Source organism: Phocoena sinus, chromosome 14 (genome assembly GCF_008692025.1).
Source record: "Phocoena sinus isolate mPhoSin1 chromosome 14, mPhoSin1.pri, whole genome shotgun sequence".
Taxonomy (NCBI): Eukaryota; Metazoa; Chordata; class Mammalia; order Artiodactyla; family Phocoenidae; genus Phocoena; species Phocoena sinus.
In genome coordinates, this window is record NC_045776.1 from 39,722,687 (window position 1) to 39,794,506 (window position 71,820).

A 71,820-nucleotide genomic window follows, 5' to 3' on the forward strand; every position below is an offset into this window, starting at 1 on the left:
TGAATGGATCTGTTGATCCATTCGTTCTTTCATCCATTCATTAAAACCAGGCACCCACCACCTGCCTGTGATAAGGACTTAGGGTAAAAACAAGCGAAACATCAAAAAATAAAAATAAAAAAGTCAGAAAGCATCCCTGCCCTGGATGAGTCCACAGCTGGAAAGAGGAAAAGGTATGATCCTCAGAAACACGCTCGCCTCGGTCACAAGCAGACACATCCTAAATCATGGCCATTCTGCTTCTTAATCTAAAAGTTACTTATTTAATAGCACCTCAGTGTGATGGGGATGAACTGGTCCAATGGCCACTATCCCCTACCCCCAACTTCCCATCGAAGGGAGATGGTGGGTGGAAAGGATTGAACCAGAACTGGTGCCACTCTGCCTGGCAACAGAGAGAGCCACTGTTAACGGTTGGTTATGTAGTTTGTGAGAGTGTATATATATATGTGTGTGTGTGTGTGTGTGTGTGTGTGTACGTGTGTAAGATGGAATATGTGCACGTTATGTGTAACTGTGTACACGTGTGCATAAGTGTGCATGAACCTGTATGTATTATGTGTATAGAGGTGTATATGTATTTTTGTGCATGTATGCGTGTGTGTGTGTAAGATACGATGCCAAACCTTGGGATGAGGTGGGTCATGGAGCGTTAAATGCTTCTCAGTGCACAGAAATGCAACCTGGGGCGGGCTGCAGGGTCGGGTGAGGGTTAGGAAGGGCTGGGGTTGGCCAAGACTGGAGCTGCCAATAGGAGCAACTTTTTCCCTCCCCCTGTGGGGTCAGCCCAGTGGCCTCTGAGAGCACGATTACTTCTCTCTGTGCAGCTCGTGTCTCTGATGCTCCGAGGCCCGGCTTGCAGCTCTCCTGGAGGCCTAGCCGAGCCGAGCCTAAGTGGTCTGCATTCCAGAGAGCGCTGTTGGGAACCTGGGGTGGGCACCCTGGCTGAGGGGGGCTGCCTGTTCCAGAGGCGACAGAGGCGCTCCTGTGCGTGGGGTCACGAACCCAGGGCAGGAAGGGGTCAGAGGGCAGGGCAGGCCTCGAAAGGCGGCCTCCTGATGGGGCTGCTGGAACCTCCAACTTCCTTCTTCCTTCACTGGGACAGCGAAGTAAATAACACTCACACAAAAACACATGCCATAATGCGACGGGGGGGAAGGGGGCTCTCCAAAATTCAGGGCTGTGAAACGCAGGGTGAAGTTAAGAGAAAATAACCAGGGAATCGGGGTGGCCTGTGAAGCCACCTGACATGGGTTGACCTGGCTCAGGTCTGCAGGTGCAGTCCTGGGCTGGGGAGGGGCCAGGCAGGGCCTGGGGCTGGGGACAGGGTGGCCCGGGAGGGGCAGAGGGCTCAGCTCTGCACAGCGGCTCCTGTGGCATTGCCATGATGACAGTTGGGGGGTGATGGGGGGTGCCTGGAGCCACCCCAATGCCTCTGTGTAGGAGACACAGCAAGATCCTACTTCCTGTTTGCTCCCTGAACTATAAAGTCACCCGGTGAGCAGTGAGAAAGAGGAACACTCATCTCTCCAGACACCATTTTCCCTCCATGAGACTCAACAGACGGGGCACTGGGCCTCTGAGAGGCCTATCACATGCTGGCAGGGAGCGAGTCGCCAGGTATCGTGGGGCAATCCTAGGCTCATAACTTGGCCACCTTGGCAGGTGAGGTAACCCGTGGGAAGGCCCATGTGAGTGATTAGTGGCGTCTCCTGCATGTCCCCTTCCAACTGAGGGGCTGTCTGCTGGCCTTGACAGCCTGCGGGGACACCATGGAACCGGGGAGCCCAAAGCATAGCAGGTCTGGGGGCAGGTGAAGGAGAAAGACCAGCAGCCCCATCACAGGACTGAGCTGAGGATGGATGAGACCCTGCACGTGACACGCTGGACACAGGGCCTGGCATGCAGGAGGTCCTCAAGACACAGAACACCTGGGGACTTGCAGGTTAGGTTCTCAGGCTGAACCCCCGCCTTCCCTAAACTTCACCAACTGGCTGAGCAGAGGGGAATGGAGTCGCTTATACTGGTGGCATAAAACCACAACCTGACTTCTCCCTACACGGAGAAGCAGGGAAGAGTTTAAGATTGCCATGATTCCAAATTCCAGGGGTGATTTAAAACACGTTTCGAAACAACTTTTATGGTATTTACTCATTTCCCAGTAATTCTGCAATCAAAGCCATTAATCAGTCCCAACACAGGATTTGCAGTAATAGAACACTGAGTCTTATGGTCATTACAGGACGGTTGCATTAAAGAAATGCTGTATTTGAGATGCAGCTGCCTTGAGTGAAATCAAAGGGTTTCTCACCCAGGCTCCCATTTGAGTCAGTCGCTCTCCTTTGTTATGAGATGTCTAGGTGTCTGCACCCAAATGTGGTTTGACATTGTCAATGTGCCATTACCTCTGAATGAGGATTTCAAACACTTTTTGAAATCTATCAGCAGGAAATCAATGGCACAGAGTTAGGAAAACTCATGAAGGATTCAATAAAGGAAGAATTTAAAGCGGCGCGGTTGGGTGTCAGGAAACCAGAAGAGAGAGTGCAGCTCCGGGGGTTGCTACAGAAGGAGAAAGCTTCACAGAGAAGTCTTCCTTGAGAGGACCTGGGTCCTCCATTTGAGAGCTGTGACCTTGCCCTGAGGGAGCTAGGGGAATAAATACCCTACGTCCCTCTCCCCCACCCATCTCCTGCTCTGGTTCCCAGTTGGCTAAACCCACCTGGGCAGCAGAGGGCTAGAGAGCCCTTGATCTGCCCTTGATCTGGGTCAGCCGCCCAGGGAAGAAAGCAGGAGGAAGGAGAGCAGAAGAGGGGCCTGGAAGATCATCTGTCAGAGGAAGGTGTGTTTTTCAAATTTAGATACACATATTTGGGATGTAACATATAACACTTAAAGAAAAACTAAAAAATAACCTGAGTGGCTGGTAAGCTGAAGAGTTGCAAAAATGCAACATGGAACTTTAAAGGCTAAAGTGTTATTTTAATTCGAACTAAACTTCAATCTAATGGGAACAAAAATATAATCACATAAAATTCACATGAACATAATGTCAGTTAATCAACACTGTGATCTGGTACCCACTGGGCCTGGGTGTGTGTGTGAGCTAAGTGGCTCTGACACTCAGGATCCAGGGGTCCAAGGCACCTGCTGTGTGTTACTCAGTCTTAGGCTGACAGCTGGTCTCCAGGGATTAGGTAGGAAGGGAATAACTATGCAGACACGTTGCTGTGCTGGATTTCTCTGAGGCAAGAAGTGAAGATGGGGTGCCTATCACAACACCCTCACTAGGGCTGGGCTCTGTGGCTAGGCAAGTTTCTGAGAGTCACTGTCATTCTTGACTCCTGATTGCCAAGACCTGCTGTGACCTAATGTCCAGCCAGCCCAAGTTATGACAACAATAAAAGAATGAGGAAGGCAACAAAGAAAGACAAGAAAAGGGAAGAGTAAACAAATAGCCAGGAGCCCTGGGCCAAGGCAGAGCCACAAGCAGATACAAAGAGACACTTGAGACTACAGTCAGGGAGAAACAAGGGTCACAAGAATGGGCAACTGGAAAACAGTGAGACAAGACGGCACTTAGAGACTTCCTGGGTTTTGGTAGTAGACGTGTTTATTTTAACAGTTGCTAACAGCTTGGGTTTGGGCCTTCAGAATCAATGCTCACTGCCCTTGGAAATACTGACAAACTCTCCAATGATGGAAATGACTATCAACCTATTTATTTTTGAAATGAAGGCATATTTTATTAATGAGTTTGATTAGTGAGTTCTAAAGATTTTAAAAAATAGAATGTGATGAAGCAGATAAAAAGGTGGCTTTTAGAAATTTACACTTGAGTAATTAATTCTGCTTGGGGGTGGGAGTGGATAGCATTCACTTGAGGATATGTTTGAATTAGACCCCGGTGGATTTCCAGGCCAAGTGCACAACGCGGGGCCTGGGGCACCGAACAGCACATGGGTGTGGGGCTCAGGGAGTGAGTGGTGAGGCCAAGTTCAGAGGAGGCAGGGCAGGGCCAGGGCTGGAAAGACAGGCCTCTTAAAATATGAGCATGAGACTTTCTATTTCCACCTCATGGGAGAGTGTAATGAAATGTAGGCAGAAACGCTTCCGATATTGAGACACTAAGTTGTCATCCACGCTTCTAGAGTTTTCATGAAGAGAAAAAACTCAGGCCCGCCGTTTTGCCAATAGGAAAACCGAGTAATGTTTAGGAGATATGCAGAACTGACATAGAACATATGCAGCCATTTGTGAGACAAAGTTGTATATGAAAAGATGTTCTGCCTCGTGTTTGTTTCCTAGCAGAACCACTGCTGAATGAGCAGACATCGTGAAGTTAGAAATTCATGCGCTATGCTGGGATGACTCGTCCTACGTCAGTCAACCCTCCATCATACGCCATATGCTGGGATGACTCGCCCTACGTCAGTCAACCCTCCATCATGCGCCATATGCTGGGATGACTCGCCCTACGTCAGTCAACCCTCCATCATGCGCCATATGCTGGGATGACTCGCCCTACGTCAGTCAACCCTCCATCATGCGCCATATGCTGGGATGACTCGCCCTACGTCAGTCAACCCTCCATCATGCGCCATATGCTGGGATGACTCGCCCTACGTCAGTCAACCCTCCATCATGCGCCATATGCTGGGATGACTCGCCCTACGTCAGTCAACCCTCCATCATGCGCCATATGCTGGGATGACTCGCCCTACGTCAGTCAACCCTCCATCATGCGCCATATGCTGGGATGACTCGCCCTACGTCAGTCAACCCTCCATCATGCGCCATATGCTGGGATGACTCGCCCTACGTCAGTCAACCCTCCATCATGCGCCATATGCTGGGATGACTCGCCCTACGTCAGTCAACCCTCCATCATGCGCCATATGCTGGGATGACTCGCCCTACGTCAGTCAACCCTCCATCATGCGCCATATGCTGGGATGACTCGCCCTACGTCAGTCAACCCTCCATCATGCGCCATATGCTGGGATGACTCGCCCTACGTCAGTCAACCCTCCATCATGCGCCATATGCTGGGATGACTCGCCCTACGTCAGTCAACCCTCCATCATGCGCCATATGCTGGGATGACTCGCCCTACGTCAGTCAACCCTCCATCATGCGCCATATGCTGGGATGACTCGCCCTACGTCAGTCAACCCTCCATCATGCGCCATATGCTGGGATGACTCGCCCTACGTCAGTCAACCCTCCATCATGCGCCATATGCTGGGATGACTCGCCCTACGTCAGTCAACCCTCCATCATGCGCCATATGCTGGGATGACTCGCCCTACGTCAGTCAACCCTCCATCATGCGCCATATGCTGGGATGACTCGCCCTACGTCAGTCAACCCTCCATCATGCGCCATATGCTGGGATGACTCGCCCTACGTCAGTCAACCCTCCATCATGCGCCATATGCTGGGATGACTCGCCCTACGTCAGTCAACCCTCCATCATGCGCCATATGCTGGGATGACTCGCCCTACGTCAGTCAACCCTCCATCATGCGCCATATGCTGGGATGACTCGCCCTACGTCAGTCAACCCTCCATCATGCGCCATATGCTGGGATGACTCGCCCTACGTCAGTCAACCCTCCATCATACGCCATATGCTGGGATGACTCGCCCTACGTCAGTCAACCCTCCATCATACGCCATATGCTGGGATGACTCGCCCTACGTCAGTCAACCCTCCATCAGGTGTCTGAGGCAACAGAAGACAAGTGACTTATAATCTAGTTAGAGAGAAACATATAGAAGAATCAACAGGAAAATAACACAAGGCAGAATTTCACAAAGAGCTTAACTGGGTAGTTCTGGCTGTCAGGGTGACAGGAATTCAAAGACAGGCCCGGGTGGGGTGTTGGCAGATTCTCAGGGAAATCAAAAGAGATGCCAGCTAAGCCGGGAAGGATGGAAAGAATCTGAACGGTGCAAAAGAGGTCAGGGTCTGGAAGAGTTAGTACTAATTCTCAGAAGCCATTGGTTTCTGAAATGTTTGGGTCGAATGAGAAAGAAGGTCTTGGTGACTTCAGCCCCATAAAGTACCACTAGAGTGTCATTCGGATGCCAGCTTCATTCCTCCCGGGAGTTGTCAGGGATGATAAACATTAATGATGCCGTCTGTTGCTGGTGAGGATGCTGATGCCAACAATAGCCATTGGGATTGCCTGATGTTGACATTTTCTGGATTATGTTTTTTTTAAATCACAACCAAAAAGTATCAAAACAGCCACAGATAACTCAACAAAACATTTATGGAATAAATAATACACAAAGTCTTCTAGAAAATTGAAGAGAAGGGAATACCTCTAAACCCACTCTATGAGGCCAGTGTTACCCTAATACCAAAACCAAACAAAGAAATGACAAGAAAAGAAACTACAGACAAATTATGAACACAGAGGCAAAAATTCTTAACGAAATTTTAGCAAATCAAATCCAACGATATACTAAAAGGATAACACATCCTAACCAAGTGGGATTTAACCCAGGAATTCAAGATTGGTTTAACGTTCAAAAGTACTCAATCTAATTCCTCATATTAACAGCTTAAAAAGAAAAACTATATGATGACCTCAGTAGATGCAGAACAAGCATTTAACAAAATCCTACTTCTGTTCCTGATTAAAAACTCTCAGCGAACTAGGAATGGAAGACAACTTCCTCAACTGATAAATGGCAGCTATGAAAACCCCACAGCTAACATCAAACCTAATGATCAAAGATGAACACTCTCCCCCTGTGATCAGAAAAAAGACAAGGGCGTCTGTTCTCATTCCTTCTGTTCAACATTGCACTGGAGATTCTTGCCAGTGCAATAAGCAAGAAAGAAGGATCAAAGCTTTGAGTGGCTCAGACCTGACACTGGAAGAGGGACCGGGTCCTCCAGGAATGCCTCTGATGTCCTCCAGCACCCGACCAGACATCTGATAAGTTGTTGACTCAAACCAGCTTGGCCACTATGTAGCTGTGAGACCTTAAAACATCCCCTCCCTCCCCTCCCTCTGCCTTTGGATATTATTTCATTTTATTTTTAATTCTCTTAGAGCTTCATGTTCCTAAGTGATGGGGTGGGCATAACAGCCACCCACTGCAGATTTGTTGTGAAGACTAAATGGAATAAGCATATGTGTAAACTGCAAAGGGCCACTCCAGCACCTGGTTTTGCTGAGTACCAACGGGAACTATGTGATCTGCTGAGAATGCAGGCTGGTAGGTGTGAGGGTTTGGGACTTGAGGGGCAAAGTGTACAGTAGGAAGGGCTGGGGCTAGAGGTGTGGGCCCAGACAGGAGCAGGCTCTGGGGCAGCCAGCTGGAGCTGTGCCTCTTCTTCTCCTGGGAGGTGGGGGTGGGGTGGGGCATGGCGGCCAGTGGGAGGAAGGGATGGGGACTCCGGAGCCGTGGATCAGATCTGTTAGCAGGTCTCCTCCTTACTCCTTGGCTCCCTTTGCTGACCTTTAGAAGCTCCCTCCACCCCTAGAGACTCCTCCTAATTCAGAGGAAAGTGATCTGATGAAAATAACCCACAGTAGGACACCAATGATGACTCAACATTTGACCTCTTCTGGGAGCATCTGCTTTTTAGAAGAGCCCCAGGACGAAGGCAGTGCCTAAAGTGACTCACCAGGAACGTGCGGAGGGCGAGGGCTGGGCTCCGGCCCATGAGATATTTTAGGTCGTATTCTTCCGCACCGAGTCCTCTCCTCTCAGACTGAGTTGACTGCCTGCCTGCCCTGTAGCAGGAGCCGGGGGAAAAGACCTCAGGAGAGGATGAGGCAACTTAGCCAGAGGAAGCAGCATGAAGGGCAAAGGTCAGGATGCGGAGAGGAAGATGTGTCTGTTTCACCGTCCATAACTGGTCGGGTGAGGGGGACTCAGTGATACAAAGGCCAGCCGGGCTGCCCAGCCACAGGGGAGTGGCCAGGAGGGCCGGGGGCTAAGGAGGGTGACACTGGCGTGTTTACGGCATGTGTGCATTTGTCAGTGCGCAGCTGCGCGTCTGGGCAGGTGGGAGGAAGCAGATTTCCATCGCTCTTAGAATGAGCTCCCGATCAGGTCTTTGTGTGAAGGAGACAAACCTTTAGTCGAGGAATCATGAACCACTGTGCTCCAGATCTGGGAACAAACACTTGTCCTGTTAGACGGCTGCTTCCAACAGTGGGGAGCTGCAGGGCCTTGATCTGTCCACCACTCAGTTCAGCCAGTCGTCCTGCATACCTTGCGTGGTTTTGAGAAGCTGTGTCACTTCTGAACATGTGACAATTGTGGCGTGGATCTAAGGTGTGGATCCTGGGAGCTTTAACTGTAGAAAACAATGAGGAATAAAAGAGTGTTTTAACCCTCTTTGGCTGTGATCTTTTTTAAAAACTACAGGAAGGATGACAACTGATAATTGCTTCAGCTCTTGTTATCATCAGTAACCATAGTTCTAGTGGTCCAATATCCAAACCCCTTCCTGAGCTTGGGGGCCCCTACCCTCTGCAGAAACTGAAAATGCCAGGTCCTCATTCTCCAAGTCTCTCGTGCAGCTCAGGCCTGAGTACAGCCACAGGCTCCATCCACCCAAAGACAGAGCTCAGACTTTGATGCAGTGGAGCGTCAAAGGCAGGAGGATGACCGAGGTGATAGCAGCCACCTTCTCGCGCGGGCATAGAGGAGGTTGGTGTGTGTTGCCAAGCAGTGAGGTGACTCGCCCACAGTGGCCCCAGCATTGCCTCGTCCTTGGCTCATTTTGGACTCGGACCGTTTGTTCTGGTAGCTCAGCCGTGCTGCCTGGAACAAAATAACACCACTCTGGGCCCAAGAACTCTTCTTGCAAATGTCTCTTGCTCATTTACCACCCGCCCTTCCTAAACCCTTCAGCGGTCAGCGTCCTTGCTCCAGTTTAACCTGTGCATGTGAAGCTGGGCATCGATGGCCCACGTGTATACATCTGTTGTTTAGCGTCCACCCAGAGCTGGTCCTGGGCCTGGCACAGGGAGACACCAGAAAGTACATGACGAATGAAGCACTTCTTACGAGAATCACAAAATAAGCCAACAGTGTTAAAGATGAAAGTGGTCTTAGAGGTCAGCTCTGCTTCAGAAATGAGGACTTCATGGTCCAGAACGATTTCACGCTTCACGTGAAGTTTCCCTTTAGCATGATTTCTGCCACACTCCACTGCTTCCTACTAGAGGCATTTATTTGGCAAACACAGTAATTCATTATAAAGTTCAACGAAAAGTTCCTTGATCATTTGGAGTAATTGGAACTCTTATTTGCTGCTGGTGGGAAGGTAAATTGGTACAATCACTTGCCACAACTATTGGCAGGATTTATTAAGCCATAGCCTATGATCCAGCAATTCCATTCTTGGGATTAATGACAGAAAAGTGTACATGAGTGCATCAAAAGATATGTACAATGTTCATAGCAGTGTAATCCAACAGAACCCCCAAATCCTGGAAACCACTTAAATGTCCAGCAGAGGAGTGGATACATTGTAGTGTGTTCTCACAATGGAAAACTATACAGCAATGAAAATGAAGCATGGCTACATGACTCAAAGATGAATCTTTGAGTAGTGGGGAGTAGAGAGGATTGGCAATGGGCATAGAACAAGCGGCTTTAGAGGCACTGATGATGTTCTATTTCTTGAAGGATTACCAGGTGTTTACTCTGTAAAAATTCATCTCACTGTACACTTATGATTTGTGTACTTTTTTATGTGAGTTATGCTTTAATAAAAATGTTTATTTTCTAAAAATCTCTGAAAACCCAGGTAAACAAGATTGGTTAACCCATTTTAGAGATGAAGCCAAAAGAATGTATAAGATTAAAAAAAAGAAAAAAGGTCTTTGATTCACCAAACGAAATCAAAGTCCATACACTGAAGCACATGGCCCTGGTCCCTGAATGCTCACCCAAGGCCTCACACTCACGGGCATCTGTGATGATTTTAGACATACTTCTAACACCTTTGGGGATCTGTCACTTTAGTCCACGGCATATTGAAAACAGAAAATCTGCTAAGTGTATGGATGTGCTAGGAGAGAAGTCTAAAGCCAACACTTTAATGGCAGAAATGAAAATCAGAAGGCAAGAACTCCAAGTGCATATTGGTCAGGGCCATTTAGTACAGGGAAAATGCCTTATACACCAGCTACAAGTCATGAGAAGTTCCTTGTCTTAGAGAAGAGTACAAATGTTCAGATGTTCAATTCGTACTGACGATTCCCAATCCTTACAAGAAGTTCAGATCCTTAGTGTAGTAGGTGGAGAACCAAATAGATCATTTCAGAAATTGCTCCACAACAGGATCAGAGAACTGCAGAGGTGAACACGGGCTAAGGCAAGAGGCCAGGAGCCATTCTGCACTCAGGTCCAGGGATGGGCTCAGAGCAGCCATGGCAGAGCTGGGGGGTGCGGGGTGAGGGCGTCCAGGAGCCCTGAGAGAAGCGAGATGGAGGCCAGGGCAGCTGGACTTGGTCAGGATCCATTCAACATTCAAGGGTGCCCTAGTAAGAGTTAAAAACAAAAGATAACAAGACCGGTCATAGGGCATCATAGGTAGTTTGAGATTTTATAGAATGTATAGTTTTCTAAAAAATTGTGAGCGCCATCACACATTCCATTTCTTGCTCTTCTAAACAATGGCAGGTGGAGGCCGCATCAGCAAGCCAGGCTTCCTTGGACAAGGCTGGGCTGGAGGCTTCTGTGCCCTACAGGCCTCTGGGCTTCCCCGGTGTTCCACCGATGAGGAAGGTGGCCGATGCTATTCCTTTGCCTGGAATGGGTTTCCCTCCCTCCGCAGGCCATGCGCTTTTCTGGCCCTGCCCCTGTCCCCAGGGCTAGGCACACTCTGGGACCTGGGCTGGCTGGTTCACCTGCCTTGGGGCAGGAGCAGCAATGACTCGTGAAGACGTGGAACAAAAGGCACCTGAGAGGAGGCCTCCGCTCCTCAGTCTTTTGAGGATTTCTTTGCAAGCTTAGAAAATGAACATCCCCGAGTCTCCATATCATCACTGTTTTATTCCACAACCAACTGTCCCCAAAGCTTTTGGACTGTCTCCACTACTATCTCAAAGTACAAGTAGAGCTGACGGAAAAGAAAATGTCATGTGTGAATGAAAGCAAACAAAACTCAACAACGTAGTGGCAGAAATAGGAACAATGACACGGGGGGAAAAATTGAAGCAGGCTGCCAGTTTAAGAAGGGAGGTGTTGTCACAGCCTGGGGATTAGCAAATTTGAGGTTTGCAGACAGCAAAATAGGGAGGCAACCTCAGAGATGGCAGAATTATAGTAATTACAATTGTTTTCTTTCTCTATAATATGCACAAAGAGTAAATGCTAAAATAATAATTCATTTTAAGTAATGGGTGGGGCCTCGAGAGACAAGAGAAGGACCAGTGCTCAGAGGGGGTTTACAGGGGCAACAAGGATGAGGAAAACACCATCCCGGGAGCATGATCCTGGCTCTCAGAATTAAAGGGAAGTACCCCACTATTCGGGAAGAACTTTGTCAGCGTTTGGGGGCCACATTTGTAATGTTAAATTAGTGTTTATAGAATAGGCATGGCTTTACGGAGTAATTACAGTAAGCATGGGGGCCCTTAAAACTATTTTCTCTTATTCAGACTCTGCAAAGCAATATTAACTGTTGAGGTCAAAATTCAGAGAGGAGATTGCGTGAGCCTGGAGCCGCCAGGTGTGACCGCGCTGGAGGTGCAATGCCTGACTCAGTGCCCGGCTTGAGGGGTCGCCATCACATTGTCGTCGATGTAAAAGGTGCATCTGGAGTTGAGCTGTGCGCAGCCTGCCCACGGGTAGGTGGCAGCCGCAGCAGGCCTGTGGCGCGGCCAGTTTCCTCTGAAAGTTTCCTTATCTGTCCTTTCTCATGATACCATTGAACGTAGCCTTTTCCAAACTTTCCTATGACCCTTCTCCAAGCCTCCGGCCCCCACCTGTCACCGAGCAGAAGATGTCACCTCCCCCTTCCCGGAGAAACCCTGGCTAAAGGATGGAAATCATGTTAACTTCCTGCCACCTCATCTGAATACGGCTCTCCACCTGGACCCGCCTCTGCCTGTCGTTCCCCCACCCCCCTGGCTTCAGGGGCAGCAGCAGCCTGCCCCTCACTCGCGTTCCTCATAGAGTCCTTCTCAGGACTCAGACCACAGTAGCAGGCAAGTCCCTGGCCTGCACGAGAGGGCCCTCTCCTGGCCATGCCCTTCTGCTCCCAGTGGAGGGAGGGACACACGTCCACCCTGGTTCTCGCCACCCCCCCTTCCTGAATGTGCTCTGGATACCAGGGACCCCAGGACCTCCTGCACAAATGGCCCCAGATGGCCTCTGTGGGCCTCGTCCCTGGGCTCCACGTGTACACCCCCAGGCCCAGGCGTGGTGAAGAGGAGGCTGTTCGTGAGGGTCGGGGGGAAGATGGGCAGGTTTCCACACATGTGCACACGTGTAGCCTCACGATGCCCAGTGCAGCAAGGGGTGAAAGGGAGGGGGCCCGGCGCCGGCATGGCTGTCCCCGTGCCACCACGTCTGCAGCAGAACTCCACGGAATCTGAGAATTCTAAATTGAGCTCTGGTCTTCTGAGATGTGAAGGTATGTTTGCTGAGGTAGAAGGTATTTTATTTTACAGTTCATTAGCTTGGTTTGTGCATGTAAATAGCAAGACACCTGGTAAGTAGGCCTCCATTTGTACTCTTGCCCTGGACTCTGCAAATGTTAGCATCAGGGCTATTTTCAATTTCTCTCTCTTTCCCGCCTTTAAATATTTCCATGCATCTGTCAGGTGAAAAATTAGCAAACAACTATGTGAACCAGGGCCCCGGCCCACCCCTCTCTGGCCTGAGCTCTCTCCTAGACAAGGATCGTTTAAACAATAAGGTCCTCCGCAATCATCACTAGGGCCTGCAAGGCTCGCGAAAACAGTGATGGACCAGAAACTGCCTCTGCCCAAGTGAGCCTGCAATCCGCATGACATAAGGTGTCTTGTGGAGGAAACAGGCCTCTGGGAGCGCCGCCTTGAGGGACATCGCACTTGGTTTAAAGGTGGGAACAGAGATCAGAGAAGGTTCCTGAGAGGTGATGTCCAAAGAACAAATCCAGACGAGACTGTGATCATCTCTGAGGGGCTCCGTCAGCTTCTGGTTGTAGTGGGGCTAATTCGGCCTGCACATCCCTATGAACAGGCACTGCACGCTCTGCTCCTCTCGTGGCGGCTGTGGGTTGGGGATTCTGAGGGTCTCGACTGCAGCTTCAAGGTTACTTCGCATCATCAAGGAGTCCCATACCAACTGGAGCAGCCATTGTTCATACAGTGAACAATGCCCATTGTACTTCACACAAGTTATCAAGAGAAGGGGGCAGTGTGTCTTCCATCCAACAGCATGATCCCAATACCCACAACTTTTCCTGAAATTGATGAGACAGTTGAGTAGATGCTTTACATCTCAGGTGTAACAAGCACATTAGAACAACATGGGGGTTGGGGGCCCACCCACATAAAACTGAAAATCTGCGTATAACTTTACAGTCAGTCCTCCAGATGCACGGTTCCACATTCATTGATTCAACCAGCCGAGGATTGTATAGTACTGTAGTATGTATTTATTGAAAAAACTCCTTGTGTAAGTGGACCCACGCTGTTAATCTCCAGCAATAGATATGGAAGCATGTGAGCCACACCTGAGGCAGCGCGTGTGGAGTCCCTGCCTGTGCTCACGGTGTGCAGTGATGGTGCCACCAAGGTGGACGTGGAACATGTTTCTCCCCAGCCCACAGCTTCTCCTCCTTGAGTGGATGTGCTCCCGCATTTCTCTCACCCTCTTCATTGCTAATCATCTGTCACTGCTCTGCCACTCAATCCTTGATGACTCCGGCAACTGCCCACAGGGAGTTTCTGTCCAGCGGAAAAGACAAATCCATTGTCTCTCTTCCCCTGCTGGACAGGGGGGCTTCCTGAGAGCAGGGACTATTCTGTTTTGTTTGTCCTTGTCTCTATCCTCGGGGCTGGGCATACTACAACTGCTTAATTGACAGCAGATGACTAAGAGTGATGGGAGCACGGAACAGGAGTTTTAACCAAACCAGAGGGATGGGGAAGGCTAAAATAATAGCATGTCAGCCAAGACAGGAAAAGTGGGTGGAAATAAATGAGACCCCAGGAGGGTGGTTTGGGGAGAAAAGCAGCTTCCAGGCAGAAGCAGTAGCAACATGGGTAAAGGCCCTGAGGGAGGAGGGAACACAGCTGGTTGGTGGAACTGACAAAAGTGAAAACTGGACTGGAGTGCAGAGAGCTGGGTGAGAGGCAAGGTTGGAGAGGTGGGCAGCTCTCTGAAGGCCTGTAAATCCATGTTGTGGACATTGGACTTCATTCTAGGGAACATGGGAAGCCACTGAAGGGTTTCAAGTAGAGGGCATGATCTAAACATTGCACATCTGTATTGTTGAAGAGGTCATATGGAATTGTATGTGGGAACTGGGTTGGAGGGACCAGAGGTGAACCAGAAAGATAAAAAGGCAACGTAGGAGTCCTCAAGGGAGATGATGGTGGCTGGAGTGGGGTTATAGTGTGGAGGTGACCAAAGGGGAGGAGTCAAGGATGACACCCAGGTTTCTAGTTTGAACAACTGGTGAATAATGGTGGCATTTGCTGAGATAGGAAGTGCTGAAGGAGGAGTGTGTTTGGAGGAGCAAGGAGGAGGATGGATTCTGCCTTTGCCAAGCTGAGTGTGAGATGCTGAGTGTGATAAGCATCTGAATTTATATCTAGGCAGGGAATTTTATATCTGGCTATGCATCTTTGGAGAAAAATCCAGATAAGAGATGCAAATCTGAAAGTGATCTGCATTTATATATATATATTTTAAATTTTTGGCTGCCTCGGGTCTTCGTTGCTGTGCACAGGCTTTCTCTAGTTGTGGCGAGCGGGAGCTACTCTTTGTTGCAGTGTGCAGGCTTCTCATTGCGGTGGCTTCTCTTGTTGAGGAGCGTGGGATCTTGGTGTGCGGACTTCAGAAGTTGCAGCAGGTGGGCTCAGTAGTTGCGGCACGTGGGCCCTAGAGAGCACAGGCTCAGTAGTTGTGGCTCGTGGGCTCCAGAGCACAGGCTCAGTAATTGTGGTGTGTGGGCTTAGTCGCTCTACGGCATGTGGGATCTTCCCAGACCAAGGGTTGAACCTGTGTCTCCTGCATTGGCAGGTGTATTCTTAACCACTGGGCCACCAGGGAAGTCCCTGATCTGCATTTAGATGGTACCTGAGGCCCCATGAGTTGGTGAAATGTCTGGGGAAAGTATAAACTGAGGAGGGCAGAGGGCCTTTGACCAAGCAACAAGGAACCCTCGACATGTAAGGACTGAGAAGGAAGAGCTGGTTCCAAGCCTGGCTGATCATTAGAATCACCTGGGAAACTTAAAAAATGTATATCTGCTGGGGAGGATGTGTCTACATAACCTGTATATATATATTTTTAATTTTATTCATTATTTCTTTTTTTTTATATTTATTTATTTGGTTGCGCTCGGTCTTCATTGTGGCATGCAAACTCTTAATTGCAGCATGCATGTGGGATCTAGTTCCCTGACCAGGCATTGAACCCGGGCCCCGTGCATTGGGAGCACGGAGTCTTAACCTCTGTGCCACTAGGGAAGTCCCACATAACCAATATTTTGAAAAAACTATAGTGTGATTAGAAACCATTTGGTAGAAGGAAAAAACTGTCAAAGAAAGGATCAGTGGTTGGTTAGGAAAAAGGAAAATAAAAGAATGGTGATGTTCCAGATCCCAAGGGAAGGAGTTCGGGAAGAAAGGGATTAGGCAAAATCAGGACTGAATTTTGCTCTGGGAAGCCAGATGGTGAGACACCCACTTGTCAGATTCCTCCGTAGTAGGGGATTGGTGTTTGAACTCAGAAAAATTTCCTAAGGGATTATGGAAAGGTGCCCAGCAGAACACCCTGTGTTCAATGCCCTCATACACGCATGCACAGGGTGGGTGCAGGGGAAGGGGAGGGAAAGGAAGGTGCATCAGGTGGCAGGGAGCTTTTCATTGGAAGTAGCATCTGAACTGCAGCATTCCTAGGAGAGGAAATAATGGGAAAAAAACTATGATGAGTTAAGAGAATGATGTACACTCTAGGCAAGAGTTAGTCCCTGGCTGCAGGGACTTAAGTGTTGGGAATGGAGCAAGAAAAGGGGGCAGAGCCCAGTTATTAAGGACCTTATATGCCAAGGTAAAAGAGCCCTGAAGAACGTAAGAAAGTAAGTGGCACGATTAGATTTGTGATTTAGACCATTCTGGCAGCCAGTGTGAAGAATGCCCTGGGGTCAGGGAGGATTAGGAAAAGATGGAAGCTCAAACTTCCATCAAGAGGCTGTGACACAATATTGTAAATCAACTATACTCCAATATAAAATAAAAATTAAAGTAAAAAAAAAGAAATTAAAACAAGAGGCTGCAAGAGGTGTCTTGCAAGGATCCAGATGAGGGGCGATGGATTCACCAGGATAGGAAGAGAAGTGAGTGGGGAGCTGACTGGAATGAGAAGAGAGTGGACCCAAGAAGCCAGGATCAACACCTAGTTTCTGGCTAGGTGAATAGTTGTTGGGAGATGGCAGTCTTTGAGATAAGGAATAAGGAAGACTAGATTTAGGGGAAGATAGGGGTGGAGACTGGAGTACAGGAGGGAACATTTCAACACTGGTAGCTTATTCCTTTCTCCAAAGGAGAAAAGATGTCAGTAACATTATTACTGGTTTCCTATTCTCTTTCTCTCACCTGTAAGTCATTCTGCAGCCTATTTCCTTCAAGTACCCAGATTCATAAATACTACTTTCCTGTATCAGAACACAGAAGCTTCAACCAATTAATGCAAGGGGTTTTCATTTTTTAATTACTTCATTTAAAAAATACTTATAATGTACCAATGACTTGCAAGGTACTCGTGAACCTGGAAAAGAAAAGTAAGCAAAACATAACTGGCCTTCCCCTTTTAGAGCTTACTTCTAGCAGAAACCAAATAAGAAAGGAACCAACCAATTATAAACCATGTAATTTATGTCATGAAGATTTGAAGAAGTACAGTGTATCATGTGGCAAATAACAAGAGGGAGGGGTGTTCCACTGAAGTTCATAAATAGGCTTTAGCAGATCTGTGAACTGCTGAAATCTCTATGTAAGATTTTGTCTGTGCCTGTATAATTTGGGGGGGGGGCAGAAAGGGGTCCGTGACCCCTTCAAGGTTAAGAACCACTCTACCCTTCAAATCCATCTGGGCACCTGGGTACACAAACTTCTGCGCGACAAGGCCGCGACTAAGGGAAATGCTGGCGGTCTGGCGGTCTGTCTAGTCCACAGAGAATGACCTTACCTTTACACTTAGAGACATCAAAAGCGATCAATCTTCTGACTTAACGTGAGAAGAGACAACGTGGTGATTAACTTTTTAAAAATCCAGTTGTTTTAAAAAGATCACGGGATGTTCTAATCCTCCATCCCTGGGGACGTCCAAGCACGTGCCCGGGTCCGAGCTCGTGAACAGCAGCACTCCGCCCGCCAGACGCCCTCCCGCCCGGAAGGAAGAGACAGCTCCGAGCTCCGCCTTTTAGATTTGGCCGAGAGAAGTCAACGAAAGCTTTCGGAGTCCAGGCCGGGTTTTCAAAAGCATTAAGACGGAAGTAACGGCGGGCCGGAAGTTCCAGGGCCTGCACTGGGACCAAGTGGGGAGGGGGTAGGAGGAAGACTCGGGGTAGGAATGGCGGCTCAAATTCCAATTGTGGCCACCACTTCCACTCCGGGGATAGCCCGGAACAGCAAGAAGAGGCCGGCCAGTCCTTTCCACAACGGCAGCGGCGCCGGGGGCTATACCGCCAGTAAGAAGAAAAAGGTGTCGGCCTCTGGCTTTGCGCAGGTACGCTGTCACTCCCCTAGTCTGCGCGTTGCCGGGGCGGAGAGCGCGTGCGCCGGGCTGCGGGGCGGGGCACTGGGAGGCGGGGCGCCTCGCGTGGGCGGGGCCCTGCAGTCGTACCTCTTGGGTAAACGCAGGTGTCTGGTGCAAATGAAACATTTTTTCCCCTTAGTTTGCATACGTGGAGTTTGGTTAAAGAATGACCCGCGTTGCATTGTCCATGAGGAGAACTGGGGAGGTGGGGAGGTTGTTATTGCCTTACTAGTAGGGACGCCCCTTCCCGTCGGGGTCGCGATTAGAGCGAGGCTCGGGACTTTTCTTTATGTGAGTTTCAGTCAACCAGAAGTTCTCCTGTCTCACCTTCGTCCATTCTGCAGACATTTACCGAGTGCCTGTGAGGTGCAGAGCGCCCTAATGAACGGTGTGGAGGAACACAAAGATGTATTGAGACAGATGATTTCCTTCATCCTCAGAAAAGTGCAGTTTCCCTGTCCCAAAGTGGATTTGGTCTTACCTCATGCGGTTGTTATGAGGATTCAATGAGATCATGGTCCTAAGCTCTGAGCACAGCGCCTGGCACAGACTTCACAGCATCTGGGCGATCGGGGCTCTGCAATTGCTTCATTTTATTTAAAGCAATGAGAAAGCAAAGATGGAGTGTGTTATTTTGTGCTCTCCAACACATGGCGTGGCATCCTAAACCCAGAACGACGTTCTAGAGCTATTAACTGTCTATGGCTTCCTCCGTCGATAATTGGTAGTGCATTTTTTCCTTTTAAAATACTTTATTGATGTATGATTTGCATACAGTACAATGCCCAAATCTTAAGAGTACTGATCAATGACTTTACATATGTATCCACCGATGTGGCCACTATCCAGATTAAGATAGAGAGCATTTCCAAGAGCCCCAGAATATTCCCTGGTGACCCTTTCCAGTTAGTACTCTCTTCCCTCCCTGCCAGAGGTAACCAGTACTCTGACATCTCTCACCATAGATTGACTTTGCGTTTTTGAGCAGAATATAAATGGAATCATACAGAGCATATTCTCTTGTGCCTGCTTGGATTTCTCTGTGAAAAAATGTTTGTGAGAGTTATTCATTAATATTATTACCTGTATCAGTACACAGAGTATATTGTGTAAATATACCACAACTGATGGACATTTGAGTTGTTTACAGTTTTTGCTCTTATGCATAAGCTGTTCTGAACATTCCTAAAAATCTGGGTAGATACATGCTTTCATTTCTCTTGGGTAAATGGATAGTAGTGGAATTGCTGGATCATGAGGTAGACACACATTGAACTTAGAAATTGTTAAACAGTATTTCCCAAAGTAGTTTCACTATTGTGCATTCTCAGCAGCAGAGTATGTGAGTTCCAGTTGCTCTACATCCTCAACAATACTTGGCATCAAGTCTTTCATTTTAGCCGTTCTGATGGTTGTGTCATGGTATTTCTTTGTTTTAATTTTTGTGTCTCAGATTACTAATGATGTCATCACTATTTAATTTGCTTTTGACCATTCCGATATCTTCTGTGAGGTGCCTGATTTTTTTCTCATTGTGTTGTTGTTTTTTGGGTTTTTTAAATTGTTAATGTATAGGAGTTCTTTATATATTATTGGTTGGAGTCCTTTGCCAGATATATGCATTGCGAGTACTTTCTCCCAGTATGTGCACGGTGCATGTTGATATCCAGCTGTGCTGAGACCAAGGAATGTAGTCAGTACATATTGGGAGGAATGATTGTTTTGACCCTAAAGGTAGCGTTGATCATCAGCTCCTCCACAGCAGGCTTCAGAGGGTGGACGAATGCCTTTAGGTTGCTGAGAATTCCCAGTAACCCAGCTTGGTGGAAATCACAACTCTGGTGGCCTTAGAGCTCTCAGTGAGGGGATGGGCTGCCTAGGTACTCCCTGTGGGTCTTCTCCATCTCATCAGCCTCAGCGAGTCCTCAGGCTAGAAAGAGAAGGGCATTCCCTGGAAAGGTGAATTCTTTTCTTTGTTCTCCTCTTCCCAGCTGGCATTTAACTAATGAGGTATACAGTTACCTGACTGCCACCCTCAGCATCTCATGAAGAAGGAAAAAAACTTGACTTCTATCTCCAGAAAGGAGTCTTAGCTGTTTTTTTTTTTTTTTTTTTCCTGCTCTAACATAGCATTCCATCCTAGTTCCCTTGTCCACAGCAAATGCAGGCATTTGCGCAATGCTGCCCTGAGGGCTGTCTGGAGTCTTCCTGAATGGACCCTTATCTGTGTTCCCTCCTCAGCCTTTCTGTCCCGTTTCAGTTGAGCTCAGTCAGCAAGAATTTATTTCTGTTATGTCTCCAGCAGTATGCTTAAGACATTTCAAGGGATTATAGCTTGTCCCTGCCATCCCAAAATCCTTCCAGGAGGAGAGAATGACCTACACATATTGTATTAGTTTTCTATTGCTGTCGTAACAAATGACCACAAATTTAGTAGCTTAAGTAACACCTATGAGTTCCTGGTTCTGTAGGTCAGAAGTCCTGGCACAACAAGAGTGGTTTGGTTCCCTGCTTAGGGTGTCACCAAGCTGAAATCAAAGAGTTGGCTGGGCTAGTTTGTTGCCTGGATGCTCTGGGGGAAAATCTTTTTTTGAGGCTCACTCAGGTTGTTGGCAGAATTCAGTTCTTTGCAGTGGTAGGGCTGAGGTCCCTGTCTCCTTGCTGCCGATTTGTCACTGTCCACATTCCTAGCCACATGGCCTCCTCCATCTTTATTTATTTATGTATTCATTATTATTGGGGTATAGTTGCTTTACAATGTTGTGTTAGTTTCTGCTGTACAATGAAGTGAATCAGCTATGTGTATACATATATCCTCTCCCTCTTGGACCTCCCTCCCACCCTCTCCCCTTCCCACCCATCTAGGTCACCACAGAGCACCCAGCTGAGCTCCCTGAGCTATACAGTAGGTTCCCACTAGCTATCCGTTTTACACATGGTAGTGTATATATGTCAATCCCAATCTCCCAACTCATCCCACCCCCCTTCCCCCCACCCCCTGTCCACACTTCCATTCTCTACGTCTGCATCTCTATTCCTGCCCCACAAATAGGCTCCTCTGTACCCTTTTTCTAGATTCCACATATATGCCTTAATATACGATATTTGTTTTTCTCTTTCTGACTTACTTCACTCCATATGACAGACTCTGGGTCCATCCACATCGCTACAAAATGACCCAATCTCGTTCCTTTTTATGGCTGAGTAATATTCCATTGTATATATGTACCACGTCTTCTTTATCTGTGAAGCCAGCTATGGAGAATCTCTTTTGTGTCTAATCTCTCTCACACCTCAAATGTCTCTGACTTCTCTTGTCTCTGACTCTTTAGAGAGCTTGTGTGATTAGGGCAGGCCCACCAGGATAGTCTCTTGTTAAGATCAGCTGACTTGATACCTTAATTATATGTCAAATATAAGATATATATTGCAAATCCCTTAAATATATCTCAGATCCCTTCACAGTGGTATGTACATTAGTGGTGCATTTGCTTAAAAATGGGGAGAAGGGGTGTGTACACCAGAGGCCAGGAATCTTAAGGGCCATCTCTGAATTCTACCTATCACATATCTGAAACAGTTAGGAAAATCTCGTCATTTCTAACCATGTCCCAAAGCCAATTATAGGTCTTCTCTGGTATTGGTGCCTTAGTGGTGGGACACAGGAAGATGTGGATTCAGTGTAGGTGATGGTCATCAGAGAAGGAGAGGTGGGGAAGGAGAAGCGGGACTAGAGGTGGCCTTTGAGAGGTGGTGGGTTTGGATGGGGAAGGCCTTCCAGAGTCGGCGCTGTGTACATGTATGAGATTGCTCAAGGTTTCATCAGTGAGGAGTGAGTGGGTTTTTTAATATAAATGATTGTAGTTCTTGAGTTAAAAGGGACTTTAGAGGTCTTTCAGTATCGAAATTTCAGTAGTTTCCGCTATTTTGTGTCTTACAAAAAAGCAGTGTCTGTAAAACTTTCATGGGGTTTAAAAATTTATAAAGGACATTTACATAGACATTAGAGTGCTTTTTGAAATTGGTAAAAATAACTCGATGGATTCTTAAGGTGGGTTTTACTTTCCAGAATGTGCATGCCATTTCTAAAGTAAAATTGAGTGACTAGATGAAATTTAGAGGGCTTTCTGCTTGAAGGCCTCAGGGGTTGAAGGGAATATTTTTGATCTAAAAGTATTCTGAGCAAAGCATTTATAGACGTCTCCTTTATGTCAGCCCTAGAAAATGGTATTAAATAGTTTAATAGGACTAAAACAATATTGTTTTATTATTCCATCAAGATGAATCTTTAGTTCAACAGAAATTATTGGTGTTTATGCTTGCTAAGTTGTACACATTGTCACAGAATTACAATTCTGTGTTTGGATTTGTATTTTCAGTATAAGTAATATAGTTATTGATTAATTACATCATAATCTGGAAAGTGCCATCTCCCATCCATTCTGGTCACGATATTTTGAAAATGATTAGTGTTAACTTGGGCTGGAGAACAGATACACTGTGCTGTGCTAAAGTGACAGCAGTCATGATAAATAACAATAATATTTATCGGGCATTTAGTGTGTACCAAATGTTGTTCTAGGCACCTTCTAAGTACTATCTCATTTAATTCTCTGTGAATTGTTATTCTGCAGGTAAAAAGACAGGAGCATAGAGAGGTTAAGTCACTTTTCCATGGTCACACAGCTAACAAGTTCGTAGGGTCAGTATTGGGACCCAGACAGACCGTCCAGAGTCAACATTTTTTTTTTCTTGACTGCCTCTCTTAATATCACTCTTACCAGTCTCTACCTTAGAAGATGTAATTGGATCTCTAATGTAACCAAATCCAAGGTGCAGAGAAAAGCTTTGGGGGGGAGTTTTATTAGCTCAATACAGGGCATTTTAGACTTTGCAAGCGCCTATTCAAGTTAATAAAATCTACAGAGAAACCTAATTGACCTATAGACTGAGTGTTACCTAGCAGGCTGATTGTGATGGTGAAGCAGTTAGCAAAGCGTCTAAATAAGTTGAGAGGCAGCAGGTGCTTCTTTCGAAGGTTAGTGCAGAGCGCAGGTGATGGTACAATCTTCTGTAATTGGAGGCATCCAGAGAACACTGGACTGATTGGATGTATTCATCTAAAAAATAATCATTCTATCCCACCTTTTAAAAAAACCATGATAATGTTAGTTTTCTTTTTTCTATTTTTAAAGTGGACACAAAACGTCAGCCAGTCTTCTTCCCCCACAATTATTATAATTTGTGTTTTCTATGTGTTGATATAGTTTTTTCAGAAACTGTATTTGGTGTATAACATTGCATGCCCTGCTTTTCACTTAGCACTATTTTCTTTTTGTTTGTTTGTTTGTTTTTGGTTGCACCACACAACATATGGGATGTGGGATCTTAGTTCCACAACCAGGGATCGAACCTGCGCCCCCTACCCTGGAAGTGCAGAGTCTTAACCACTGGGCCGCCAGGGAAGTCCCACTTAGCACTGTTTCTTGACCCTTTCTCTATGTTGATAGTCTTCTCAAGGAATTAAGTGCTTTTAATTGACTTGATCGAATGTTCGGTTGCATCTCACTTTTTTGGTGTTTCAAGTAACCCTACAGTAACCCTGCAGTTTTAGACTAGGGTCAGGTATTTGAACCTAGACTACTATTAGATAGATGTAACTGGGCATTGGATTCATGAATGATAAGACAGAAGACATTTGTCTCCCTTCTGTGTAACCACAGACAGAAGGCCCCCTTTCAGTCTGAGTCAGGGCCCTGCAGGCTGCCAAGGAGACACGAAGTGGTGCATTTGGGCTCTGGTCGGGCGAGCTGAGGCCTTGCTGACTCTGGAGCAGTCCTTTGATGGCGGGCCGGGTTCCTCTTCCTTGGGGCTTAATTAGCTCTTTTCGTGCTGCAAAGAGGGGACAGCCCTTAGGGCCGGGCGTCATTCCTTTCCTCTGATCTCAGGGCTTTTGTGTCTTGGGGCGGGACAGTTCAGCTCCTAAAGTCTCTTAGTGTGAATAATGGTTTAGTAACATGGAAACTATACATCATTTCAGATTGTACTTCACTGCAGCCCAGCCTCACAGACTTGAATCTCCCCTTGACAGTACGTCCCTCCCTCTCATCCCATCACTAACAGACCCGGGCGTCCAGCTTGGCTGAAGCCCAGGGGAGGGGAAGAACGAGGGCGCAGTACCATGGAGGGTGGGTTTAAAGAGGAAAGAAAAGCAGAAAACCCCACTCAGGGCCCAGAGTCGGGTGTTCTTTTGCATCTGGTCAGAGAGGGAAGCAAGCCTTCACTGTTGCAGAGGCAGCGAGCGACCCCAGATTGACGTGGCCTAGTTGGTATCAGGATGGCGTCCTTTCCTGTCCCATCCTCAGCGTGACTCCTCAGCGGGGGTTTGGCCTGCTGATGAGGGAGGAGATAAGGATGGGGTGACCAGACGAACAGGAGGGTTCGGTTGTGGAAGTCAGCGCTTGAGCGCATCACCCTCACCCGCTTCTTGCTGCTGGAACGGCTGATGCAGACTCCTGACCCTCTCTTCCCATTGCCTCCCGTCCTCTGTCCTCTGTCCGCTGGCATGTCCTCTCCCGGGGGCGGGCGCCCAGACCTGCCAACCCATGTGGGCTGCAAGGCACCTGCTTTCCTCCGCCGCCTCTGGGGCCGCACCCCTGCCCAAGTCCAGCGAGGTGTTCCTGTTGCATCCCCCTGGGTCTCCCGGGACCTGGGAGCAAACAGCCGACCTCAAAGGATGCCCTTGTTCCCTCCCGGGATTTCACTGTGCACCCGGCGCCTTTGAGCCCCCCACTAGGAGTCAGGGAAGAAGCAGACGGAGAGAGGGAGGAACGCAGGCTGTTCTGGCCCACGAGAAAAAGCCGAGGTCCCTGCTGAGGATGGTGGCCTGCAACCTGGGCGTGTTCCATGGGTAGTTCTGGAATCACCATAGGAGGCCTTGGGGCCTGGTTCTTCGTTTCCCTCTAGTATCTCCTCTTTGCTTCTGAACAGTTCTGTTTGTTTATTTTCTCCCAGATGGAAACAACATTATGTAAGCAGTCATTTTCTTTATGAAAAACTCAAATGAAGTTGAAACTTACAGTGGATCTGGCCCTGGGAAACCTCTTTCACATTCCACCTGTTTTTCCTGAGTTGGCCCTGGCTGGCTTGGCTTTTCTGCTCTGACGTGATGCTCGCTGCATAGTTAGCAGGGTTGATTTTCCCTCTCTCCCTTAACTTAGGCTGCCCTGTAGGCCCAGCCTCCTGGCAGCCCCCACCCACCGGACTGCTCCTCGCTGGTGTCTTGCTGTGCCCTTGTGAATTGTCGGATTCCTGGGGAAAATAGCCCCTATCCTTCTTCTGACACTGGCAGGTGCCACCACCTCTTTTTTTTTTTTTTTTTTTTTTGCGGTACGCGGGCCTCTCACTGTTGTGGCCTCTCCCGTTGCGGAGCACAGGCTCCGGACGCGCAGGCTCAGCGGCCATGGCTTACGGGCCCAGCCGCTCCGCGGCATGTGGGATCTTTCCGGACCGGGGCACGAACCCGTGTCCCCTGCATCAGCAGGCGGACTCTCAACCACTGCGCCACCAGGGAAGCCCGCCACCACCTCTTGACAGAGCAGGTCCCTGTCACTCTTCTCCATCTGCATGCCAGCCATTGCTTCCTCCCCAGGGCCCGTGGCTCATTCGCTGTTAGGTTGGCAGCTGGCTGTGTGCAGGGGAGGGTCTCACATGGCCACTGTATTTTTTTAATCCTCTAAATATTTTAGTGTGGATTTCCTAAAACCAAAGGCATTCTCATACATATATAACAGCAGTACAGTGGTCAAATTTAGGGAATGAACGTTGAAGCGACACTGATACCTCATATACAGACCTTATTCTCGTCCTTTGTCTGGTCCAGGATCCAGCCTAGGCTCACACTTTGCACTTAGTTGTCATGTCTTTTTAGCCTCCTGTCATGTGAGACAGTCTTTATCTTTCATGACCATGACACTTCTGAAGAGCACCGCTCATTGTTTCATAGACTCTTCCTCAGTTTGGGCTTGTCTGATAGTTCCTCGTGATTAGATTTGGGTGATACATTTTGGCAGGAGTAGAGAAGGGTGCTGTTCCCTTCTCCGTGCTTCATGTCGTGGAACTTGATGTCGATCCATCCCGTTGCGGGTGATGTGTCTGTGAGCACTCAGTAAGTTAGTGTCTGCCAGTTTTCTCCACTATGAGGTTATTATGTTCCTGTTCGTATTAAAGTATCAGTGTCTTGAGACTGTGTCTATCCTGTTTCTCTTCACACTTTTGCCAACCACTTTTAGTGTCTGTTGATGGTTCCTGCCTGCAACAGTTACTATAGTGCTGGTTGCCAAACGGTGACTTTCTAATTCCTTCTTTCCTTCTACAGTTATTAGAATCCTGCTGTGAGCAAGAGCTTTCTCTTCTCTCCCATTTCCTTTGCATTCTTACGATCAGTGTTTGTATTCGTCCATTCTCATTTTGTTCTCTGGGTCACAATCCATTACTAGCCTTCTTCATTCAGTCTTTCATACATTTATTGGTTTATTTGTAACAGCTTTATTGAGATATAATTTGTATACCGTAAAATTCATACCTTTAGAATGTACAGTTCAGTGGTTTATAGTAAATTTACTGAGTTGTGCTACCATCGCTACTATCTTATTGTCGAATATTTCCATGACCGCCCGAAGCAACCCCCTCCCCATTAGCAGTCACTCCCCATTCCCCTGTCCTGCCAGCTCCTGATAAACCCCTCATCTACTTTCTACCTCTATGAATTTGACTACTTTAGGTACCTCAGATAAGTGGAATCATACAATATGTGGCTTTTTGTGTCTGGCTTCTTTCAGTTAGCATAATATATTCAAGGTTTATCCATGTTGTAGCATGTATCAGTACTTCATTCCTTCTTACAGTTGAATAATACTCCATTGTGTGGATAAGCCACAGTTTGTTTATGCATTCATTAGTTGATGGACATTTAGGTTGTTTATGCTTTTGAGCTATTATGAATAACGCTTCTATGACTATTTATATATGTATTTTTGCATAGACATATGTTTTCAATTCTCTTGGGTATATACCTAGGAGTTGAATTTGGGGGTCATATGATAATTCTATGTTTCACATTTTGAGGACCCAGCAGACTGTTGTTTTTTTTTATTACATCTTTATTGGAGTATAATTGCTCTACAATGTTGTGTTAGTTTCTGCTTTATAACAAAGTGAATCAGCTATATGTATACATATATCCCCATATTCCCTCCCTCTTGCATCTCCCTCCCACCTTCCCTATCCCACCCCTCTAGGTGGTCACAAGCACCGAGCTGATCTCCCTGTGCTATGCAGCTGCTTCCCACTAGCTATCTATTTTACGTTTGGTAGTGTATTTATGTCCATGCCACTCTCTCACTTCGTCCCAGCTTACCCTCTACCCGCCTGCTCCCCCACCCCGTGTCCTCAAGTCCATTCTCTACGTCTGTGTCTTTATTTCTGTCCTGCCCCAAGTTTCATCAGAACCAATTTTTTTTAGATTCCATATATATGTGTTAGCACACAGTTTCTGTTTTTCTCTTTCTGACTTACTTCACTCTGTGTGACAGACTCTAGGTCCATCCACCTCACTACAAATAGCTCAATTTCATTTCTTTTTATGGCTGAGTAATATTCCATTGTATATATGTGCCACATCTTCTTTATCCATTCATCTCTTGATGGACACTTAGGTTGCTTCCATGCCCTGGCTATTGTAAATAGTGCCAGGAGACTGTTTTTCAAAGTGATTGCACCCTTTTACATTCTCACAAGCAATGTATGAGGGTTCTAGTTTCTCCACATCCTCACCAACACATTATTATGTCCTTAAGTGTAGCCATCCTAGTGGGTGTGAAGTGATATCTCATTGTGGTTTTGATTTCTGTTTCCCTACTGACCCATGATGCTGAGCAAATTGTCCAGATTTGGCCAGTGGGAATCTCTTCAAACTGACTCCTATGTCCTTTAATTTACGCCCATCACTTTTCGAGTGCTGTAATGGACTTGAACTGTGTCCCTTCAAGGTTCATATGTTAAAGTCCTAACCCCCAGTATGCCTCAGAATGTTACTGTATTTAGAAATAATGCCGTTAAGGAGGTAATTAAGGTTAAATGAGGTCATAAGGGTGGAGCCCTAATTCAGTATGACTGGTGTCCTTATAAGAAGAGGGAAAGGGATGGGGTGGGGAGGGCGTGTATACAGAGAAAAGACCATGTGAGGACACAGTGAGAAGATGGCCATCCACAAGCCAAAGAGATAGATCTCAGCCAAAGAGATAGATAGAACAGACTTGTGGTTGCCAGGGGATGGGGTGGGGGGAGGATGGGTTGGGAGTTTGGGGTTAGCAGGTGCAAACTATTATATATAGAATAGATAAACAACAAGGTCCTACTGTATAGCACAGGGAACTATATTCAATATCCTGTGATAAACTGTAGTGGAAAAGAATATGAAAAAGAATGTATATATATGTATAATTGAGTCACTTTGCTGTACTGCAGAAATTAATACAACATTGTAAATCAACTATACTTCAATAAAGTAAAATTTTAAAAAACAATTTTAAAAAAAGAGAGAGAGAGACAGGTCTCAGGAAAACCCAACCCTGCTGACACCTTGATCTTGAACTTCTAGTCTCCAGAACTGTAAGAAAATAAGTTTCTGTTATTTAAACCACCCAGTCTGTGGTATTTTGTTAGGCAGCTCTAGCAAACTGATACCAGCGTTTTCTTACTTTCTGGCGCCACAAGGCTCATCTTGTACTTTCCTGCCCCAGCCCTGGAATCAGCCATTTCTTCAAAGATTACTAGTTCTTGGAGAACAATATTTAGAAACCAGGATCTATACCTGGTGTCCCTATTGTTTATTGTTCCCAGCCATCTCCATGGAAGAGCTAGGAAATGTAGGTGTGTGTGTGTGTGTGTGTGTGTGTGTGTGTGTGTGTGTAAGCACCCCCCATGCTTTGACATCATACAGAATTTAAGAAACTCATGAGGCTAATGATAGTCTATTATATTTACCCCAGTTTTTTTCACTCATTCCATTGTTCCCCTTTTCTTTCTGAAGTTCCCAGTCTTCTGTTATTGTTTTTTTATGTTTTCATAACAGTAGGTGATATCTGGACTTTCCAGTGCCATTGGATATGAGTTTCAGGAAACACTGAGCCTGGATCACTTAACGCCTCTGTATCCATTTCTGTGTTTGTCTGTATATATGTTAGAAACCATGAATTCCTATTGCTAACCTGTGATTTCCATCCAATAGCACGAGGTTCATTCTAGCCGCCCCTCATTCCTTATTTGCCTCATCTTAGAAGATGTGTAGTTTCAGAATTATTAACTGGTACCCTTGTGAGAAACAAACCTACCAATTGTTCCTGGTTCTTTTTGCCTCTAACCTTAGGTTATATGGTAAGAATACTATGTTCACATCACTAGCGTTATTTCTCCCTTCCTCCCCTTCAGTGTGGTTGAGTTATTCATTCAAACCTCAGTTAAATTGGTTTTTGTTTTTTATTCCATTTTCTCTATCTGCTGCCCGATCCTTGCTGGTTGGTTTTATTTATTTGTTTGTTTGTATGTGAAACTTTAACATGGTTCAAAAGGTCAAAACTTTACAAATAACTATACTTGGAGAAGTTTACTCCTCTCTCATCTTTTCCCATCTCCCCTTCCTCGCACCCTGTTCCCTTGTGCCCTGTAGGTAACCAAGCCCAGTCATTTCTGAATTATCCTTCCTGTGTTTCTTTGGGTTTGGCCACTGCATCCCATCCAGAGACGATTCCTTACAGTGAACTCCAGAGCATACACATCTCAAATACTGATGCTGGCATGGAGCGACGCTGCGTTGTCTTATTCCTTAACTCCAATCAGTTAATCAGTCAGTGATTATTTGGGGCTTACTCTGTGCCAGGCACTGGGTTAGATGCAGGGCACGGAAGCCTGGGCCAGATGGTGAAGGAGGCTGTTCTGACACCCTGTGCCTTCTCACCCTTGGAATCTGTCCCTTCCCTCATCTGCTCACCTCTCTCCTTTGTCTCTCCTTCTTCCGGTCTGTTGTTCCCTGCCTGTTTCACAAAGCTGTTGTTATTTCAGTGACTAACCAAGACTTAAATACTATCAGTCATGTATCCAATTTATGATATTACTCTTACAAATAGTCAACACTAAATAACATTGACAACTGGCCAGAACTACTCAAGCTAACGTTGGTTACTGACTAAATGTGATGGGAAAAATCAAATCTTCCTCATCATATTGGGTCTCCCAGGACACATGTATGTGCAGAAATACTATGACCATGAAGGAAAAATCCCAAGGGCAATAAAAAGTTGGTTATGTACAAAATGCTAAATCTAATCTTTGTTGCAAAAGTAAAACTGACATGGACTAATCCCAATGGAAATTTTAGTGGAGGATAAATAAAAATGGAAAAAATGGAAACTCTTTATGCTTACAGAAAATGACTCCATGGATTCTGGACCAGAAAATACAAAATACAGGAGGGAGGGGGAGCAAGAGGGGAGGCTGGAGAGGAGGCCAGGGGGCCAGACTTGTGCCTAATTCCCAGGGCGGTGGGAAGCACTGATGAGCTGTAAATAGGGGAGTTACGTCAAGTTTACATTTAGAAGTGTGTCGCTGAGTGTGCTGTAGAAAACGGAGAGGGCAAGATGTGTGCTTCTGAGGCCCTGCCCTGAACCCCAGAGCTGAGGAAGGGCCAGATAAAGGCGAAGGACTGGGGAGGGAGGGGAGGATAGGAAAAGAAAGAGAGAGGGAACTGTGGCTATAGATGGTGGGAAAAGGATGCGAAATTGGAGGCGTCTTAGTTCTTAGAGAGCTAGGCCTTGGAGGGGAGAAAAGTTAGGAAAGACCGTGAATAGGGGGAGGATAAGGTGAGGGGCAGTCCAGATAGAAGAGGGGTTGTGGGCAGAGGAGAGGGAGCACAGGCCCACAGGAGAGACCCTGGAGAGGAGTCTCAGAAGGTATGTGAGAAGAAACTGTTCGGGGAACTATTGCAGCAGGGTGGGTGGTCCCTGTCTCCCCCACCCCCCAGAACTCTCATACACTGCTGCTGGGAGTGTCAAAGAGTGCAGCCATTTAGGGAAATGATCTGTCAGTTTCTCATAAAGTTTATTCACCCTATAACCCATTCCACTAGTAGGTAGTGGAGACACATGGAGAAGTAAAGACACATGTCCACATAAAGACTTGTACAGAATGTTCACAGCAGCTTTATTTATAACAGCTGAAGACTGAAAATGACCCACATTTCATCAACAAGAAAATGGACAGACACATTGTGGTACATCCATACAGCGGAATACCGCCCTGCTGACTGGTATACGAATTCTGTGAAACAATCTACCAGTCTATGCAGCGACATGGACAAACCTCAAAAACTTTATGCTGAGCTAAAGAAGCCAAACACAGCAAACAGTACATGCTGTCGGATTCTGCTCATATAAATTTCTAGAACAGGCCAGAGTAACCTGGTGGAAATCAGAACAGTGGCTGCCTGACGTTGGAAGGTATTGACTAGGAAGGGGCATGAGGGAACTTTCTGAGATGATGGAAATATTCTGCCTCGTTAGGGACCTGGATTACACAAGTGGAAGCATTTGGCAAAACTCATGAGACCTACACTTAAGATCTGCACATTTCACTGTATATAAATTATATATCAATTATAAAACAGTCTATTGCGGTCTGGGAAGATTGGAAGTAGCATTACAGATCAGAAGTGATTTCTTCCTTTGGCTTGTATTTTCTTCCTGATTCTTGGCTTCAAAGGTTCTTTGTTTTAAAGTGCATTAGCCTGCTTGTCAGGGCTCTCTCTGACGCAGCCAGCTGGCCGTGGCCCCCAGCCTGCTCTCCCTTTATTCTCCGTGCTCAGAATGCCCACATCCTCTTGTGCCCTTACGCGTACCAGCTCCATCCTGGGTTCTCCAGCCAATGAGACCCTTAAAGGGGCTGGACCTTTTTTGTCTTAATGTTTCAAGACACAATTTGACAAGATGGGCAGGAGTAGGGGCCATGTGGTGTCACGGAGATGGTGGGGCCTTTGGAATTGCCTCCACCTGGCTTTGAATCCAGAGGTAATCCCTGTGTGGCCTTGAACCCGTATACCTGAGCCCCAGTTTTCTTCTGTGTAAACTGGGGATAATAGCACCCATCTTGTAGTAGTGGGACACCTGTGCGTGGCACTCGGGAGCCAGGGAGCCTGGCGGCTGGGGTCCTGGCTGCCTCTGCTGTGGCTTCTGCCCAGCGGGTGCTGCTTCCAGGCTCTCCCCCCCTGCAGGCCGCCCGCTGGGGCTCTGGGCGCACCGTCTCCCCTCGCGTGTCCGGTGCTGTCATCTTACGTCTTGTTGAGAGCTGAGTCAGGAAGCTCAGCTAAAGGACACTGACCTCGTACTATTCTCGTTATGTTTTAAGGGTATCAGCATGGAAGGCGTGAGTGAGAATAAAATGGTGCCCTCTGATTTTAGCACAGGACCTCTTGAAAAAGCTGCCAAACCTTTGCCATTTAAGGATCCCAACTTTGTGGTAAGCATCTAAGGTGTTTTAGAAATAAAAACCCAAACAACTATACCTCGGCCCCTGATCTTGCTGGGCCTGCAGCCCAGGCAGCACTGGTGCCCCGTCTCCATCAGCCCAAGTCACCGCCTCCTCCACCGTGGGCTGTTGTAGGAGCGGTAGGGGCAGGAGAAGAAGGCCCTTCCTGTTGACCTCCCAGTGTGCCAATTCCCAAGGATTTTGGTGTCCTTTGTGGAGCTCATTAAAGGATACCATCTTGAGAGTGGGTCACTTCCACGATGACTGCTCACCTTCCTTCTTCATAAGATTTAGATGAGGCTTGAAATAATTAACTAAAAGAGGAGTGCTTGAGGGGTAGGATAAATGACATGATTCAGATTATACCATTGAAGTTTATTTTTCATTAATTAGCTTTGAAAATACAGCGTTAACAGTTGTAACAGATTTTTGTATTCCTTCCATTTTATTTTGTCATCGTCATAAGACAACAAAGAAAAAAAAATTTCCAGAAGGCTTGCTGTGCCATGATTGAGGCTTCCTTGGGTTTTCCTGGAGCACCAGTAATTTACAAGGTGGAGACTGGCCCTCAGAAAGGAATTTGGAGATGTGGTCATGAGTTTAAATCTAACTCTGTAGTAAATTTATTTTAAAGTAGTGGGAAATTCATGAGTGAATTCCATAAAGTTAGACCCAATAAAGGATGTGATTTTCTATGTGCATATAAAAAAAAAATAACCTTTTGTTTCTACTCCATCACCAACTAACTCATATGTTTTGACAGTCCAAAAGCTGTAGTTTTTTTAATAAGTAAGATTGAAGTGTACGGTGTAATACTTTTTAAAAAAGTCTTAGGGTACACTGACTGCTGATTGAATGAGGGGTTTACTACAGTTATGAATATGCATAAATGTCAGGTACTGAAGTGATCATCTCTCCTGATTTCTGTTTCTTCCAATCCGTGTTTTCGCCTCGAGCACTCCGGCCATGGTGGCGCAGCGGCTGGCAAGAAGAATAGAACCTGGAAGAACCTGAAACAGATTCTGGCTTCTGAAAGGGCACTGCCATGGCAACTGAATGATCCTAACTGTGAGCTGACTAGAACCTCCGATGTGTTTATAATGTCAGACTAGGAACTTTCTTATAACAAACCCACATTATTGTGTTTGCATTCATGTAGAAACAATTTTTAGCTTGGGAATTTTACGGTGGCATCCACATAGGGAGATTATGTGTATATTTCCTCATAGCTATATTCTGTGTTGAACCTGTGTGTTTGCGTTGTCATGGATGTGTGGTTTTTAGTGTCACTGGTAACATTTCAGTCTGCAGCAGTAGTACGCTGCAGTATTTCCAAATCTGTGTTACGTGTTCTGCTCAGCTTCCGTGGAAAGTACAGGTTCGAACTTCCTTCCATCTCTTGCCCTACTGCACGTCTTTCATGGGGGTGACTCAGACGGGTGACAGGTGAACTAGTCAGTTGCCTGGGTGTGGACATTCCGGTGTCTGGATGCTCAGATCCAATTAGTGGGTTGTTTGGCATCTCATCACATCAGGCCATGTAACTGGAGACAGTGAAAGTAGCTTGTGGGCAGATGAGCTTTCCCGTGGTTCTGCTGGAGTGGAGGGTCCCTGGGGACAGGGCAGAGCTGGATCTGGAGCCTGCACTTGGTCTACGACATCCTGCATTATTTCCCCAGAGAATTCTCTGAGTACTGAATCGCAAAGTAAAAAGTTCAGGAACATTATCAAGCAGTATTTTAGGGGAAAAAAAAAAAAAAAGGGAAAGGGTCTGAACGTTTTAAAGCCAGTTTAGTTCTTTTCTTTTTTTCTTTCCCCCAGACTTCAGTATTGATGCTCCTCCGTCCTTTAAACCAGCGAAGAAGTATTCTGATGTTTCAGGACTTCTTGTGAGTATAATTACATCTCTGTGTCTTACAACATCGAACTGAAAAGGAGATTTCACGGTACTGTCTATTTAGAAAGTGTTGGATATTGACACTGGTCCTGCCGGAGCCCGTGTACTCTGAACAGGTAATGGGTTTGTGCGGAAGCATCCACTCAGTTATTTAAGAGTGGCTGCAACCTGGGGCATCCATGTGGGCAGCCTGGAGCGAGGGTTGCTCCCGAAAGCAGGAGACCTGAGTGTTAGTTTCCCTTCCTCTGCTTGTTAACTATATGAGAGAACATGAAAGAAACAACAATTTCCCATTTTTATTGCTGAAGTTTAAAAAAAAAATCCTGCAATTTAGAGATGATTGTATTGGGTTGGCCAAAAAGTTCGTTTGGGTTTTTCCGTAAGATCTTATGGACAAACCTGAACAAATTTTTTGGCCAACCCAATACTTTAAAGAAAAAAAAATTAAACTTCTTTAAAGAGGCACTATGGTAAAGATAGTGATTTTCAAATTTATTTTTAAGCATCAGAATCCCTTTTCGAAATGAAATCTTTTACAGAATCCCCTGGAGCCCACCTGCCCACTGTGACCCCGTGTGGATCTGGTCCTCTGCCCTTTCCCCCACTCCCCACCCCAAGGACCCCTACGGTGCTTCTAGGGAAAACAGTTTGAAAACCAGCAGTGCAGTTGGACAAGTGGGACTTGGGTAAGTCCCGGAACCTCAGCGACCCCAGAGAACCTCGTTTCCTTGTTTGCAGAACGTGGATGAAGTGTGGAATTTTCCACTCGCTTTCTTCATCCTTTTTCATTATTATTAAATTTGGAAGATGGGCTTCTTTTCATAACTGTAGAAATAATGAGACACCTCACTTTTTGAAGCTCATATACATCACTTAAATGCTTTACCTTTTTATGAAAATGTGTGACTCCAACTTCTGTAACACACTAAATTAATGATATTGGGAAAGATTTTTTATTATATTTTTGAAAGTAATGTTAGTTTTCCTCTCTGAGTTAGTCATATGTTTTAGCTTTTCCTCCAGAGAGCACACACTCTTCAGAGTACTACAGACTTGTTAACATAGACCTTAAATATAATGATCCTAAAAAATAGGGAGAGTAGAAGCACTATAAAGTGACGTCTGTGTGTGTGTGTGTGTGTCTGTGTGTCTGTGTGTGTCTGTGTTGTGTGTTGGGTTCTTTTTGCGTCCATTCATGGGCATGTATCTTTTTCGAAAGGTCCCCTGAGGGGGCTTCCATTAGAGAAAAATATTGTAGTCTTATGCTATCTCTTGTCTACTGCCTGAAGATAGTTGCCTCATATATTTGACCCATTTTAATAGTTGTTTATGGAAGGAGGGCTCATCTGGCACAAGTCATTCTGTTATGGCCCAGAGTGGAAATTTCTCCCTGTACCATTTTGTGCTGAGCTTGTAGAAGCCATGGTTTATGGCCAGACTTGGAGGGTGGCCCCTTAGAATGTAGCTTTATCCTCACCACTATCAGGCAGCTCATCCGCTAGTGGAGTGGTTTTCACACATTAGGAGGCATGGAAATCATCTTGAGAAGCATTGTTCCAGGCCCATTTATGCCATCGGCAAAGGACTTGTCATGTTATACATAACTAACCTCTTGCCCCACTGTGTGTAAGAATTAAGACATTCTGAATAGACAAAGAACTCTACCAAATCATTGAAAGACAATCCCATAGAAGAATCGGCTACAAGAATATGAATAGACAATTACAAGGAGGAAATACAGATGACCAATGAGCAGATGTTCAATGATAATTAGGAAAAAGACTCATCAGGTAGGAAAGAAATGAAGACATTTGGTTATATACCTTGTCACCAACATAGACAATGGACATCCTCCTACATGGCTCTCTTGAGGTGGGAGCCACGTTGGTACACATTCTCGGGAAAACGATTGGCACGACCTATCGAGACAAAAAGGTAGAGGCCTACGACCTAGCAATTTGCCTTCCAGCCAGCTCCCTAGAGAAATATTGTGTACAAGGAGCTTCATGCAGAAATGCTTATGAGAAAATGTGTTAGCAAAATATTGGAAACAACATAAAGTTCAACCAGTGGGGTAGGGCTGGGGGGTTCATACTATTCTGTGAGTTTGATGTACAGGTAACAACATGCGTAAACTTCCAAGATGTGGTGCAAAGCAGGATAAGTAGCATGGTACCTCTTCAGTAAAACTCAGTACACAGTCACAAAAAATACTGGGCACTTCTCTGGTGTGTTTGTATGTGTGTGTGAGGGTATATTTATAAACAAGGTCTGGAAGGGTGCCCACCTAGCAGCGCTTTCCTCCGGGGAAGACAAAGGACTTCTGGATGGTAGATGGTAGTAAAAGGAGACTTTAGTCTTATTTGCAGTGTTTTCTTTTTTTAGAGAAGAATATGTTCACCTGTTACTTGTATAAATTAAACTTACGTAATTAAAAAGTAAAGCCGGGGGCTTCCCTGGTAGCGCAGTGGTTGAGAGTCCGCCTGCCGATGCAGGGGACACGGGTTCGTGCCCCGGTCCGGGAGGATCCCACATGCCGCGGAGCGGCTGGGCCCGTGAGCCATGGCCGCTGAGCCTGCGCGTCCGGAGCCTGTGCTCCGCAGTGGGAGAGGCCACAACAGTGAGAGGCCTGCGTACCGCAAAAAAATAAAAAATAAAATAAAGCCAGGCTCATGTTTACACTGACCCATCTGTTCCAGCCAGTGGCCATTTCCCCTGTGTTGGGGCCTGGCCGGAAGGGATGCAGGGTCACACCTGTGTTTAGCCCTTGTTACAAGGCTCTGGGTGCGATGGGGGAGCAGCATATACTGCCTGTCCCCCTGTAACAAAGGAGGCGTGAAAAGCCGTGTGCTGCCTGCCCTCTGGGCAGGGGCCCTTTGCTTCATTCAGGCTGGAGGGACGGAGCGCAGAGGAGGGCAGACCGCAGGACTCCAGTTCTTTACTTGTTCATCTCTGAGGTGTCATCCAGCCTCCTTCCCTCTGTTCAGAATACTAGGTCAGGTCTGGTCCGTGCAAGTTTTTGTTTGACCTCTTTGTTGGTGCAACAGTTCTCTGTATTCCGCATTATTTGTTCAGCAGCCTTCTTGGCAGTGAGGCCTGAACCTGGGCGGGCGGGCTTGGCACAGTTTGGTGGTGGGAGTGAGGCAGCCACAGAGATGGAACCGGGCCAGGGCTGGTTCATCCATGGAGGCCAGATAATCAAAGCCAGATGCACATGCCTGCACCCCTGCTCGGAACTGCAGGGCAGCTCCCCTGCCAGTTAGTACATCTAACTGCCTCATGGCCAGGAGCCCTCAGAAGGGACCTGCTGCTGTCTTTCCAGTTAAGCCTTCCTTTATATGAGTGGCACGAAAGGAAATGTGGTACAGAAAGGCAATATCTAGATTAAGCCAAAGGATCAAAGTTTTGTTTTATATAGAACTTTAATTAATCTTAGCTTTTTAGGAATAATCTCATTTTCCTGACACACAGACCTCAGATACCTTAGGGAGATCCCCAGTGATGGAACTGAAGACTTTTGAGAGCGTGAGAAACCCATGACTAAGTTCCCTTCAGCTTGTTGCTTCTTCACCAAGCCTCCCTCCCTCCTTAGATCCCAGCGCGTCTGGGTCCATGCAGAGACGACCGGCACTGGCGCAGACAATCCACACCTGAGTAATTGGCTGTTACCTGTCTAAACGTTAATGGCATCTTTTATAATTTTGTAAAGGAGCTCCAAATGACTCACCCTCATGTTTTCTGTTTCAAAATCTGTAGGAGCCATGTGCCTTGAGGTAGACAGTAAGTGAATATTTTCTCCACTCTGCACCTGGGGAGAACAGACCAAAAGAGAATTTTGATATATCAGTGGGAAACAAGTTCTCTTTTCTGTGACTCTCCCCATCATTCATTTGTTTGTTCATTCACTCATCCCTCGTTCACGGTAGCCGAAGGCCCACTGTGCGCTCTGCATCGCACTAGGAGACAGTACAGCCAGGATCCAGTGATAAGCAAGCCACAGGGTTCTTGCCTCGTGGAGACTTACAGCCTAGGCTTCAGGCAGAGTCACACAGATGATAAACGTAAGAGCAACAGAGGTAAGCATTCCACCGGAGACAGGGGTGCTGAGGTGAACGTGAGGATAGGGTCCTGACTGCCTGTGGGGCAGATAAAGCTTCCCCGATGATGCGACTTCGGGATAAGCAGGTGGTCACTGGGCAAGGAAAGGGCAAATGGAAAGGACGGGAGGGAGGCGCTTAGAGCCGGGGTGGTTGGAACCAGACGGTGGGGACACGTGGCTGAGGCAGGGGCTGGAAGGAGGGGCCCAGGCAGGGCCTGAGGAGCTGTGCTGCGGACTTGGGCCCTTGAGAGGTTTCATGAGGAAAGACATGATCGGAGCTACAGGTTGTAAAGATGCCCCTGGCTGCAGGTGTCGGATGGCAGCCCTTTCCAGTGGAGGAGGGTGGGTGGCCAGTCCGGCACTGCAGGGTAGCCCAGGGAGCCATGGAAGTGACCTGGGGGCGGTGAGGGGAAGCAGGAGAGCAGCGCACTGGGAGTAGGTGGTGTGGGGATGGGGTGCCCCCCGCCCCCCGGCCTTGGGTGACAGATCGGGAGCATTTGCTTGAAGCAGGTGGAGTTTGAAGGCAGGGATCGGGGAGGGATGATCGGCGTGAATCCAGTTTGGACCTGTTGCTGGTAGCCCTGAGGCACCAACCACAAGGGGCCCGGTGTCTGATGTGCTTATTCACCCTTCCTCCTGTCCATACCCTGAAGCCTTTCTCAAGTCTGGGAAGACTAATGTGTCTTTGCCAAACTGAGCGATTTAGTGTTCTTGGTGACAGAGTCAGACATGGTGAAGACATTTTTCAGTTTCAGTAAAACAGAAAAATAATCTTTATCTTGATCTGAAATCTCAACTCCGACAACAACTTTCTGCCCTTCTCTGTGCCTGTGTCTCACCCAGGCCAGCTACACTGACCCCCAGAGCAAGCTGCGCTTCAGCACCATCGAGGAGTTTTCCTACATTCGGCGGCTGCCGTCCGACGTGGTCACGGGCTATCTGGCCCTGAGGAAGGCCACGAGCATCGTTCCCTGAGCCCGGAGAAACGGAGCATGAAGTGGAAAACTGTTTCAAAGGCAGACTTTGGACTCAAGATTTTGTTTTATGGAAACAAACTCATTCTGTCAATCTGGAAATGTCAGTGTTGGGCCTTGGAAAGAATGTTTGGCTTTAATTTAAGGAGGTTTTTTTGTTTTCCCTCCAAGTGTGATATTTCCTGTTGAATTAAATTATACTTCAGTTGTTGCCCCAAGTAAAGTTGTTTGACAAGAAAATATAAAATTGTGCTTTTAATTTAACCCAAGTAAGTCCTCGAACTTTTGCTTCAAAGCTGTGGACTCTTGTAACATGTTTAAAGACTCGACAGTGAGTCCTGACAATGAGGCTGAGTTATTCCTGATCCCGGGGACTCCCTCTCTGAGCGTGTTCAAATTTGTCCCCGATCGAAATGCTTGGAAGAGGTCCAGAATTGGGGCTGGAGAAGAGAGAACTGAGGGACTCACCCTGTCACACTGGGTCAGTCCTCGTTCTAGGCCTTGGCCTCTGGATCAGCTTCCCTTCCCGGCCTCCAGAACCGAGAGAGATGCATCTGTTAGTTAAGCCACTGAGTGGTCTATGGCATTTACAGCAGCCTGAGCTGACTAAACCAGCAGCCCCGGCCCCTTTCTGGGGGTGTGGGGTATGACTATCATCACCCCTCCCAAGCAGGATGTCTGTCCTGGTACAGGATGCTGTCTGCTCCAGAACAGGGCCTGCCTCCCATCCTCCGAGAAGAGGAGGCGCTCATGGGCCAGGAGAAGGAGATGTACTCCAAGCTTCCCTGAGCCCCATTCCCACAGGTCTCTGGGGGGCGACAGTGGAACCAGACCCTGGGGCTTCTGGGCCAGAGCTGCCTGTGCTTTGGGTGGCTTAGGCCCCCAGGTGCCTTTGCTTTCTGAGGGAAAGCCCCTCCTGCACCCCTCTAGGCACAGAGAAAGGAAAAACAAAGCCGAGAGTCAGCTGGGGGCCAGCCTGCTGGACGGGTGGCAGCTGCCGGGAACTTGGCTTTTCCTTTCCTCCAGGTGGGCGCAGCAGCCCCTGTGTCATTCAGCCCCTTCCCAGCTGGTGGGGAGAGTGGGAGGTGTGTGGTGTGGCTTCTCCCTCCCCCACGGAAAGGGACTGAGGTGATGGCCAGGAGAGCGAGGACCTTCTCTAAGCCCGTGAGCACTGAAGCACTGGAGCCTGCGGCAAGGGGTCCTCAAGCCTCAGCGCTAACAGAACCACCTGAGGCGCCGCTGTAACACAGACAGGGGCCCATCCCCCTAGGGTCTGATCCAGAGATTGGGGGTGGGGCCTGAGAATCTGCATTTCTAACAAATGATTCTGATGTTGCTGGCCCCAGAAACCGTACTTGGAAACCCACTGCTGACACGGAAGTTCTCTGCAGGACCAGAGGCTGCTTCCTGGGTTCTCGCTCCTGCGTCCCCTGCCTGCACTCAGCCTAGGGAACCCCCATGGGGCGAGTAAGTCAAGGGCCCTTCTTGCCTTGCTTCCACCTTCTGTGACACAAAGAACACGTGGGGCAGGTGCACTTCTCTTCCGTGAAGACCCCCCGTTTGGACCATGCCCCACGATCCTAACCATTTCTAGAAATGGAAATTCTAATCATTTCTAACACTGCTTGCTGGCCGCTACCTCAGTCCTGATTTCAGACTCCCCTGGGCCAGGGCCAGGAGGACAAAGGATCCCTGCCTGGCACACGGCCACCGGGGGTTCCCACGGACCCCTGCAGGCCTTTCAGGGTTTGAGGGGGGTGGGTGTGCACCAGAGCCCTCCGTCAGAGTCACCTGGGACCTGTTAAAATGCAGATTACTGGGCCACACCCTACACCTTCTAATCAATGCAAGGAGTGGGGCCCGGGCATCTGCATTTGACAAGTATCCCGGCGTGCCTGTGACGCACAGGAGGTTGAGACCACTGCCTTCCGCAGGCAGAGGGGAAGCACGTGTGCTGGACACCTGGCTCCCTTCTTTCCTTTTCCCCTGCCAGGCCTTCCTTGCCAGCCCTTATTTTGGCCAGAGAGCTGAGTTCTGAAGGTCAGGTCACTTCTCTCACCCCAAGCAACAGGGATCCAGGCTGAGCCAAGCTAAGCTTCGAGCTGTGAGCAGCTCCAAGGAGTCCTCCCACAGGTTCTGAACAGGAAGGTAATTTGGTGCTGAAACAGCCCTCGCTGTGCATGCCTGGTCCAGTGGTTCTCAGCCCCGCTGTACGTCAGCATCACCTCTGCAGGGAGACAGAGGGGTGTAGAGGGAGGTGTCAAAATACACAGGGATTTGGACTCAACTGGCCTGAGCTGGGAGGGGGTGGGGGTGTGCTGCCGGGCATAGTGTTTCTTAAACTCCCCAGATGATGGTGATGTGCAGCCAGTGTTGAGACCCTTGTTGCAACTACAAAGAGAATATTTCCCGTGGGGTATGGGGTATGTTTTCTTTTCTTTTTTTTTTGCGGTACGTGGGGCTCTCACTGTTGTGGCCTCACCTGTTGCAGAGCACAGGCTCCGGACGCGCAGGCTCAGCAGCCGTGACTCACGGGCTCAGCCTCTCCGCGGCATGTGGGATCTTCCCGGACTGGGGCATGAACCCGTGTCCCCTGCATCGGCAGGCGGACTCTCAACCACTGTGCCACCAGGGAAGCCCAGGGGGGTATGTTTTCTAATTCACAGGTCAGCTGGCTCTGTACACCCAGGCTCATGGGCAGTTTGGAAGGGAGTTCTTCTGTGTGTGTGTGTGTGTGTGTGTGTGTGTGTGTGTGTGTGTGTGTGTGTGTGTGTGCAGGCCTGTGTGTGTGTCTATTTAGGATTCTTTTTTACACAGCTCCCCAGCACTGGAGTCAGAAACACAAATGTCACTGAAGATTCCTCCCTGCTCCATATTCATCCCTCATGTTCAATCCGACCCAAGCCCCCTTTTTCTCACACTGATACTTTCTCTTCTTTCAGCTCTGTTCCTGCCTGACCTCACTTCCTGTCTGGATGTTTTCAGTGTCCTCTTAGGTGCTCTTTCCAACAGTCTGACGCCCACCCCTCTGCTTTCCCCTCTGCTGTCAGAGGGCCTTTCCACAACTTTGGATGAACTTGACTTTGCCCATCACGGCACATCCACTGGTGACTTGTCTGAAATACCTTGTCATTTCTGGCGCTGACCTGTAGTATCCAAAGGATGAACTTGGTCCTTTAAAAGGGAAAACATTTGAAAAACCAGATTGTTTTCTTAAGACCAAACTGAGGTCCAATCTGCTCTGAGTGGAGTTTGGCTCTTTCCCAATATCTGATACTTGTCTTTAATAGGAAGAAAGCAATCTACTATTGGGAACAGTTTAGAACTAACTACCTGTAATGTTGGACAAATGCTTTCGAGAGCTGAGGGCAGTCTGTGTGGATGAGAAGGACCCATTTTGTCCCCATCTCCCAAGTTAAAGCACGCATCCATCTGGATTTTGAATGTGTTTTGTAATTGGGCTAAAAGTATTTTCAATGAGAAATGTCTCACTTCTGAATCCATGGCCATCATAAAGCAATACCAGATACTTGATGCTGTTTCCAGCGACCTATAACTGCGAGTTGGGAATGCTTAACTTAGCAAAAACAAAAGGTAAGGAAAGAAACTGCTGGAGTACAGAGTAAAGAAACCAGAACAAAGAGGATAGATACCTTGGGAAGAGACTGAAAATGATGTCCTCTTGCAAATGCATGAAATGATTAGTGATATTTAAAATAATGTTCTATCTGGTAGGAATGTGCAAGCCTTATTTGGATCCTGATTCAAACAAAAAGAAATTAAAACATTTTTGAAACAATTAGAAATTTGATGTTTGATGATTTTTAGGAATTCTTATGAATACTTTTAGTTGTGATAACGGTCTTGTCATGTTAAAAGAAAGGATTCATATCTTTTAAAAAAACACATACTGAAATATTTATGGATGGAATGATGTGTTATCTGGGATTTGCTTCAGGATAATATGGGAAAGAGGAAGTTGGTGTGAGGAGTGCTGAAACAGGATCGGCCAGTAACTGTTGAAGCTGAGTGATGGGTACACAGAGGTTCATTACACTATTCTACTTTCATAGGCGTTTGAATTTCTTCATAATAAAAAAGTTTTTTTTAGAATATGATGTTTTTATTACTAAAAATTGTGATGAATTTTTACCTAAAATTGGTGGTCTGCATGAGCATAAAGGGATTTATGGAAGCTGAAAGTTTGAGAAATGCTGCTGAATGGTACATGGTCTTAAGTAGAAGGAATACCCAATTCCCAAAGCATTTCACAAAGAATAGGTTGGAAGAAAAGAACAACATGTCAGGTGAAGTTGTCCTCAAGACATTGGTTAATAGAGGTCTTCGTTGTGAGTTCCATTGTCCTGGAGGACTATAAGAGTATTTCCCGTGTAGGGGTAGGCGTGGGAGTAGAGAGACTAAAGACATCAGCTTCTAGTTCCTTCTAGAAGGAATAAATAAAAGGAAGGAATAAATAAAACATACTAGAGTGGGTTTGGGATGCATTAAAATGACTGTGGTTTGAGAAAATACCTGTTGATCTACTTCCTGATAGAATCTGCAATGTTTATACATCTATACAGAGAAGAAAATTAGATCTTCAAAGAACTAAGCACCTGGACAAGCTGTTTTAGTTGAAGGAACTGCTTTCGCTGAATTTTAACTACATTTATGCTTCTGTGCCTATATTTAGGAATTGTATTGAAAGAAATGAGGAGACACAGTCCTACAGAAATCCCTGTTGCATCTGTTGCAGAAAGAGCCCTGAGGGCCCCCCACTGCCCTGCAAGGTTAGCCTCCTAGTTTGGCACCCAGACATGGAGGCTGATAGCCTAGGTTTGAATCTCATTTCTACAACTGACTAACTCTGGTCTTGGGCAAACTACTAACTTACTCTCAAATTCTGTTTCCTTATCTGTAAAATGAGTGTCGTAATAGTATCCACCTGACATGATTGCCAGGATCAAATGAGAAAATGTCAGAAGAGCATTTAACTCGGTCCCTTGCCCACATGCAAACTGTGAACTGTGATTCCTCACCTCTCCCTGGTCTCTACATTAAAAAGGCAGATCTTTTTCTGACTTGCCGATATGTACCTTCTGCCTGATTATTCTGTCTCTTTTCTTTGGCTTCTAGGACTCTTAGGTCCCGATTTGCAGCCCCCTTGTAGTAACTGAACAGCATCGTCTGGCAGACATTCCCGTGTGCTCATCGTATGGCTGCTCTACCAGCTGTTTTCCTCGTCTTCTTCCTTACTTATCGTGGTCATTTAGTCCATCCTTTACTCTGTGTATTTTTATAAGCTGTCTCAACTTTTTTATGGAGCAAGGGAAGGAGTAAATTACTAGCTAAGTAAATAAGTGATCCATGGCTGAGGCCAGGGGAGGAGAGGAGTCACGGTGGGGTTGGGGAGGACTCTGATGAACGAGCTCCTCCAGATGGGGAGGGGGCGATAGAAACCACTCACTGGACCTCTTCCAAACCATTCTTGCTTTATGCCTTCCTTGGTATCCACCATGTCTGCTACCACTTTTTGTTGTAATAATGGGCCGGGAAACCCTCAAGAACAAAAGTAGGCCAAGTTGCCTACTTGTTTTGGTGACAGGATTCGGTGGGAAAATGGGGGCATCTCTCTTCCCACTACAAACACGGAGCCCCTGGATTCAACCTGGTTTTCTTCCGTGACTCCGTGGCCTCTGTCCACTGGTGCTTGTGTTCCAACTGCAGACAAAGGCTTTCCCGGGAAGGGGCAGCGTTTTCCTGGCCAACCGGATGCTGAGTGCTGACAGGCGCACAGTGCGCACCAAACGCGCCGCTCTCCTCTGCTGGGGTCAGGAAGATGAGTCACCTCCACCAGCCGTGGGGACTCGGAGCCTCGGATCTTCCCAGCAATGTCCTGGGCTTTTGCAATGTGGAATACTGCAAGGGCTTTTTTCAGGGATCCAGCTGAGGCCTTGGTGACTGATTTCTCCCCTAATAACAACTGGGGAGGAAACTGCTAGCTAGAGATAAAGATAAGAGAGTTTCTGGTCTTTTCAGTACCAGACCTTGAAAGTGAGGTGTCCCCAAAGCACACACTAGCACAATTCCCCCAAACTCCATGCTTGCCTGCCTGGAAGGTTTTGTTAAAGAAACAATAACCTAAGTGTGCCCACTCATTACCATTCTCTCTGAAATTCGACGCCGCTATTTCTTTGCTTATGGAGTGGCGGAGGGCCAACCTGTGGCTCAGCCTCAGAGGCACACACGGCTACAGGGGCAGAAGGCAAGGCAGAACTCCAGGGAGGGAAGGCGTCAGTGGGTCTGGGGGCAAAGGCAGCCCTTGCGGTAGCACTGCCTGGCCAGGGCCCTCCGCAGAGAACACTGTGGGCGCTCTCTCAGAAAGCTGATGTCCTAGGTCTACAGTGAGGTTCATCTTTTAATTTGTAAGAAGCCTCTTTATTTACCTTTTATTCTTCTTTACCTTTTTTCTCTAATTTAGTGAATAGGGAAAAAAAAAATCCAGTATACAAAAAGTCAGATATAGACACGAAAAAGCACATATGGTATATTGCTAAGTGAATTTTAAAAATCACAAAACCATAGACAAACCCCATTTTTTGTAGTGACAAAAGAAATCAGTGAGAAGGGGTGTGAAATGATTCATGCCAAGGAGTTAACAGTTGCCTCCTTCGGAGAAGGGTGTGGATTTGGGGAAGGAGTGATGAAGGAGGGGAAGTTTTTACCCTGAAATTTTGGAATTTTTGGAAAGAACATATAGTAATTTTAAAAGAGCAAAAAGCTCAATTTAGGAGCTCTGGGTTCGGAGTATTTCCCGCAGGCAGAGCTCAGGCTCGTCCTTGAGGGTGGACGCTCCTCCCCATGTTGCCTCGGTCCATGAGGGAAGTCCCCACCTCCCCACCCCACCCATCAGCATGGGGGACCCTCTCTGCCCCGCTCCAAGTCAGGAATGCTGGCTCCTCCCGACAGCGCAATGACTGCACTTAACGGAATGCAAACGGTATTTCCATTTAATGCTCACGTCGCTCCTGTGAGGCGGGTAGAGCGGCATGTCCACTTTACGCCCACGGAACCTGAAGTCCGAGAGGAGAAACTGCATGGCTACCAGCAGGCAGCGAGGGCAGTGAGCCAGGCCCCTCCATCCAGGCCCAGGGCTCCTTTCAGCCCCTGCTTCCTCTGGCAGAAGGCTGGCCTGGAGCTACCTGAGGAGGGTGAGACGGAGCACAGGGTCACTGCCTGGATGTACCACGAGAACGCTGAAATGACCATGCCAGGACTGTTCCGTGGTGGTTAACTCTGTGTGCAGCCTGGTGGCCACAGTGCCCAGATATCTAGTCAAACAGCAGTCTAGAAGTCACTGTGAGAGTATTTTTTAGATGAGATTAACATTTAAACCAGTGAACTTTGAGTAAAGCACTTTACTCTCCATAATATGGGTGGGACTCATCCAGTCAGTTGAAGGCCTTCAGAGAAAAAGATGGAGGGCCCTGGAAGAGAAATTCTGCCTTCAGGCTGCCTTTGGACTCAAGCTGCAACCTCAGCTCTTCCCTGGATCTCCAGCCTGCTGGCCTGCCCTTCACACTGCAGTCTTGCCAGCCCCACTATCACGTGAGCCAATTCCCTAAAATAAATCTCTCTCTTTCTACATCTACATGTATACACACATCCAACTGGTTCTGTGTCTCTGGAGAACCCTGAGCAATACACTTTCTCTAAAGGAGAAGACTGGGTGGACACATTTCTTCTAAACCACCTTTCACTGCCATCACCACCTCCAGCAGTGAGGCTTGCGCGACTTACACGCTTCACAAGTGATTGAGTGAGAACCAACAACTAGGCGGAAAATGCTTCATGGCTTTGCCAGATGTGATATTTATTTAAACTACTGCTTTGTTCCCATCTAAGTCATTGGAGCTAATGGAAAAGAACAGAAATTGACTGGACTAAATCAAGGGTGGGAGTGATGAGTGGTGAGGTACCTTCCATTTCTGAAGAGTCTGTGACCCAGGATCATTCCAGAAACTATAGCTTCTGTTTTGTCTTTTAAATCAGAGTAAATGGGGACTGGCGGGGCCAGAAGCAAAGCTCTACGCCAGGCACTGCTTACTCTCCCTCCCACCCCATGTGCAGGTCCCTCTGTAAGGAAGGGCCCAACCCCATTCTGTCTACACACGCCCTCACCATGGGCAAACACTTCCTGTTACCTATACACAATGCTGAGACCAGCATGAACTCATTTAGGTGCCTGCATTTTATAAGAGCTGGGACAAGAACTCAGAGAAACAGCTCCTAACTGGGGAGCATCACTGCTCCAATTTTAACCATGAAGGAGACTGAGGCCCAGGGATATTGGGATGTCTGCCCAGGGCTGCACAGGAGTCATGGTCCAAGCTGGTCATGAGGCTGCCGGGAAGGAGAAAGGTGTCTGGGAGGATGTGCCCTGGCTTCTCTGGAATCCTCATTCACCAAGCCTCACCACTTCTTGAGGAGCAGATCCTGATGAAGGGATGGAGACTTGGCATGCTGGCTTTACCGCAGAACTATGTCCTGGATATGGAAGACTGCTTCTTAATTCCCATTTAAATTTCTGGCCTAATGTCTCCTTTCAAATAAATTGTGTCCAACACAACATTTCATTTCCCACAACGTGGCGAGCTCGTTCCTTGTCTGCTACAGCTTGGAGAGTTCCCGTATCCCTCAGCACTCAGCTTAGCAGTTACCTCCTGCAGAAAGCTTCCCTGTCCCTTCCCTGTCACACACACACACACACCCGCTAGCTCTGGTGGTCCACAGGCTCCATGCTAGATGCCTTGCATGGTCGCCAGGCTGAGCCCTTTAAGGGCAGGGAGCCTGGCACTGAGAGCATCTGGCACATGGTAGAGCTTGGTAAACATTTGATGACTAAACCATGGAGAGAGTAGAAGTGAGTACACTAGGGAATATTTCCTCTTTCAGGGAATTACTAATCATTCATGATTAGAAATTACTAATCATCTTGCGTGATACATAATGGGCATTCAATGTTTAGAGAATAATTCTTAAAAGTAAGAGGGTTGTGCTCAGAATAAACACCCCCTGACTTAAGTTATGCTGTGGGGATACTAGTCTCACTGTAATTTCTGGGTAAGAATGTCAATGGCCATGAAGAGAATGTTTTCAATTTTAAGTTTTCCTTCCATACCTTTTCCAAAACCACCAAAATGTCTTGTTGCTTATCTAGAATCTAGTAATCAGCACAAAATTTAGCCCCAGATTATGTATTAGAGGTATTTTAAACATGAATATGACAGGATTCCAGGGGCCTGCCAATTATCTAGGATAAATAAGATCCACCTGGTGTCAAATTTTCCAGTTAATTCAACAAATTCAAAATCACTTGGTTTAGACATTAGGCAACATTGTGTTTGTTCCCTTTCATTCATTCATCCATTCATGTGGGGAATGGAAGCCTTCTGCCATAGGAGGGTTAGTAAGGTGCTCTAGGGGATAAGACATCAACAAGCAAGAAGGAGGAGGTCAGAAGTCCACCAGTGGGTGGATGGGAGTGCACGGGCTAAACCTAAAAACATAGCTTAGACTTTTGATCAAATGGTGTTATAACCATCAAGGAAACCTAAGTTAAAAAATATACAGATAATGCTGTGATTAGGAGTGGGGCCCAGCAGGGATGAGATAGGCTAGATCTTGATGAGAAGGGTGCTGAAAAGGAAAGGGAAGGACTTAACGTATGGAAAATTTTCTTTGGCTAATAGCTGCCATTCCATACAGGCGATAAAAATAAATCTGTAGCATTCTTGACGAATAAAGGGACAAGCAACAAGATGGGCTGGACAGGGGCTGGCCCCTAGGCCAAGCTGGAGGAAAGGCAGCCTGGGGCCTGGGGCAATGACTCAGGCAGGAGGAATGTGGCTCAGGCCGCCTGCAGCTGTGATAAGGAGGACAGGATGGGGCACAGCAGAGGACATCCTGGAGCAGCCCAGCGACTTTCCACATAGGAGCTCATGTAGAAACCCCGGGCCTGAAAGAATTCCAGCCCCCATGCCAGGCGGAGTCCTGGAATGCGAACAAGGGGAAACGAGTAGAGATGTGACCCTCCATCCCCAAGGCCTGGTGGAGAGAGGGAGCGGAGCACAGCTGAGGTCCAGTGTGCTGTGCAGACAGCCTCGTTACAGACCCAGCTGGCTCCTGCCTTCCAGCCTTGCAGCCCTGAGCCGTGGTGAACACTTTTCAGCCTAGCCTGGGATGTCCCCATGCTCTGTGCCTTCTAACACTTGGATTCAAACCTCAGGCATGTTTCTCCTACCAGCTGGTTTTGTGCCGTATCTGTATAATGCTTGTGCCTTAATTTACTTAGGATGCTCCCTTCAGGGGGCTTACATTTTATACATAGCCTCTGCCCACTAAGCAAATATCCTTGTTCATAAATTACTCTCACCTGAACCCCCATACCCCTTCCCCCCCCACACACACAGAGGGTCCCTGGGCTTCCTTGCAGCACTGTCAAAACCCTTCCTGAGCATCGAAGGGCATCCACTCACCAGGCCCCCGATGGGACCAGGCACAGGGCACGCTTTCCCGCTTTGGAAGCAATCTCATTACTAGGCAGTGTAAACCACCGGGATTTCCCAAGAGGAACAGGTCCCTGCTTCGTCAGGTTTCTGTGCTCTGGAGCTCAGGCCCCTCCCCCTACAACCTCTCCTACACACGCTTGGGGGCTGGGGTTCGGGCCCATCCTTCAGCGAGCTCCCTGCTTCCCCAGTAAAGTAAAACATCACCCTATTAACATCCTGGTGGTAAGTCAAGTTGCTCGCGTGTACCTCGATAGGACGTGATGAGAATTACACTTCACCTCTGTGGTCTTCCTTCCAAAACCCAACAGGCCCACTCTCATTATGAGAAAAACCCCAGACAAATCCCACCTGAGCAACACTCTACAAAATAACTTACCAGTACTCCGCGAAACTGTCAAGGTCATTGAAAACAAGGAAGGTCTGAGAATTCATCATAATCAGGAGGAACGTAAGGAGACGTGATGAAATGTAATGTGATGTCCTAAGTGGGATCCTGCAGCAGGAAATGACATCAAGCAAAAACTAAGGAAATCTGAATAAGGGATGGAGTTTAGTTAATAACAATGCACCGATATTGGTTCCTTAATTCTAGCAAATGTATATAAATGTAACATAAAAAGTTAATTATCAGGGAAACTGGGTGTGGGCTATGCGGGAACTCTGTACTATCTTTGCACCTTTTGTGTAAATCTAAAACTGTTCTAAGAGAAAAAGTTGGCTTTAAAAAAAAACGGCTTTTTTTGAAAAGCCATTCTACAACCCCCAATAGAGCAGCAACTGCTGAATCCCATATCACTGAAGAAAATCTTATTTGTGGATCCTAAATGCTGCCTTTCAAACTATAGACATGATAAAGTATCATTAGTTACCAAGTGAAAACTCACCCACTTTAACCTTCTTTACTGCTATTTTAAATATCTATTATATATTGAAGATATAATAATTAAGAACCACTATTACTATGTCCTTTAAAAATTCTGGTTTGGGGACTTCCCTGGTGGCACAGAGGTTAAGAATCTGCCTGCCGAGGCAGGGGACACGGGTTTGAGCCCCAGTCCGGGAAGATCCCACATGCCGCGGAGCAACTAAGCCCGTGTGCCACAACTACTGAGCCTCCTCACCTAGAGCCCATGCTCTGCAATAAGAGAAGCCACCGCAATGAGAAGCCCACGCGCCACAACGAAGAGTAGCCCCCGCTTGCCGCAACTAGAGAAAGCCCGCGCACAGAAACGAAGACCCAACGCAGCCAAAAATAAATAAATAATTGATTTTTAAAAAAAATTCTGGTTTGACTTATTTCTGATTCAGAAAGTAATATGTTACATGGTATGACTTGAAAAGAAGACATTGTTGCCAAAATTATTTCTCCCATAAGAAATAGTATTATTTGCAAACTTCCCATAAAAGCATTTTTGGAAATGACTCAGAATGCTGACTCCACCACATTCTACCTTGTAGGAATTGTGATAACGAAGCAGTAATTTCCGGTAATAGCGAGGTGCCATACATCCCAAGCAAGAAGATTCCATATATTATTGTGCGTATGTGAAGTCTGGTCCATTCTTTCTTGGAGTAATTTGTGAAGTTATAAATACTTGTTACTCTGATTTCATCCCTCATTTATTTCTTGTGCTGTTGTTGTTTTATAGGGAATGGGAGGATTTGAGAAGGGGAGAGATGTTATCCGGGGGAAATCTGGGGAGAAGCTCTACTTGTTCTCTGAAGAAATATCTCAAACATAATACTAGTGCCTTGGCTTGCCTATGTGTGGCACAGGACACATTATGACACCATCATGGAATCAACTTATGGCAGACTCGGTTGAATGGAAAATCAACGGGCTGGCAAGTGCCTTTGAAAGACTGAAATACGCACCATGAACCCTGTCGCGCAGTCCTGCCCCGCCGCTAAAATCCGAACACCTCCATGTTTTGTTTTACCTGCCATCTAGTCTTCTGGGCTTCCTCACACCTCAGTCCTGGCACCCATTTTCCCCCCTTTGCCAGCTTCTCCCTGGTTTCATACCCTTCCACTCTGTGTGGGTTGGGACAGAAAACTTGGCCCAAAAGGGTTAGGGCAGGGGGTTGCTAGCACAACTTCCACTGAGTCCCCTACGTGCCCAGTCCTCTGTCAAGTGATCCTCCCCGTCTGTTTCGTTTTGTTAGCAAGGGCTTTGGCATTTCAAAACGAATCAACGATTAGAAGGCTCACAATACAATCAGCCAATCAAAAAGCTGCAGAGCAACTGAGTGACTTCAACATCTTAAAGCTCGTTTCTGAGCACTGCCCACACCCAGAGCCTGCTGAGTTGGTCTCTTTAGGCAGTTTGCTCACTTCCCTTCCACTGGTAACTGGTGCTCAAAGGACCCCCAGTTTAAGCAAAATCTGACTGGTCTGCTCATACTTGGAGGTCCTAGCGCTGCTTACTTTCATGAAACAAAACCTTCAGTTGCCCAGAGCCTTTGGCGGTTCCACGTTGGCTACTCACAGGGCACAAGCTCATGTTGAGACAGGCACATTGTCTGGTTGGTTCCATCACCATTCTGTAAATTCTGCCAAATGCTGTTTGCACACAGATTCACCCCCATGCTGACGAAGGAGAGTTAGTGACTGAGACTATTTCTACCATATCCCAGGGCCAGGCCTGACAAGGAGGTGAGAAGTCTGGATTTGGAGGCCGAGGATCTGGGTTTGCACTCCACACCTCTGCTTACTAGATAGGTAAAGGATAGGTTGGCAGGAATGCTCAGAAATCTTAATGTGCTCATCTGAAAATGAAGGTAATAATCCCTGTGTGTTGTGGAGCTTATGTGAAATTGCATGTCAATGTGCTTTGCGAGGTGCTACAGATATGAAGTGCTTTAGTATTCACGGTGTAAAGTTTACAGAGACGCTTCCGAGCAGGCTGAGGTAATATGCAGGCAGCTTCAGACTGTCAATTTCATTACGATGTTAAAAATGTGACTCTTAAGGCCTTCCGTGCCACTTGGCTACCAATTGAATAGTAAAAAGCAAGTTGAGAAAACCATGGCCGATTGGTATTTGCAGAAATGTTAGTAGAGGTGTAGGCTTTGTTGTTAGACAAAAAAGCTCTTGAATTGGTCAGGGCCAAATGCAACCTTCACAACCTGGCAATCTATCAATCTAAGAGAAAAGATGGGGAGGACTTGATAAGGACTTTGCAAAGCTCCAAGCCTTTGAAGCAGGTGAGTGGGAAGCCAGCAAGTGCTGAGGCCCTCTGCCGCTAATCAGGCTGTGATCATCATCAGTGCTGTTCAGCCTTTTCATTCTCTGAATGGTATCTTTTGATGAACTGAATTTTAATTTTGCTGCCCTTTTATTGATCACTGTATTTCTTGTACAGTTAATGGTTTTTTTGTGTGTGTTCTAAGAAATCTTTGCCTACCTCAAGGTCATCAGGATATTCTCCCATGCTCTCTGCTAAAAGCATTTTGGTTCCCTTTTCTATTTAAGTTTGTTATTCATCTTGAATTAATTATTTTGAGTATGATGTCAGGGTTTAGATAAATGTATCATGACATGCATCCATCATTATGGTATCATACAGAGTATCTTCATGCCCTAAAAATCCTCTGTGCTCTGCCTATTCATCTCTCCCCTCCCCCCAACCCCTGGCAACTACTGGTCTTTTTACTGTCTCTATAGTTTTGCCTCTTCTAGAATGTCTTACAGTTGGACTCATACGCATGAGGTAGCCTTTCCAGACTGGTTTCTTTCACTTACTAATATGCATTTAATTTTCCTCCATGTCTTTGTATGGCTTACTAGCTCATATGACCTTAGCCCTGAATAATATTCCATTGCCTGAATGTGCCACAATTTATCTTCTTACCTACTGAAGGTCATCTTGGTTGCTTCCAAGTCTAGGCAATTATGGACAGAGCTGCTATTATCATCCATACGCAGGTTTTTGTGTAGACGTAAGTTTTCAACTCCTTTGGGTAAATACCAAGGAGCGTGGTTTCTGGATCGTATAGTAAGAGTACGCTTAGTTTTGTAAGAAATTGTCAAACTGTCTTCGAGAGTGGCCGTACCATTCTGCATTCTACCCCATGAATGAGAGTTCCTATTGCTCCTCATCCTTGTCAGCTTTTGGTGTTGTCAGTGCTCTGGATTTGGGCCATTCTAATAGGTGTATAGTGACAGTATTCACTTTTTGGTGTATAGTCCTATGTTGCATAGAATTTTTTTGACATAGAGTAAAAACCTTTTTAATGTGTACAATTCAGTTGCTGTGCAACCATCACCACAATCTAATTTTAGAGCATTTTCATCATCCCCCAGAAGAAACTTGTGTCCATTAACAGTCTCCATTTCTACCTCTCCCAAGCCCCTGGCAACCACTGTCCTGCTTTCTGTCTGTACAGATTTACCTATTCTGGATATTGTATATAAATGGAATCATGTAATATGTGATTTTTGCATCTGGCTTCTTTCACTTAGCATGTTTTTGAGGTTCATCCATGTTGTAGCATGTATCAGTACTTCAATCCTTTTTATGGCTGATATATTCCATTGTGTGGATAAACCACATTTTATTTACCCATTCATCAGTTGGTGGACATTTGGGTTGTTTCACCTTATGGCTAGTGTGAATAGTGCTGCTATGAACACTCATGTACAAGTTTTTGTTAGAATAGTTTTCAGTTCTTTGGGGTATATATCTAGGAGTAGACTTGCTGAATCATTTGGTAATTCTACGTTTAACTTTTTCAGGTACCATCAAAATGTTTTCCACAGTGGCTGTACAATTTATATTCCTACAGCAATGTATGAGTGTTCCAATACCTCCATATTCTCCCCCACACTTGTTTATTTTCTGGTCTTTTTTTTTTTAGCCATCCTAGTGGGTGTGAAGTGATACCTCATTGTGGTTTTGGTTTGCGTTGCTCTAATGACTAATGATGTTGAGCATCTTTTCATTGGCCATTTGTATATATTTGTTGGAAAATGTCTGTTCAAGTCCTTTGCCCATTTTTTAAATTAGGTTCTTGTCTTTTTGTTGTTGAGTTATAAAGTTCTTTAGATATTCTGATTGCTAGACCCTTATCAGATATATGAATTGCAAATATTTTCTCCCATTCTGTAGGTGGTCTTTTTACTTACTCTCTTGATAGTGTTCTTTGGTGCACAGAACTTATAAAATTTTGATGAAGTCCAATTTACCTATTTTTTGTTGTTGTTGTTGCCTGTGCTTTTGGTGTCATATCCAAGAAATCACTGCCAAATCCAATATCATGAAACATTTCCTATATGTTTTCTTCTAAGAGTTTTATAGTTTTGGCTCTTACATTTGGGTCTTTAATCCGTTTTGAGTTAATTTTTGTATATGCTGTAAGGTAAAGGCCCAACTTCATTCCTTTGCATATGTATATACAGTTTTTCTATCACTAATTGTTAAAAAGCCTGTCCTTTCCACATTAAAGTATCTTGACCCTTGTTGAAAATCAACTGACCATATATGTAAGGGTTTATTTCTGGGCTCTCTACTCCATTTCATTGGTGTTATATCTGTTCTCATGCCAGTACAACAATTTTGATTACCATAGGTTTTTAGTAAGTTTTGAAAGCAGGAAGTGTGAGTCCAGCAACTTTGTTCTTTTCAAGATTATTTTAGTGATTTTGAATTCCTTAAGATTCCATCTGAATATAAGGCTGCGTTTCTATTTCTGTAAAAAAAATGCCATCGGGATTTTGATAGGAATTGCGTTGAATCTATATGTTGCTTTTGGGAAGTATTGCCACCTTAACAATATTAAGTCTTCCAATACATGAAAATGAGATGTCTTTCCACTTACTTAGGTCTTTAATTTCTTTCAACAATGTTTTGTAGTTTTCAGCCTGCAAGTCTTTTGCCTCCTTGGTTAAATTTATTCCTAAGTATGTTATTCTATTTTATGCTACTTATGCTACTGTAATGGAATTGCTTTCTTCATTTTATTTTCAGATCATTCATTACTACCATCATATGCATAATTCCAACACGCCATAAACATAATTCCAACATCCCTCAATCTGACCCATTTTTTCAAATGGTATTTTTTAAATTTAATTTTTTAATTTTTGCTGCTAGTGTATAGAAATACAATTTATATTTGTATATTGACCTTGTATTCCGAGACCTTGCTGAATTCACTTATTAGTTCTAGACAGTTTTAATTCTTTCTTTCCAATTTATATGCCTATTTTTTTTTGCCCTATCATCCCAGTGAATAGTGAGCTCCAGTGCAATGTTGAAGAGAAGTGATGAGAGTGGACAGTGTTGCCTTGCTCTCCATATTAAGGTGAATATTCCAATATTTCATCATTATATATGATGTTACGTATAGGTTTTATTTTTTAATTACCTCTGTCAGGTTGAGAAAGTTTCCTTTTATTCCTAGCATGCTGAGAGTTTTTATTATGAATAGGTGCTGAATTTTGTAGACTGCTTTTCCTGTATCTACTGAGATGGTCATATGATTTTTCCATTTTATTTTGATAATATGATGAATTATGTTAATATTTTTAAATAAAACAACCTTACATTCCTGAAGGAAAAAACGCTAGTTTTTGGTCATTAAAAAAAATGCTAGGTTCAGTTTGCTAGCATTTTGTTAAGGATGTTTGTGTCTATGTTCAAAAGGGATATTGGTCTGTGGTTTTCTTTTCTTGTAATGTCTTTGTCTGGTTTTGGTCTTAGGGTTGGGGCTGGCCAAAAGTTTTAAAAATTGGGAAATGATTTTCTCCTCTATTCTCTGGAACAGTTTGTGTATAGTTGGTATAATTTCTTCCTTGCAGGTTGGATAGAATTTACCAGTGAAATTATCTTTGACAAAAGTTTTCTTTGCAAAAGGTTTTATATTGCACAGTCAATTTTTAAAACCAACATGAGGATCTTCAGATTCTCTGTTTCTTCCTGTGTCAGTTTTGGTAAGTGTGTTTTTCAAGGAGTTTGTCCTTTTTATCTAACTTAGTACTTTTTAGCATAAAATTGTTCAAAAACCCTTTATTCACCTTTATTAATCCTCTATCTCTGCAGAATTGCTAACAATAACCCCCTTTTAATCCTGATGTTTGAAATGTGTGTTTTCTCTCTTGTTAACTTACTCAATCTGATGTTATTTTCTATCAGCCTCAAGGAACTTGTTTAGCATTTCTTATAGTGTGAATTTGCTAGACATGACTCTCAGCTTTTGTTTATCAAAAAACGCCTTTATTTCGCCTTAATTTTTATAATATATTTTGGTAGTTTATAGATTCTAAGTTGCAGACATTTTTTTTTCTTTCAGCACTTAAAGATTGTCTCTGGCCTTATTGTTTCCGATGAGATGTCAGCTTAATTTTGTATGCATATAATATGACTTTTTTCTTCTGGCTCCTTTTTAGATTTTTTTTTTTAACTTTGTTGTCAGAATTTTGATTACAAAGTGACTGGGTGTGATTTTCTTTATGTTCACTCTGCTTATGAGTTGCTCAGCTTCTTGGGTCTGGGGGTTTATATTTGTTTTCTTTTGTTCAACCATGTAAATCTTGGCTGCCTCCTGCCCACACTGTCTTCCTCTAGAGCAGGCCTGCTCTTCTATCTACCTATACCAGACTAGGTGTTTGCCTCAGCTGGGGCTTTTGGCTCAACTGTGGCGGGGCTCATTCCTACCTGAAATTCAGTTAATCAGGGCTTCCTTGCATCTACAACCTATTCACCAAATAGAAAAGTATGATTCTTCGTTCATGTAGATTTATTTTGTTGTTACCATGGTAGTGAAGGCCTTTTGCATTCTCCTTCATCCTAATCCTGAAGAAGAATTCAGGGTGTTTATTCTTATTCCCTTCATTCTAGATACATAAGAGATTGTACTTCCTGCCTCATAAAAGTTAGGTGTGGCCATGTGACTTGATTGACCAATGAAAAGTGAAGTGTGACTGTTTCTGGGTGGAATATTTAAGCCTGCGTGTGATTGGACACCATCACTTCCCTCTGTGTGGTAAGCTGAATAATGGCCCCCCCAAAGACGTCCTCTTAACCCCTGGAACCTGTGAATATGTTACCTCACAGGACAGAAAGGATCTCGCAAATGTGATTAAGGATCTTGAGATAAGGAAATTATCCCGGCTTCTCCAGGTGGGCCCAGTGTAATCACAAGGATCCTCACAAGAGGGAGGCAGGAGAGGCAGAGTGGAAGAAGATGTGACGATGGAGCAGAGGTAACAGAGAGAGAATTGAAAATGTTCCACTTCTGGCTGTGAAGATGGAGGAAGGCACACAGGCAGCCTCCAGAAGCTGGAAAGGGAGGGAAACAGATTCTCCCCGAGAGCCTCCAGGAGGAAAACAGTCCTGCCGACACCTTGATCTTAGCCCAATGAGACCCATTTCAGACTGTGACCTTCATAACTGGAAGACAATAAATTTGCATTGTTTTCAGGCACTTAAGTTTGTGGTAACTTGTTACAGCAGCAATAGGAAACGAATACACTCTGTCCCAACAATGGCAATGCTCCAAGTTGGGGAGCCTGTCAGCCTGCATTCCTGAGTGAGTGACACAGAGCAAAGCAGAGCCCCCAGCTGACCATGGCATACCTGGAGTATGAGCAAGAAGTAAAACTTTGTCCTTTTAAGCCACAGAGATTCTGCAGGTATCTGCTTTTACAGCAAAGCGACGTGTCAGTACAAATCCCACACAAAGAATGTAACTCTATACAACTCTGCTGTGGGACTTTTTTTCAGTGAGGCCTGAGAGTTCAGGCCCCTAGAAGTGATGAAATATTTGGGCTATTCTGACAGGCACATCAGGAATGGTTAGAGTTAGTTCAGCAAGTCTGTTGAGGACCTGGTATGTCATAGCTCCTCAGTGCCACAGAGGACCCACACAGAGATTCAGGATGTTCTGCTCTTTCACGAAAGGAGAGTAACTGGAAGGAGAGTCTCTGTAGGCAGGAAGCCCAGAAGACAATACAAGGTGTGAATTCAAGTGTACTTCAGAGAGTTTTGGTAACAGTGAAGAAAAGTTACTATGGGGAAGAAAATTTGTTGAGAGAAAACAGCCTCTTTAAATCAGTAATGAGTTTTGCTAGATAATGCTGTTCAGAGGGACAGAGAACTGAGGTCTTCACTCTACTTTTGTGAGAACAAGTCAAATGACAAAAACAAAAAAAAAACAAGCTGAACGCATACGCTTCTGCAAGCAGGTATGTGTCGGGGTCTCTCCTAGGACCAGGACACATATAATCCTATAACCCCTTGGTCTGTCTGTAGAAGAGGACAACAAATGTTCCCAAAGAGCGATTCAAAAATGTTAGGATTCTACACTATATAATGTAATTATGACTGCATTTTGAATAAAGGATAAAATGTGTCTACTACATCAGTTTCTAAGGCAGTAAGGAGTGCATTACACTTTTAGAGATTTCTCTTAGGATTGAGGAGTACTAGCCCATGATAAGATCTAATGAATCATATAATCTAATGCCCTGTGAGGGCTGGATGGGTTTTTTTTTGGGTTTTTTTTTTTTGCAGTACACGGGCCTCTCACTGTTGTGGCCTCTCCCATTGCGGAGCACAGGCTCCGGACGCACAGGTTCAGCGGCCATGGTTCACAGGCCCAGCCGCTCCGCGGCACGTGGGATCTTCCCGGACTGGGACAGGAACCCGTGTCCCCTGCATCGGCAGGTGGACTCTCAACCACTGCGCCACCAGGGAAGCCCGGCTGGATGGTTTTGACCCTGACTCTGAGTCCAGGAAGAACCCAGGGGTGGGAGTGTGTTTTCTAGGTTCTGAAGTACAAGATTCTAGGACTGAGTCTGGAGACCTTTCCTAGGGTGGGGTTGAAGGCAGCCAAGCAGGGTGTAACTAGAGGAAGAGTGTGAACCATGATCCTCAACAGGAGAGAAGGGTAAAGCAGACACAAAGGAAGAGCACCACAGCTACAGAGACAGGAGGAGCCACTGAGAAGCAGAGTGCTCAGGACTGAAATTAGGGCGCTGGAATCCATTCCAGAGACTAAGTGGGATGCCCAGTGTGATAAAGCCTGTCTCCATGAAGTGCTGGCCTCATGACCTGGAGTAGACCTGGGGCTCGGAGAACCGGGAGTTGACGGGACTTCCTGAAGATGACATGGAGGAGGACCCTGATCCTCGTGGGCATCCATCCGCTCTCCACTCTGCCTATGGGTCCACGAAAACTTTATCCATGAACTCTTGCTTATCTTATCTACCTCAGGGCCTTTGCACTGGCTCTTCTTTCTGGCTGGAAGGCTCTTACCCCACATATCTACTTGACCCACCCTGCTCTTCTGTCTTTTCTCAATGTCACTCCCCCATGAGGCCTTCTCTGACTGCAGTTCTAACCTGCTCCACCCATCCTGTTACTACCCATCCCTCTTTTTCTTTTTCTTTCTTTTTTTCTTCTGTGACACCTATCTGACCTTCGGTACACAGTGCATTTTACTGATTTACTCTGTTACTGGCTCATGGTCTATTTCCTCCTGCTTAAGTGCAAGCTCCACAGGACAGGACTCTGTCTGGTTTGCCTACTGATGCATCTCTAGTGCTGTACTGGTCCAGCACAGCCAAGGAGTTCTATACAAACCTGTTACATGGGTGAAATGGACATTTCCAAACATTATCCCATTGACAACAGCATATTTCATGACCAATTCAGGTAACTGAGGGCCTAGCTATACCTCATATAATATAAATTAGGGCTGCCAGCACTATATGGGAGAATCTTGACTCCTATTTGTGGCCTCCAGCTAAGTAATATTTATCTTCTTTTAAAATACTGTGACCTGGGACTTCCCTGGTGGCGCAGTGGTTAAGAACCCACCTGCCAATTCAGGGGTCATGGGTTCGATCCCTGATCCGCGAAGATCCTGCAAGCTGCGGAGCAACTAAGCCTGTTCACCACAACTTCCGAGCCTGCGCTCTAGACCCCACCAGTCATAACTACTGAGCCCTCGTGCCACAACAACTGAAGCCCACCCGCCTAGAGCCTGTGCTCCGCAACAAGAGAAGCCACCTCAATGAGAAGCCCACATACCGCAACGAAGACTAGCCCCTGCTCGCTGCAACTAGAGAAAGCCGGCACGCAGCAACGAAGACCCGATGCAGCCAAAAATAAAATATAAAACAATATATATAGCCTAGAGGGGAAGATGGCGGAAGAGTAAGACGCAGAGATCACCTTCCGCCCCACAGATACACCAGAAATACATCTACACGTGGAACAACTCCTACAGAACACTTACTGAACGCTGGCAGAAGACCTCCCAAAAGGCAAGAAAGTCACCACGTACCTGGGTAGGGCAAAAGAAGAAAGAATAAATAGAGACAAAAGGATAGGGAGGGGACCTGCACCAGTGGGAGGGAGCCGTGAAGGAGGAAAGGTTTCCACACACTAGGAAGCCCCTTCGTGGGTGGAGACGGCGGGTGGTGGAGGGGGGGAAGCTTTGGAGCCGCAGAGGAGAGCACAGCAACAGGGGTGCGGAGGGCAAGGCGGGGAGATTCCAGCACAGAGGATCGGTGCCAACCAGCACTCACCAGCCCGAGAGGCTTGTCTGCTCACCTGCCAGGGCGGGCGGGACTGGGAGCTGAGGATTGGGCTTCGGTCAGAGCGCATTGAGAGAACTGGGGTTGGCGGCATGAACACAGCCTGCAGGGGGTTAGTGCACCACGTCTAGCCGGGAGGGAGTCCGGGGAAAAGTCTGGACCTGCCGAAGAGGCAAGAGACTTTTTCTTCCCTCTTTGTTTCCTGGTGTGCGAGGAGAGGGTATTAAGAGTGCTGCGTAAAGGAGCTCGAGACAGGCGCGAACCGCGGCTAAAAGCGCGGACCCCAGAGACGGGCATGAGACGCTAAGGCTGCTGCTGCTGCCACCAAGAAGCCTGTGTGCGAGCACAGGTCACTATCCAAACCCCGCTTCCGGGGAGCCTGTGCAGCCCGCCACTGCCAGGGTCCCGGGATCTAGGGACAACTCCCCCGGGAGAACGTACGGTGCGCCTCAGGCTGGTGCAACGTCACACTGGCCTCTGCCGCCGCAGGCTCGCCCCGCATCGTGCCTCTCCCTCCCCGCAGTCTGAGTGAGCCAGAGCCCCCGAATCAGCGGTTCCTTTAACCCCGTCCTGTCTGAGCGAACAACGGAGGCCCTCCTGCGACCTACACGCAGAAGCGGGGCCAAATCCAAAGCTGAGCCCCTGGGAACTGTGAGAACAAAGAAGAGAAAGGAAAATCCCTCCCAGCAGCCTCAGAAGCAGAGGATTAAAGCTCCACGATCAACTTGATGAACCCTGCAACTGTGGAATACCTGAATAGACAACGAATCATCCCAAATTGAGGAGGTGGGCTTTGAGAGCAAGATTTATGATTTTTTCCCCTTTTCCTCTTTTTGTGAGTGTGTATGTGTATGCTTCTGTGTGACATTTTGTCTGTATAGCTTTGCTTTCACCATTTCTCCTAGGGTTCTATCCGTCCGATTTTTCTATTTGTTTTTTTTTTTTTTAATTTTTTTATTTTTCTTAATAATTATTTTTTATTTTAATAACTTTATTCTATTTTATCTTATTTTATTTTATCTTCTTTCTTTCTTTCTTTCCTTCCTTCCCACCTTCCTCCCTCCCTCCCTCCCTCCCTTCTTCCTTCCTTCCTTCCTTTCTTTCTTTCTTTCTTTCTTTCTTTCTTTCTTTCTTTCTTTCTTTCTTTCTTTCTTTTTCTACATTTTCTCCCTTTATCCTGAGCCGTGTGGATGAAAGGCTCTTGGTACTGCAACCAGGAGTCAGTGCTGTGCTTCTGAGGTGGGAGAGCCAACTTCAGGACACTGGTCCACAAGAGACCTCCCAGCTCCACATAATATCAAACAGCGAAAATCTCCGAGAGATCTCCATCTCCACACCAGCACCCAGCTTCACTAACGATCAGCAAGCTACAGTGCTGGACACCCTATGCCAAACAACTAGCAAGACAGGAACAAAACCCCACCCATTAGCAGAGAGGCTGCCTAAAATCATAATAAGTCCACAGACACCCCAAAACACACCACCAGACGTGGACCTGCCCACCAGAAAGACAAGATCCAGCCTCATCCACCAGAACACAGGCACTAGTCCCCTCCACCAGGAAGCCTACACAACCCACTGAACCAACTTTAGCCACTGGGGACAGACACCAAAAACAACAGGAACTACGAACCTGCAGCCTGCAAAAAGGAGACCCCAAACACAGGAAGATAAGCAAAATGAGAAGACAGAAAAACACATAGCAGATGAAGGAGCAAGATAAAAACCCACCAGACCTAACAAATGAAGAGGAAATAGGCAGTCTACCTGAAAAAGAATTCAGAATAATGATAGTAAAGATGATCCAAAATCTTGGAAATAGAATAAACAAAGTGCAAGAAACATTTAACAAGGACCTAGAAGAACTAAAGATGAAACAAGCAACGATGAACAACACAATAAATGAAATTAAAAATACTCTAGAAGGGATCAATAGCAGAATAACTGAGGCAGAAGAACGGATAAGTGACCTGGAAGATAAAATAGTGGAAATAACTACTGCAGAGCAGAATAAAGAAAAAAGAATGAAAAGAATGGAAGACAGTCTCAGAGACCACTGGGACAACATTAAACACAACAACATTCGAATTATAGGGGTTCCAGAAGAAGAAGAGAAAAAGAAAGGGACTGAGAAAATATTTGAAGAGATTATAGTTGAAAACTTCCCTAATATGGGAAAGGAAATAGTTAATCAAGTCCACGAAGCACAGAGAGTCCCATACAGGATAAGTCCAAGGAGAAATATGCCAAGACACATATTAATCAAACTGTCAAAAATTAAATACAAAGAAAACATATTAAAAGCAGCAAGGGAAAAACAACAAATAACACACAGGGGAATCCCCATAAGGTTAACAGCTGATCTTTCAGCAGAAACTTTGCAAGCCAGAAGGGACTGGCAGGACATATTTAAAGTGATGAAGGAGAAAAACCTACAACCAAGATTACTCTACCCAGCAAGGATCTCATTCAGATTTGATGGGGAAATTAAAACATTTACAGACAAGCAAAAGCTGAGAGAGTTCAGCACCACCAAACCAGCTTTACAACAAATGCTAAAGGAATTTCTCTAGGCAAGAAACACAAGAGAAGGAAAAGACCTACAAGAATGAACCCAAAACAATTAACAAAATGGGAACAAGAACATACATATCGATAATTATCTTAAGTGTAAATTGACTAAATGCTCCCACCAAAAGACACAGACTGGCTGAATGGATACAAAAACAAGACCCATATACATGCTGTCTACAAGAGACCCACTTCAGACCTAGAGGCACATACAGACTGATAGTAAGGGGATGGAAAAAGATATTCCATGCAAATGGAAACCAAAAGAAAGCTGGAGTAGCAATTCTCATATCAGACAAAATAGACTTTATAATAAAGACTATTAGAAGAGACAAAGAAGGACACTACGTAATGGTCAATGGATCGATCCAGGAAGAGGATATAGCAATTGTAAATATTTATGAACTCAACATAGTAGCACCTCAATACATAAGGCAAATACTAACAGCCATAAAAGGGGAAATCAACAGTAACACATTCATATTAGGGGACTTTAACACCCCACTTTCACCAATGGACAGATCATCCAAAATGAAAATAAATAAGGAAACACAAGCTTAAAATGATACATTAAACAAGATGGACTTAATTGATATTTATAGGACATTCCATCCGAAACCAACAGAAGTGCTCAAGTTCTCTCAGGTGCTCATGGAACATTCTCCAGGATAGATCATATCTTGAGTCACAAATCAAGCCTTGGTAAATTTAAGAAATTTGAAATTGTATCAAGTATCTTTTCTGAGCACAATGCTATGAGACTAGATATCAATTACAGGAAAAGATATGTAAAAAATACAAACACATGGAGGCTAAACAATACACTACTTAATAACGAAGTGATCACTGAAGAAATCAAAAAGGAAATTAAAAAATACCTAGAAACAAATGACAATGGAGACACGACAACCCAAAACCTATGGGATGCAGCAAAAGCAGTTCTAAGAGGGAAGTTTATAGCAATACAACCCTACCTTAAGAAACAGGAAACATCTCAATAAACAACCTAACCTTCCACCTAAAGCAATTAGAGAAAGAAGAACAAAAAAAGCTCAAAGTTAGCGGAAGGAAAGAAATCATAAAGATCAGATCAAAAATGAAGGAAATGATAGCAAAGATCAATAAAACTAAAAGCTGGTTCTTTGAGAAGATAAAATTGATAAACCATTAGCCAGACTCATCAAGAAAAAATGGGAGAAGACTCAAATCAATAGAATTAGAAATGAAAAAGGAGAAGTAACAACTGACACTGCAGAAATACAAAAGATCATGAGAGATTACTACAAGCAACTCTATGCCAATAAAATGGACAACCTGGAAGAAATGGACAAATTCTTAGAAATGCACAATGTGCCAAGACTGAATCAGGAAGAAATAGAAAATATGAACAGACCAATCACAAACACTGAAATTGAAACTGTGATTAAAAATCTTCCAACAAACAAAAGCCCAGGACCAGATGGCTTCACAGGCGAATTCTATCAAACATTTAGAGAAGACCTAACACCTATCCTTCTCAAACTCTTCCAAAATATAGCAGAGTGAGGAACACTCCCAAACTCATTCTACGAGGCCACCATCACCTCGATACCAAAACCGGACAAGGATGTCACAAAGAAAGAAAACTACAGGTCAATATCACTGATGAACATAGATGCAAAAATCCTCAACAAAATACTAGCAAACAGAATCCAACAGCACATTAAAAGGATCATACGCCATGATCAAGTGGGGTTTATTCCAGGAATGCAAGGATTCTTCAATATATGCAAATCAATCAACGTGATACACCATATTAACAAAGCGAAGGAGAAAAACCATATGAACATCTCAATAGATGCAGAGAAAGCATTTGACAAAATTCAACACCCATTTATGATAAAAACCCTGCAGAAAGTAGGCATAGAGGGAACTTTCCTCAACATAATAAAGGCCATATATGACAAACCCACAGGCAAAATCATCCTCAATGGTGAAAAACTGAAAGCATTTCCACTAAGATCAGGAACAAGACAAGGTTGCCCACTCTCACCACTCTTATTCAACATAGTTTTGGAAGTTTTAGCCACAGCAATCAGAGAAGAAAAGGAAATAAAAGGAATCCAAATCAGAAAAGAAGAAGTAAAGCTGTCACTGTTTGCAGATGACATGATACTATACATAGAGAATCCTAAAGATGCTACCAGAAAACTACTAGAGTTAATCAATGAATTTGGTAAAGTAGCAGGATACAAAATTAATGCACAGAAATCTCTGGCATTCCTATACACTAATGATGAAAAATCTGAAAGTGAAATCAAGAAAACACTCCCATTTACCATTGCCACAAAAAGAATAAAATACCTAGGAATAAACCTACCTAAGGAGACAAAAGACCTGTATGCAGAAAATTATAAGACACTGATGCAAGAAATTAAAGATGATACAAATAGATGGAGAGATATACCATGTTCTTGGATTGGAAGAATCCACATTGTGAAAATGACTCTACTGCCCAAAGCAATCTACAGATTCAATCCAATCCCTATCAAACTACCACTGGCATTTTTCACAGAACTAAAACAAAAAATTTCACAATTTGTATGGAAACACAAAAGACCCCAGATAGCCAAAGCAATCTTGAGAATGAAAAACGGAGCTGGAGGAATCAGGCTCCCTGACTTCAGACTAGACTACAAAGCTACAGTAATCAAGACAGTATGGTACTGGCACAAAAACAGAAAGATAGATCAATGGAACAGGATAGAAAGCCCAGAGATAAACCCACGCACATATGGTCACCTTATCTTTGATAAAGGAGGCAGCAATGTACAGTGGAGAAAGGACAGCCTCTTCAATAAGTGGTGCTGGGAAAACTGGACAGGTACATGTAAAAGTATGAGATTAGATCACTCCATAACACCATACACAAAAATAAGCTCAAAATGGATTCAAGACCTAAATGTAAGGCCAGAAACTATCAAATTCTTAGAGGAAAACATAGGCAGAACACCCTATGACATAAATCACAGCAAGATCCTTTTTGACCCACCTCCTAGAGAAAAGGAAATAAAAACAAAAATAAACAAATGGGACCTAATGAAACTTCAAAGCTTTTGCACAGCAAAGGAAACCATAAACAAGACCAAGAGACAACCCTCAGAATGGGAGAAAGTATTTGCAAATGAAGCAACTGACAGAGGATTAATCTCCAAAATTTACAAGCAGCTCATGCAGCTCAATAACAAAAAAACAAACAACCCAATCCAAAAATGGGCAGAAGACCTAAATAGACATTTTTCCAAAGAAGATATACAGTCTGCCAACAAACACATGAAAGAATGCTCAACATCATTAATCAGTAGAGAAATGCAAATCAAAACTACAATGAGATATCATCTCACACCAGTCAGAATGGCCACCATCAAAAAATCTAGAAACAATAAATGCTGGAGAGGGTGTGGAGAAAAGGGAACACTCTTTCGCTGCTGGTGGGAATGTGAATTGGTATAGCCACTATGGAGAACAGTATGGAGGTTCCTTAAAAAACTACAAATAGAACTACCATATGACCCAGCAATCCCACTACTGGGCATATACCCTGAGAAAACCATACTTCAAAAAGAGTCATGTACCAAAATGTTCATTGCAGCTCTATTTACAATAGCCCAGAGATGGAAACAACCTAAGTGTCCATCATTGGATGAACGGATAAAGAAGATGTGGCACATATATACTATGGAATATTACTCAGCCTTAAAAAGAAACGAAACTGAGCTATTTGTAATGAGGTGGATAGACCTAGAGTCTGTCATACAGAGTGAAGTAAGTCAGAAAGAGAAAGACAAATACCGTATGCTAACACATATATATGGAATTTAAGAAAAAAAAATGTCATGAAGAACCTAGGGGTAAGACAGGAATAAAGACACAGACCTACTAGAGAATGAACTTGAGGAAATGGGGAGGGCAAAGGGTAAGCTGTGACAAAGTGAGAGAGTGGCATGGACATATATACAGTACCAAAGGTAAAATAGCTAGTGGGAAGCAGCCGCATAGCACAGGGAGATCAGCTCGATGCTTTGTGACCACCTAGAGAGGTGGGTTAGGGAGGGTGTGAGGGAGGGAGATGCAAGAGGGAAGAGACAGGGGAACATATGTATAACTGATTCACTTTGTTATAAAGCAGAAACTAACACACCATTGTAAAGCAATTATACTCCAATAAAGATGTAAAAAAAAAAAAAATATATATATATATATATATATATATATATATATATATATAGTGATCTTTTCCAAGCGCATGAGTCCTCTTGCCCCTGTCCTGCCAGGGGTGGAAGCAGAGGTGCGCTCCCATGGCTGGGAGAGCTGTCTGCAGAGAAGCCGGGCTGCCATCCCCACCCCACGTGAGTGAGGGTCACAAGTCTCTGTTTCAGTTTCCTCTTGGGTTATCCCTTCCCGGGAGGACAGGAGAGAGAGGAGATCAGTGTTACAGCACCAAGCAAACCCTCCTTCTGCCGCACCCTAACATGCACCCTCCTGTGTGCGTGTACTTCCACAGAGGGCCTTGGTCTCTGGCGACATGCTGCTCAGACACTGCTGCAGTGCATGTCACCCCCACATGGCTCCCCCAGTCTATTAGGGGCCTTGTTCTAGACCAGGACTACAGGCTTTGGGGATAGTAGGACCCAACATGCTGGATCACAGATTCAGCTTGGGCCATTTTTCCAGCCCCTCAGAATCATAGCCAATTGCTAGAAGGACTCATGGCCATGACCCTCATCTCCAGTGGGTGCATGCACACACACAAACACGTGTGTGCACACTTCACACTCTTTTTTGAGGCAGGTGGCTTTCCCTCTGGTCCATGACAGCTGCGAGGTTCACCAAGCTGCCTTGCACTTTCAGGCCACATTCTGGTTTTCTCTTCATTCAACAGCAGCAAGGGCAGAAGGCCTCTAATTTTTGTCACAAGACACATGGTGGTTCTCTCAGAGTCTAGGTTTAGAGACAGATACCAGGGAGGCATGGTACCAGAGAGGAAGATGGCACCTGGGGCGGCCAACCCAGGGGCCGGCTTCCCATGGCACCATGAAAAGGTGAGGAGGTCAGTCTCCTCCTGCCTCTGCCTCCTGAGATCTCCCCTCTCCACTTCTCAGGGCTCCACGCACGTGAGCATGTGCAAACACCACACAACCCTGTGGGTGTGCAGCATTCACCACGTATCCTCACTGCACAGGTGAGGGAAGTGGGGAGGGGATGCCTGGCTTCTCACATGCAGGCCAGTGGGCTGTCTGTGACGTACAATGGCCTACCCCTCTTCCTGTCCAGCTCTCGAGACTGAGCGCCAGTACATAGCTCCTGCATTTGCACTTTAGCTTAATTTGGAAGGAACTCATATATCATAATGTTCTCCATTGTCAGCTGAGCTTCTGCCAGGACAGGGGCACTCAGGGCACGCTGATCCCTTTAGGGTCCCAGCCCCCACCCAGAGCAGTAGACATCCTTCGTGAGCAAACCTGAACCAAACTGATGCTGGGGAATCCTGGCCTTCTTCCAGTTAGGGAAGTGGGACACCTGTTCCTAGGGAGCTGCTATGGACTGAATTGTGTCCCCCTAAATTCATATGTTGAAGCCCTAACCACCCCCCCCACCACGTGACTCTATTTAGATTTGGGGCCTATCAGAAGGTAATTAAGGTTACATGAGGTCAGAAGGGTGGGGCCCCGATCCCATAGGATTAATGTCCCATTACGAAGACACACTAGAGAGTGCTCTCTGTGCATGCAGCAAGGAAGGGCCATGTGGGGACACAGCAAGAAAGAGGTTGTCTGCAAGCCAGGAAGAGAGGCCCCCCAGAAACTGGCCCTGTTGGACTTTGATCTTGGACATCTGGCCTCCAGAATTGTGAGAAAATAAATTTCTTTTTTTAAAGCCATCCAGACTATGGGCTTCTGTTATGGCAGCCTGAGCAGACTAATACAGGAGCCACCATGAGATTGGCCAGTGTGGCCTGGTCCAGGGATCCAGGCTCTGGGGCCTCTGATTCTGAGGACAATTGTCCCTACTGTGGTTCCTTGACCTAGAGCTGCAGGCCTGGGAAGGTACCTGCCTGTTCTCCCATCCATGGCTTGCAGTGCTCACTGAGCATTTATAGTTTAGCCTTTGAAGGCTCCCTGGAAATGGGTTTTGCTTTTCTCCTCCCACAAGTTGCTAATCTTCCCTAGAGATCATGTTGAAGCCTGCAATAAAGCCTCCTTCCTCAGAACCCTCTATTCACCCCAGGACACTGTTAGGAGACCACAGTGATTGTCTCCTGTGGTTCCCATGGTCCCTCTGGGGCCTTGAGGAAGCCCAGGGTGGCCAGGTGGAATTTGCATGGAGTGGGCTTGGGCAGAGGCAGACTGGTCTTCTTGGAGGGGAACACTGAGGACTGCCCCCTGGCCCAAGCCATGCCCTAGGCCTCGACACCTCCTTCCAGTTGCCCAGGGCAACTGGGAAGTTGCAGTTCCCAGGTGAGGATGGCAGTTTACCCACAGCTGTATTTCTATTATAGACACGGATGCTTCAGGGCTGAGGCCTAGTTGAGTTAGTTGGTTAACTGAGTTGGTTGAGCCTAGGGTTGGGGGGAGGAAAGGGAAGAAGAGGAAGGATAAAGTGGAGGAGAACAAAGGGTCAGGAAGAAAAGTGGGGAGTAGAAGTCACAGGATCAAAGCACAGAGACGTCAGATCCCACAGAGCCAGGCTGAGAGGGGACACAGGCAGCACTGATCCACAGTGACACCTGAGTCACCTCTCCAGGTGACACTTCGGATGACGAGACATATGAGTTCCCAACACTCAGAGCCACGGCGCTCCCAACAGCCTCCCAGGCCAAATCGCACAGGAGGGTATTTACGGAGGAAAAGTCTTTGAGAGCCTTGACTCATTTTGGATTGTTTGTGAGGGTTTTTTCAGCCCTGTGTGTTTTTGAGAAAGCAGCACAATAGTCAGGCTGACATCATCTGGTGTTAATGAGAACACTACAAACATTTCCACTACGAGTCAGGCCAAAGCATTATTTTACAATATTATTTAATCATTTCTTCCGGCATTCACCTAATCAGTACAAATGTTCAAAATGAAAGACACCAATGTATTAAGAATAAATGAATTTATGGTAATGATAATAGTAACAACACCCCCCCAGTCAGGCTAAGTACACAAGGTTCTGGATTTCGTCCAGGGGCTTCCACAGGGCAGAGGGATGTTTTTGCTGTTCACTTACACAGCTGAGCTGGCCAGCTGCCATCACAGGCAGCTTTGTTTATTTGGTTTTCGCTTTTCAGCATGAAATACAGTCCTGTCTTGCTTCTCCTCCCTCTGGGGCTCTCTGAATGTTTCTAACTAGCATCCTTTCTGCTAATTTGCAAAAAAGACTCCCTCCCCTGGAACTGGTGATGCCGAGAAGCACTGCTGGGGGCGTGAGGGTCTGTGTGGACTGCAGCTCTGCTTGGTCAGGTCATAAATCAAGAGAGTTTCTGAGTTCAAACTTTCCTGCTCAGTAAGTTTTATTTCGGGATAGCGCTAAGTTGTTTTTTAAGCTCAGTGTGATTTGCTTGTAAACCTAGCGGACTGCTTTAGCTGGGGAATTCGTGCACA

At 45.9% G+C, this 71,820-nt stretch overlaps 1 protein-coding gene and 2 long non-coding RNA genes across 3 annotated transcripts; 1 reads left to right on the top strand and 2 right to left on the bottom strand.

Moving 5' to 3' along the window:
- Window positions 1-10,069: 10,069 nt before the first annotated feature.
- Window positions 10,070-17,959, bottom strand: LOC116739296. The gene is made up of 2 exons (XR_004345526.1): window positions 17,395-17,959; window positions 10,070-10,526 (listed from the first exon to the last, which is right to left on the bottom strand). It is a non-coding gene; the product is annotated as an uncharacterized LOC116739296 (long non-coding RNA).
- On the top strand, window positions 17,631-39,758 carry INO80C (INO80 complex subunit C). The gene is made up of 5 exons (XM_032603589.1): window positions 17,631-17,934; window positions 32,422-32,532; window positions 33,498-33,609; window positions 34,363-34,430; window positions 39,381-39,758. The coding sequence occupies exons 1-5, from the start codon at window positions 17,779-17,781 to the stop codon at window positions 39,510-39,512; spliced, it is 579 nt and encodes a 192-aa protein (XP_032459480.1). The 5' UTR covers window positions 17,631-17,778; the 3' UTR covers window positions 39,513-39,758.
- Window positions 32,902-41,937, bottom strand: LOC116739294. The gene is made up of 2 exons (XR_004345524.1): window positions 41,571-41,937; window positions 32,902-38,246 (listed from the first exon to the last, which is right to left on the bottom strand). It is a non-coding gene; the product is annotated as an uncharacterized LOC116739294 (long non-coding RNA).
- Window positions 41,938-71,820: the final 29,883 nt, after the last annotated feature.

What these genes read in the sequence shown, in the direction of transcription:
- INO80C (XM_032603589.1), top strand. Translation starts at nt 17,779, where the DNA reads ATGGCGGCTCAAATTCCAATTGTGGCCACCACTTCCACTCCGGGGATA. An exon ending in TTAAGGATCCCAACTTTGTG is followed by an intron (nt 32,533 to 33,497) that starts GTAAGCATCTAA and finishes TTTCGCCTCGAG; the next exon opens with CACTCCGGCCATGGTGGCGC. An exon ending in CTGATGTTTCAGGACTTCTT is followed by an intron (nt 34,431 to 39,380) that starts GTGAGTATAATT and finishes TGTCTCACCCAG; the next exon opens with GCCAGCTACACTGACCCCCA.